Source organism: Mytilus galloprovincialis, chromosome 3 (genome assembly GCF_965363235.1).
Source record: "Mytilus galloprovincialis chromosome 3, xbMytGall1.hap1.1, whole genome shotgun sequence".
NCBI lineage: Eukaryota > Metazoa > Mollusca > Bivalvia > Mytilida > Mytilidae > Mytilus > Mytilus galloprovincialis.
This window is the reverse complement of record NC_134840.1, coordinates 110916494-110977441: the sequence shown is the minus strand read 5'-3', so window position 1 is coordinate 110977441 and position 60948 is coordinate 110916494. Positions and strand designations below refer to the sequence as shown.

The following is a 60948-nucleotide window of genomic DNA, read 5'->3' as shown; positions in this document are numbered from 1 at the left end:
AATTAAATGAATGCACACGTATATTTCATTCAAATTGAATTCGAATTGAATTCGCTAATCGGGTTCATACACTTTTCGAATTGATTCGAATTGGCTAATTAGAAATGCGTTTTTGTTAATACGTAATAAAAGTTAACTTGGTCGGCGTATGACCATATACCAAACATATAAAATAATTATTTTATGTATTACAGAAAAAAGAGAAACACTTAATTTCAAGCATTTTTTTCTACGTTAAGGGAAAACAAATTCCTCGAAAATGGCTGAACTGGAACATTTACCACCAAACCAATCTGATTATAATTAAGAGCTATCACAAGTTACGTACGTGCTAATGAGGATAACGAAATTAGAAATCTATATTTTGACTAGAATTTACACCAAATATTGAAACATGACAGAACAAATTGCAGAATTCTTACTGAACAGACCGGACTGACGAACTTCAGACAGACGGTTGGGTGGATGACGTGCAGATCCTTAGATTCGTCGATAGAGGATTAAATAAAGAGTTGGCCTGATATTGTTTTTATCAAATTGAAAATTAAAAATATAATTTCTTTACCATTTACTTATGCTTATACTTTTTTTTTAGACCAATTAAATCTATCAATTAAGTGTCTTCATCTTGAATCAGTGCTTTAATATTATTATATTCCGATCTGCGTTTTTCCAACCTACCCCTAAAAAGGTTGATTTGTTTTCTGGGTGCCCAAAACAAAAACCCACAGTGTCTCGTTTCAAAAAATTAAATGGTTTCCCATGGGATAAGTATCTCCGACAGTATATACTACATTGATTTTTTCCCGTAACGACAAATGAAATACGTCAATATATTAGAACATATATATATATCATACGAACTTGACCGATAATTGACCCTAGGTATAAAGACAGGTTGACCCATATATATTAATTAATCAATAAAGTGTATGACTCCCATTATTGTACTTTTATATCTTTCTGCGTTTTTGATTGTTAGCAGCCACAATCCAAACTCCCAAATATAATTTTAAATTGGCATTACTTTATACGAGATTCAAACAAAACCCACTAAATATTAGAAATATGAAATATTGATTTCCCCTTTATATACCTCAGTGACCAGGTCATAATGACAAACCTTCGTCCTCAAATAAACCAGGATTAACCCTTAATACTCAGAATAAATATATCATATATGGACATGTCATATTTTCGTACTACATGTATTTTAGAGCTTGAGAAAACAAGAACTTGGCAATAAAAAAGAGTTTATGTTTATATGTTAGATAGACAGTGTTGTTTCCAAAAGGTCACGTTGGGTCAACTTGTCAGACTGACCACAGGTATATACTAGTCAGACGTAGCCTAAACAGAAGGTAAGTCAGTTTTATCTTTGATTTCTCATTTTAGAATTTTCTAACTTACCACTTCTCAAAATAGGTACCAGGGGAACATTCAAATATAGAACCTTACAATTATATGGAAAAAAAACATCAAGTTCTGAAACTACGGTCGAGGTTAATTACGTAAATATGATTAGTGGCAATATAGAGCCTCATGGGGTTTTTGATTATGTGATCATGTTGATTATTAGATTACCAAACCAAATACGTCATGATTATTTGATAATCTAGGTCTGTATTTTTGATTATTTGATTATCCTTTTTAAAAAAATAACTACTGATTATGTGATTGTATTGGCCTAAAATTTCTGATTATGTGATTACGTAGACACCCCCATGAGGGACCTCGATATATGGTCTCATAAATGTCCAAGATTATAGGAACATTAATCCCTGTATTATGAATGTCTACAAAATAGAAATCGACTAATTAATAAGCCACATTCTCTTCCATGTTCCGAAAAATATAGGTATAATTGTAAAGACGCAATGTCAGATATTGCTACCCTTAGGATATTCAATTTTACTGCTAGTAATTATGTAATTCTGGAGGAATATTGCTGCATTATATATTCAACCCGAGTATGATTTTATTCAAGCAGTGACATACAATAGCTTATAGTTATGATACTATAGTTTTCCTACTTTTTGATCGTCTTATAGATGTGTATTTTTGTAATGTGTGCATCATTTCGTTTTGTTGAAAGCAGGACATTCATATTTAAATTATTGAAGGAAGGAACTCGCGAATGCAGTTCAACGCCGTCCCTAGCATAAATACGCTTGTGGCGACGTCAAATTATGATAACGGACAAACTGCAAGACATTTTCATTAATCCGTATTTTTTATACATAACCCTGTAATCTTAATGTTATTTGGTGTACCAACTTCAACTTTAAAAGTACTTTTTATTAATCAAGAATGATAAGAGAAATTAGAATTCATTATTATGGGACTTATATTAACCTACTACATATATTGGTGAAATATTTATTTCAATCTATTACATTAGGTCATGAATACAGATAAGGCCAAACAATATATATACTTGTTTCTTGCTCCCTGGTAGAAAACTATGGAAGTTAGATAGGTTTAACTACAGTTTGTAATTTTATTTGGAAAAATGATTTACATATACTTCTAATGAAACTTTCTAGACGTCAACTGTCATGATCCCTAAATGTCAGGATGTTTACAATTGTTAACTATATAAAGTGTGTTAGGGACCAGCTGAAGTCCGACTCCGGGTGCTGAATTTATCGCTGTGGTGGGCATTCGTTTGTTTTGTGCTCTTTGGTCGGGTTGTTGTTTCCCCGTTTAAATTCCTAACTTTATGCCTTAATATAGGCAGTCAAAATCGGAGAGACAGAAAATTGAAATATATATGTACATGTACTTCTTTCCTTAGAGAACTTACTATCTATATGTACCGATGGTATATAAATTTTATGGTACAGGATAGGGCTATATAGAGAAGTCATTACCAGTCCGTTACTGTGTAATGTCGTGTTACTGATTCTATTTTTGGATTCATTAGAAGTAACGACTGAACGAGGATCATTTGTGGAGCAGGAGCTGGTACGGTCCCGGAGCACCTCAGTTGACCCTCGGTTTATATATATATATATAGAGATAGATAGGATTATTGTTAGTCGATATGTACTTTGATAATGTTGTTTGTCTTTTATTTCTTTTGCTGATTTATGGTATTTGCCTGCCCAGTTATATTGTTTAGAAGTAAATAAGTTTAACTGTGCAAAACAAAGTTGGATATTATATATGTAGTATATGTTCTACATGCGATCTGTGTTGATCCATCTTAGAATCACGTTATGCATGTGAATAGTACAGCTAAAGCAAATTGTTCGATTTGTACGAGTTGACAAGAGTTTCAATTGAAATAGGTATTTTCAAACGGGTTGTAATGCCAGTCAGTCCGATTTGGGACTATTACACTATATATAATCCCAGGTCCGAGTAAATGAAATCGATTCAGTGGCGGATCCAGGGGGGGGGGGGTTCCGGGGGTGCGCACCCCCCTTTATTTTTGCCGATCAATGCATTTGTATCGGGACATATGTTTTGCACCCCCCTTTGCCCTGGGTGCCCTGGGTTAGCACCCCCCCTTTCGAAAATTCCTGCATCCGCCCCTGCGATTGCTCCTTTATATTGCAATACCATTAAAAGAAATAATTAATCTAGAAATTGCTTCATTTTTGTGATATTCCTCTCCGAGATCAATTCTGCATGGCTTCGTTTATAAATATTTTGCAGTCAAGTCATGAAGTAAACTGTCGGAAGCATGCAACAATTCTTAGTATATTGATATTACATGTTAAAAATGTTACGATTTAAAATTTCATACAACAGTCTCGCATACTAGTGTACGAAATATTTATTTTGAAGTATATATGTACAGTAAATGTACTGCGTGACATATTTTAGTAAACTTTTGCCCAAATCTTTGGCTACTTGAACTATAACTGAACCCGTAAAAAGTAATGCATTGGTCTCTTGTTATACTTTCTGTTTTTTAATTTATTATTCATTTTCACACTAGATGCATAACAGTTACTACTGAATTTTGTCCTTTTTTGGTACGGAATGAAATATCTAATATCGTTTTTTTTCAACACTTTCTTCAAGCAATTATTAATTGCTTTCACGTCTTTTTTTTTTTAAATATCACAAATAATGCGTCATGTTTATCCTAATTGTTCTAAACTTATCCATGTTAAAACTAGTATAGACAGAAAGTACCGATCTGAGAATATACTAAGAGACTAAAAGTACAGATCTGAGAGTACTCGCTGAGAGTACTCAAAGTACCTATCTCAGATAACTCGATATACACTCGTTTTGAATCGTTTTACATTGTCATTTTGGGGCCTTTTATAGCTGACTATGCGGTATCGGCTTTGCTCATTGTTGAAGGCCGCACCATACGATGACCTATAGTTATTAATTTCTGTGTCATTTTGGTCTCTTGTGAAGAGTTGTCTCATTGGCAATTATACCACATCTTCTTTTTTAATATATACAAAGAAACGATCTGAGAATACTCTCAGAGACACAAAGTACCGATATGAGAGTACTCGAAAAGACTCAAATTATCGATCTGAGAGTACTCACACTGACAGAGACACAAATTTAAAGTACAGACCTGAGAGTACTCACAGAGACACCAAGTACCGATATGAGATTACTCGAAAAGACTAAAATTATCGATATGAGAGTACTTGCAGAGACACAAAGTATCGATCTGATAGTACTCGCAGAAACACCAAGTACCGATCTAAGAATACCATTAGGGAAAAGTACCGATCTGAGAGTACTAGCAGGGCACCATGTACCGATCTAAGCATACTTGCAGAAACACCAAGTACCAATCTGAGAGTACTCGCATAATCACCAAATACAAATCTTAGAGTAAATGCAGTTGAAGTGCTCTGCTTCTTAAGCTATAAGGCTGTTATAAGTTCTTGCTTATGTTATAATGCCACACGATGTTCTTGCAAGTGTACGGCTTCTTGTAATATAATACCGTACGATGTTCTCACAAAAAGCCTAACATGTTTAACCCCGCCACATTGTTTATGTATGTTCCTTTCCCCAAGTCAGGAGCCTGTAATTCAGTGGTTGTCGTTTGTTTATGTGGTACATATTTGATTTTCGTTATTTTTTTATATAAATAAGGCCGTTAGTTTTCTCGTTTGAATTGTTTTACATTGTCTTATCGGGGCCTTTTATATCTGACTACTAGTATGCGGTATGGGGTTTGCTCATTGTTGAAGGCCGTACGGTGACCTATAGTTGTTAATGTCTGTGTCATTTTGGTCTTTTGTGGACAGTTGTCTCATTGGCAACCATACCACATCTTCCTTTTTATATTTAAGATACAGAAAAACATGATCCCATGCAAAATGGAAACACCCAAAGTTGAAAACATCAAAATATGGAGGCGCAGATCCACATATTTTAAAGCTAGAGGCTCTTACGAGCCTGGGTCGCTCACTTTCGTCTTTGTGCATATTAAAAAAAAAAAAAGACACAGATGGATTCATGACAAAATTGTGTTTTGGTGATGGTGATATGTTTGTAGATCTTACTTTACTGAACATTCTGCTGCTTACAATTATCTCTATGTATAATGAACTTGACCAAGTAGTAACAGTGGAACATATTCTGTAAAAATTACAAAATTTATGAAAATTGTTAAAAACTGACTATAAAAGGCAATATTACCCTTTAAGAGTTCAATTGACCCATTTTGGTCATGTTGACTTATTTTTCGGATTTCTTTACTGTACATTATTGCTGTTTACAGTTTATCTCTATCTTTAACAATATTTAAGATAATAACCAACAGTTCAAGAGCAGCAACCCAACAACGGGTAGCCTGAATGGTTTGTAAATTTCAGGGCAGATATATCTTGACCTAATGAACAATTTTATCCTGTCATATTTGCTCTAAATGTTTTGGTTTCAGAGGAGATATGAGCAAAAAATTGCATTTTACCATAATATGTACTATTTTTACATGTAGCCATCTTGGTTCGCGAGCGGGGTCGTCGGACACAATTTCAAAACTAAATGACGTAATCGTCGTCCTTTAAATTTCACAAAATAAGTCCGTAATGGAAGTCCGCTTTTAAGAAAAAGGTACGATTTATTTGGTCAAGTTCAAAAAGGTAAAACATTAGTATGTTAGAGGCTGTAAAGTTGAATTTAAGACCGAGCAACATAAAATTGTATGTTAGAGGCTGTAAAGTTGAATTTAAGACTGAGCAACATAAAATTGTTCATATTTTGAGTTAGATGTGAAGAATTTTTCTGTAATGTTGATATTTTTTTTTACCTAATACTGTAAATAAATTATCATATCGGTTTTTATATTCGCATTCAGAGGGCATGGTCGTTTTCTTTTGTTTGGAGGATGAGGAGGACGGTGCTGGGAGAAGCCATCTTAATTTATCTTATTTTTCAACTTCTGGACTGTCATACAAATTAGGAAACAATTTAAAATTTTATTTCTTGGTGAAAGGTTTTAAATTGATTTAAATAGGTTTAAGCACTCTTTGATCGTTACCATGTGATTTTGTGTATTTGTTGTCATAAGCGATCTGATATGTTCTCTTTCAAACGATTTTTTTTAAATTTTGTAATTTTTTTATATCGATGCTGCACCACCGTCGTAGATTAAAGACCGTTAAATGAAATTGATAGCGCTCATACACACGTTTTCAATGTGAATGACCCTACTGTTGGCATGATAGTATTTCCTGGCCCATAAGGAATAATGATAGCCTTCTTAGAATTTCACCACTTTCTTACACTGCCAAAAAATCTGCTTAAACAGTTAACTGAAGAACTTTCATTATATTATTCAGAAATAATTTTGAATATGTATCATGACCGTTTACTTTTTTTTATTTTATATCTTTGAAAACCTAAGGTCACTAGTGCTGTAAGGTCTTTTATCATGCCGTGAATATTTTTTTTTTGTAAATCTTAAAAAAAATCCTTTTCACATGTATGTAAAATTATTTCATATTTTTCTACACCTAATTAATCTTTCAGTTTGGGAAAGTATGTTCAGTCCAATCACACTGTTCAAGTACATTCGATTGCGAATACTAGCGTTCTACCCACTCCACAGCTCTTTCATTTAGTTGCTTTCCGTTATTATTAATTTTTGTTTATCAAGTACTTCAATTAGCATGTTTTTGTTTTTCCATTTGAAATATTTGACATTTTGTCATGCCGGAACTAAGTGATGCCCTGTGGAGAAGAATGTACAGTGACCTATAGTTGTTTACATCAGCATCTTTGATGTATTGTCTTGGAAATCGTACAGCATCTCCTTAACTTAATATATATTAAAGGTACGTTAACTAAACGAAATGAATAGTGAAAGAATTTTAAGATGTTTCTATGGAATCAATATCGACATCTTTTAAAAATACGAACAAGGAAATATTGTATTGCCTCTATAGATAAGTATAGCAGGGTTGAGGTCAATATCGTAGCAGCTGGTTTATAGCTACCCGTCCAATAGTCAAAATCTACGTAGCACTACGTAGCAGCTACGATATTGAACGCGGTCGATAAACTTTGGAACATGCTTTGTCGTTATCGGCTACTCGATACCATTGATAACGTCGATATTGCGGTCATAAAACTTTCGAGCACGACTTGTGTACTCAGTCTCAAGAATTAACCAATCAAAATGCTGGATTTCATGTTTCGAGCATGATTTTTGTGCTCCGAGCACTGAGCAAAGTTTTATGCCTGATGAATATAATATTCATAGTGTAAACTCATTAAAAGAAAATTTTAGTTGAGGAAACTTTGAAGTCTCATTAGAAATCGCACAACATATTCTTATTTTTATATTACTAAATTTTCAAAACTTAATGTAAAACATTTAAATTAAACTAAACAAAAGCAATAGAAAACATCATGAAGAAATTTTATAAATGTCGATATGTATTCGATAATAAATCGATATTCAATATCAAGAACATTCAAACCAGTGGGAGAAACTAAATTGTCTTTATGAACAACTGTCTCAGATAAAAATTTGGAACATAAACATAAGGCACAGAGAAGACTGGCGATAACGAATCGATATCGACACTTTAAAGGAAACGAAAGATTCTCTAAATGGTTCTAGCCTGTTGTCTAGTATGAAAAGATATTTCTCGTATCATGAAGTGTGATATGAAAAAGCGATACGAAAACTTAGTTAATTTTGATTGGCTTATCCAGTATTATTAGGATACGATCTTACGACATTTCCATTGGCTATTTGTTAGGTTTATGGTGACTTTCAAAGGTCAAGACGATGCAGTTTTCGTCAGTGTCAACGGCTATATATGATTTCTTCAATAATAGTATATACAAAACACTCACACTTTTCACCTGAAAATCTTCTTATTGTCAAATTTTATTACATTCATGAAATACAAAAAGTTTTGAATGTCTGATGTTAAAGTTTGTGTATGGAACAGGACATATTATGACGTCATACAGGTATGTGCAAAAGACTCTGGGGCGGACCCAGCGATCCAGCCATTTCAAAAAGGGGGTATTCCCAACCCAGGATAAAAGGGGGGTTCAACTATATGTGCCCATTCCAATGCATTGATCGGACAAAAAAAGGGGGTTTCTAACCCCTGGAACCCTCAAACCCCTTCTTAGTCCGCCACTGAGACTAGACCAATTTTGAAAGATTAACCATTACAACTCTTTTCCGTATGCATGTAGTTTCAAGGTTTGGTTGGCTTGCTTGATTTGTTTGTATAAATGTTTGCACAAGCATCCAATAGCATTATGATTATAAAAGCTGAAGAAGATCGAAGAAGCACCTATCTATTGGGAAACAACTTTTGGGATTTTTTTGTATGGGTTGATATAAGACCATATAAGATCTCGTTATTAACTCTAAACAGAAATAACAAACTAACCGAGGCTCGATTATTTATATATTGAAACTAAGTAACTCGAGTTTATATCAAACGAAATGAGTTCTCACTCGTTATGAAACGTATGAGTAAAGCATTGGGAGAAATTTCAACAGTCGATACTTACAACATAAACGGATGATTTATTACAGCTTATTTCCTAATGCTTGTAGAGTAAAACTTTGGTATGCTTTGAATTGTTATACATTGTCTTATCGGGGCCTTTTATAGCTGGTATGCTTTGAATTGTTTACATTGTCTTATCGGGGCCTTTTATAGCTGACTATGTGGTATGAGCTTTGCTCATTGTTGAAGGCTGTACGGTGACCTGTAGTTGTTAATGTCTACATGTCATTTTGGTCTTTTGTGGATAGTTGTCTCAATCATACCGCATCTTCTTTCATTATTGCTTGGTCTGTTTGTATAAACGTTAACTAGAACACACCCGTGATATCGCGGATCCGTGACTGAATTAAAGTATATAACTATGCGCAAGCCTTATCTTAGTATTAGTACTGTCATCTGATGAAGTCATGCCGATTATAAGATACACAATTTTCTCTGCTTTCAAATCTTTCTGTTTGAACCCGTCGAATTGGAACTTATCAATTATTGGTAATATTAAATATTTGGAAAACAAAAGGTCCTGGAATGGAGTATTTTTACATCAACAGCATTGTCCTATATTAGTTATAAATAAAGTTGAATTCTTTTGATTCGCTGTTTTACGTCATGCCCGCTAACAAATTGAAACTTAATTTTAGTCCAGATTTTTAGTATTCGTATTGTTATCTTAGAAAGTCTTACGGATTAAAATACTACAATATATAACAATTTGACAATTTAGTAGTGTCAACCCTGTGATTATGACCCGTTTATATAGCATATTAATCCTGAATACACCGTTTGGTGGTGCGCCTGTCAGATGCGGAACATACAGATAAGGTAATAGGTAACAGGTGATTATACTATTGGTATCGGTATCGGACTCGACCCGGAACTTCCTAATTATTGGCGATATTAATAACGTGGAAAACAAAAGGGCCTGGAGTAGTGTAATTTTTAATCTACACCTTTGTACTATATTAGTTGTATATAAAGTTGAATTCTTTGATTCGTCGTTTTTACGTGATGACGGCTGACAAATTGGACCTCGTAATTTTAGTATTAAAGATTCAAGGTCTCTTATTAACATCTTCAAACAATATATAGGCAAGCAAGCAAGCTAATCAAAGTATTGCTTTACATGCATTAGGAAATTAGCTGTAAGGCGAAGAGAAGATTGTCGATGGCGAATCTATATCAGTGATATCGTTCAGAAGAAACTGATGAAAATCATCAGAGTTGTCGTTAACACTAAATTGATTATTTAATAGTGAATGTTTCCTTTGTCATAAGGGAAGATGACCAATTTCGTTTGTTGGACATGACATTTTTTGTTCACAGTAGAACGAATAATTCGAAGTTATTTGCCCAAGTTTTTGAATCAATATGGGAAGAGACATTTTCTTATTTCTACTTTCATTAAATGATTGTGTATGATATATAATATATACATGTATGTATTTATTTCATATATTACTCACTTTTTTTTGTATTTGTCACAAACTTATTGTTAAGAGTTCATATGACAATAATTAATATTTGAATGTTAAAAAAAAATATCTCGACTATTTATTGAACACTTTTAAGGGGTTTTTGTCCATTCGTTTTTTATGCGTTTTGTTATTTGATTTTGCCATGTGATTATGGACTTTCCCAATTGATCTTCCTCTAAGTTCAGTATTTTTGTGATTTTACTTTTTTCAAAGTATTTCAATTTGTGTAGCATTAGATTGGTGAAGTTATCTATTTGTTTTTTATTTAATACTCACTTTTAACAGTTATAGGCATGTTGTAAGCCGTTTGCACATATGGGCGTGAATTGCTTTTCAATAAAGTAAGTAAATTAATAATTGATGAATATGAAATCGATTGAAAATAATTTTAAGCATTGAAGGAGTGTGATATAGTTGGGCGATCTGAAAAATAAAGTAAGAAATTAAATAAGTGGGCGATGTGTAAAATTAATCTAAAAAAAGGAGGGGTGGAATATGTGTGTAAGAAAAAAAATCTTGAACAGGTTGTTGTTCATTTATGAAAGATTGCAATTGCCTCTATCATCATTTAAAACAATGCAGCTTATTGTTCCGTTCGTTAAAAAGTGATTTTACACCTAGGAGGATAGACATCACTCCATAATACGTTATAACTTTTTTACTACCGGTATAAGATGTTTTATTTTTTTTTAATTTTACAAAATGATCCAATGTAAAAGTAAATTAAATCTTCGGACTCGATCATTTTTTATGCTTGGTTGATGCATGGGACATAACACCCTGTTTACACTGATAAAAGGGTCGCTCTTTGGTCCAGCGTAAGCGGGAAAGTCCATCTTCAATCGGACTTAAAAAGTCTACCTCTAGAGGTGGTTTTAAAAAGATCGATCTTATTTGAATCGATCTTCTTTTTTGGTGTAAACGTTTAGATCAATCGCGATCGATCTTTTTTCAGGTGTTTAGTTTGTTATATTTAGAAAGAAAAATAAAGGTCAGACCGGTTCTTTGTATGTTGCAGTGTAAACGCACTGGATTAAATAAGATCTTGCTTGTGCAATGTAAACGCGAACAGGGCCGCGTTCAATATCGTAGCAGCTACGCAGTGCTACGTAGATTTCGACTATTGAACGTGTAGCTATAGACTAGCTGCTACATAGGTATTGATAGCAGCTACGTAGCCGCTACGTAGCTGCTATCAATATCTATGTAACAACTAGTCAAAAGCAACACGTTCAATAGTCAAGATCTACGTAGCACTACGTAGCCGCTACGATATTGAACGCAACCCTGGTCTTTTTAAGATCGATTCGAATAAAGATCGATTCAATTTTGCTGCAAGTGTAAACGGGGTCTCAGATTGCGAAATGATCAAAACTGACTGCACGTTAAGTTTATTATTTCAAAGTTTGATTTAATATCTTAACTCTTGGATTTAAATAAATTGTATATGCTTTATGCTTAAAAACAAGTTTTAGAATTTTTATTTTTATTAAAATGATTTAATAACATTTGTCCATGTACTAGCACAATGACTTTCTTAGTGCTTAACAATGCAGTGGTGGATCCAGAACTTTTTATCCTCACACTTTATTCCTGGGGCAGTATGATTATCATTATATAATTAACAATGTGTCGTCCTAACACAGAGGCAATGATTACTAGTATATCAAATAAATGGCTTAAAACAAAAATCTCAAATGTCATTGCTTCAATGGTAATTACACAGCAGCAACTAAAATGTGTTACAGGTGGCACGGTAGTATTTCCTGGCCCATAAGGGATAATGATAGCCTTTTTAGAATTTTCACCACTTTCTAACACTGCAAAAAATTCTACATTTACAGTTTACTGAAGAACTTTCATTTTACTGTTTACAAATGAATTTGAATATGTATCATGACCGTTTACTTTTTTTGCTATTTTTAAAAACCTAAGGCCACTAGTACTTTTAGGTCATTTATGGTGCAGTGAATACAAAATTTAAAAAAATTCTCAAAAATTCATTTTCATCTGTATGTAAAATTATTTCATATTTTTCTACACCTGATTCATCACTCAGTTTGGGAAAGTATGTTCAGTTGATACTGTATTTTTTGTCCAATTACACTGTTTAGATACATTTACCTAAGTAGGGTACACAAAAGAGCAAACTAAATTCTGGAAAGCAAATAGTACCGTGCCACCTACAGGGTTATAAGCACCTCAGATCAACATTGTATGAATCTAGTGTATATAAACGTTTTATTCCTGAGGTCATACTACTATTTTTATGCCCCCACCATATTGAGTTTTATCCGTGTTTTTTTTCTGTAAGTATGTACGTCCCTTACTTGTACGTATGTCCATGCATCCCAAAATTGATTTCTGTTCTCTTACTTTAGTTTGCATGAACCAAATTTTATGAAACTTATACGCAATTCTTATATTAAACACAAAACACAAGTCAAGTTTGAACTTTGTTGGCGTCACTTTTACCATTCTAGATGTAAAGGGGTGAAATTTTCAGTATACCCTATCAAGCATATTTACCCTTATATATAAGTTTGACTTGTAGCTTTCTTCGGTTATACATTTATCAGGTGAACATAAAAACGGTCTTTAGATTTAGAAGTATAGATATGTATATATATAAAACAAGAATGTGTCCATTAGTACACAAATGAGTACAAAAGTTCAGGGTCGAATCCGATACCAATACCAACAGTACATGTATATTCACCTATTACCTATTACCTTATCTGTACCACCGTGTATCATCAGTACACCGGATATAGGTACTAACCAAGCGGGCATGATCGATTTTGACCTTACACGGTAACGAAAATCTTTGTTTTGCTTTATCAATATTCAATGTACATTTCTCAACATTTGAAATTCCTGCTCCCAATAATTTTCGCATCGATTTTTTTCCTATTCATAAAACAACTTTGATATTCTAATAAGAACAATTAACTTGTACATGCGCAAATAGTTGTGAATGTCAACACCAACTTTCAATTTCGATACAGTTGTTGAGATCTTTATACATGTTTTATCTGAAAGAAACCTACTACAGGGCAAAAGTAATAGTTACCAATCATAAACCTACCCGTGATTACTCATTCCTTGAAACTTTTTGGATAATAAACGAGTATGAAAATAAAGTTTTTGTATACGGTGTACAACAACTTAACTATGAACCGTACATAAGAATTTATGTGGTCAGCTAAACACCGTACACAACGTTTCTTTGGTGATAAAATATCGAAAAATAACATATGTATGAAAGATTTCAATGCCAATTATTTAAACAGCTATACTTCTTACACACACACATTGACCTTCTATCAGAAAAAGAGTTGCAATACACATAAAAATATATCGGATGAGATGAGGGCCAACTTCTTTGACCAGTATTTGAACATGCTTTTACAATGTTTTAGTATTAATCCCTCTTGTTTTGGGGAAATAATGAGACATCTCTAATCATCAACCTACGACCAAATCATTTCTTAAAACAGCAATTATGTTTAGATTGAAGTACACATTGATGTTATGTGAACAAAACAAAGACTTTCGTTACCGTGTAAGATCAAAATCGCTTACGCCCGCTTGGTTAGTATCTATATCCGCTGTACGATGATACACGGTGTGTACAGTTCTCATCTGACAGGTGCACCACCAAACGGTGTATTTCGAATTTTGCCATATACACGGGTCATAATTGCAGGGTTGACACTAATAAATTCAATCATTGTCAAATTGTTCCCTATTGTAGTATTTTAATCAGTAAGACTTTCTAAGATGACAATACGAATACTAAAATTTTTAAAATAAGGCGTATAGGTACAGTTTTCAATTTGTTAGCGGGCATGACATAAAACAGCGAATCAAAGAATTCAACTTTATTTATAACTAAATGAATAAATATAGGAGAATGCTGCATGTTGATTAAAAAATTAAAAAATACTTCAGGGCCTTTTGTTTTCCGAATAATTAATATTACCAATAATTGATAAGTTCCAGGTCGACAGGTTCAAACAGAAAGATTTTTAAAGCAGAGGAAACTGTGCATCTTATAATGGGCATGACTTTATCATATGACAATCCTTATACTAAAATAAGGCTTACGCATAGTTATATACATTAGTTCAGTCACGGACCCCCAATATCACGGGTGTGTTCTAAGTTTCAAATTGATTGGACTTCAACTTCGTCAAAAACTACCTCGATCAAAAACTTTAACCTGAATGGGACAGACAGATGAACGGACGGACGGATGAACGGACGCACAGACCAGAAAACATAATGCCCATAAATGGGGCATAAAAAGTGATTTTTGGAAATTGCTGCGATACAATGGTTTAGTTTGAAAAATCAAAACTGTGATTAAATACATATTTGAAATAATACACGTCTATAACCTATTTGAAATAATGCACATATACAGTTGCAAACTTTCCAGAGGTGCTATCCAGCACTTTGATTAAATATCCTTCTTTGCTATGCTCATATGAACCAAAAATTTGTATTGATAATGCAAACCCTAATAATGCCAGTCGTTGTATTCCGCCGATCTCCGACTAATCTCGATCCGATTGCTGCATTAAGGTTAGAAAAATGCTGACCAGTACGGACCAGGATCGAACAGGTGTTGTTGAATATTGTGGTGAGTACCGTTTCGTGATTTGTGGTGTCCTCTTGTGGATCGAAAAAAAAATCAGGGGTTGAGTTTTACATGTTGATGGAGCATGATGCCTGGCTATTTTAACATTTCATTGCACTTGAAATAAAAAAAAAACAACATTTTGTTGTGTTTGCAGTCCTGTCACATATGCGTACGTCTAATCATGAAATTCCACTTATTCTTATTAATCATGAATCGCTTGATTAAATTAGAAACAACAATTTTTATTAAACAAGTGGCGCGTGTGTCTAACTCCATCTTTGATTTTGAAGCAGCGGATAATAATTTGTCTAGAGTTGTGCAAATTTTTAGAGTAGAATGTAATTTATGTGTAAGACTTTTTATGTTTATATCGAAAATTATTTGTTTAATCATATTGACGGATGTATTTTCTTTAAACACCGCAATAGTTTGTTTGATTCATTTTCCCCCCACTTTTTTTTCAAATAAGGAAAGATAACTCTGATTAAATAACTTTAAAATAGAAAGTGTTGTGAATAACTATAACCTATTTCAATATGTAATAAGAAAACAAGACCGGTGACCCGATTTTTTCTTATCTGAGGGCCAGAGTCATTCGTCTTAGTTATAAGCAGAACTTAGTTTACAGTTGACGACTTTTATTTTGTTAGGCAGAGTAATTAATTTACCCAGATGCGTGCAGGAGTCGCCAAGAGCACGCATGTGCTAAACGGACACCGATTTTGCAACCCAATAAACATATATATAAATTATATGTATTATATACAAATAATAAAATAACAATCCAGTTAATATAAACATACATTTCTAAAAAAAAAATACTTGATCTAGTCCTCCTCGTGGCTGATGCAAATGAACAAATCTACTAAGCGTTCATCTACAATTCATCCCGCTAACATGCTTAACCCCGTCGAGTTCTGTATGTATGTGCCATGGTATGTGTCACTCCCAAGTCTGGAACCTGTAATTTAGGGGTTGTCGTTTGTTGATGTGTTACATATTTGTTTTTCTTTCATTTTTGTACATAAGTTAGGCTGTTAGTTTTCCCGTTTGAATTGTTTTACATTGTTATTTTGGGTGTTTTTATAGCCGACTATGCGGTATGCGCTTCGCTCATTGATGAAGGCTGTACGGTGACATATAGTTTTTAATTTCTATGTCATTTTGTCTCTTGTGGAGAGTTTTCTTATTGGCAATCATATACCACATCTTCATTTTATATTACAGTGTTATCAAGTGCATCATCCATTTGTTCAAACTACAATCTGTTCATGCAGTGGCGGATACAGAACTTTTCGTAAGGGGGCCCGCTGACTGACCTAAGGGGGCCCGCTCCGGTCATGCTTCAGTGATTCCCTATATAATCAACCAATTTTCCCACGAAAGGGCGAGGCCGGGACCCCCTCGATCTGCCTACGCTGTTTATCATTAAAACTACCTGCAAGATTAATTTACTTTTTGAGATGAAAAAATGGTATTAATGCATCCTCTAACGCAATTTGTTACAATGGTTTGAGAATTAATATTAGATTTTGAGATAAACATGATAAAGACAATGGCATAACACACATATAACAAGTTCCCCACCCAAGTAGCCCTCTCTCATACACATTTATACACACTTTAGGCAGCAACCATTTGATTTTCTGGGGGGCTATGGTTTTTTTTTCTGTACAAACTTTTTTTATTCGCCTTCAGCGAAGAACAATCTATTTTTTTAGCGACAAACCGAAAACAAGTTTTTTCTTTCAATTTTAGCATTACATATAGTGGCAGCTGAGGGTGAAACAAACAAATTTTTTTTCTCAGGGTCCAAAACAAATTATTTTTTTCACCAAAAACTGGAAACAAACTTTTTTTTCCAAAAAAAAAAAAAAAACCATAGCCCCGCCCACCCCAGAAAATCAAATGGTTGCTGCCTTACCATCTATTTGACCACATCATTTGTGTTCTTGATTGATAACACGTAAATCATGTATATCAATATATAATTGTATATTTGTACAAAGGTTGAGTGACAGGCAATACTAGAACATTGATCGGGTCATACGTACATAACTTACACAGGTATAACGGCATCACACGACCTCGGTCAGGAGGTCACATGTATATTGGCCTTGTCATGGTGCATTAGAAACGATCAAATAATTCACCAACAGTGCACTTTTGGTGTTGTACATAGATGTACAAATTGCTGATGGATGTGTGTGGGGGAAGCATTATTCTTTTGTCTTCGTATATACATTTAATTATACACTTTGGTGTATTTAATTTACTGACATTACCTTTATGAAAATATGTATATTAGATAGATATTAATTAATTACTTGTTGAGAATCATATATTTTTCAAAAATGTAAAAAAAAAATATAAATTTACACGAATACCAATGTACTTTAACAATTTGAATCAATATTAAGTCTTATTTCTGAATACATGTTCACAAATTATATGCGCACAGAACTGAAATTGTGAAAAATTTTGCCTGGGTACTTTAATATTTAAAAAAAATCCTACTTATGACAATTCAAACTTCTACCGGATTAAAACTAGGTTTCCTTATAGTTGAGGTTTTTTTTGACGAATTTTGTTAATACATTTTAATATAAAATAAGAGGATGTGGTATAATTGTTATTGAGACAGCTCAATTGACGTAGACGCAACTTTAGGTCACTGTACGGTTATTTATAGGGGGAAAAATGTCTCAAAATTGTCTCCCAAGAAGAATAATAAGGTAATAATTAAAGTATATTAGTTTAGATTCTATTGATATTTCAATTTCAAAAATGTCATTAACTTTCTATTTTCACCTTGGTAATGAAATTTGTCATACTATTCTGACATGATATTAAAGATACTATGTTTCATAAACATTATTTTAATATCCACGTATGCCATGCATGATTCAGATATGTCCTAATTGGTGAGAAACAAATACAGAACACCATGCCGGAAAATATTAAACATAAATTAAAATTTGTGGCTGATCCATAAATTTTCATAAGAGTTTTTGATTCAGTGATTCCTTGTATAATCAAACAATTTTTCTTACAAAAGGGGTACCAGGGCCCCTGGGCCTTCAAATCCACTTATTCAAATAAAAATGTGGGGTGTTTTTTTTATATATATAAATCCCGTCTACTTCGTGCCTTTGTCGATTTTTTAATTGCTCAAAAATCATGTACTGCTATATGCATCAGGTAGACAGCAACTAAACAATTAAAATCAGTATATATATTATAGTATATATAAAACAAACAATTTAAGTTTAATAAAACCAGGTTAAATGCGTGAGACAGCAACCGAACAATTATAACAGGGGTTTAATTCAAAATAAGGTTTGTGCGTTTTTCAGCTGTTTGTACATTTCTTTACAGATGATTATCTAAATAGATATAAGAATTTAAGATGTGGTATCAGTGCCAATGAGACACCTCTCCATCAAAGTCATAATTTGTTTAAGGAAACTATTATAGGTCAACGAACGGTCTTCAACACGTAGCCTTGGCTCACACCGAACAGCAAGCTATAAAGGTCCCCCGGACAAAAATGACTAGTGTAAAACCATTGAAACGGGAAAACAAACGGTTTAATCTATATAAGAAAAACAGAAACAAGAAACATTTATGAACCACATCAATAAACGACAACCACTGACTTAGGACAGTTGCAAACAAATTCAGCGGGTTTAAACGTATTATTAGGTACCAATCTTCACCCTTACCTAAAACAAAAGTGTAACATCACAAGATAGAACACTTAGACCTGTTTATGACTATATTTGGTATCAATGTCTACTGAGATGATAAATATAGTATTGCTGTTTTTGTTTGGGTCTCTTGTATCCTACTGTTTCTTGGCGTTATTGTCATATTTTTGCAAAGGTCAGATTCTAGAACTAGTTACCTTGCTTTTGATAATATATAAAAAAAGAGGGGAAAAGGCTTATAAATTAAGGTATACTCTTGATTCATTGCCATATACTCGATCAGGCTCTCCTCCTAGTGATTTATGTTTTATGCTATGGTACTCAGACCACTCGACGATTCTCGTGTAATTGCACTCCGACTTATCATGCTATTACACTCAAACCGGGGCTCTCATTATATTGTGACAATTATACTCATACTTCTTATGCTATTGTACTCAAGACCTCTCATGCTATTGTACTAAGACCTCTTATGCCATTGTACTCATATCAATTGTTCAAGTAATCATATAAATTTTACATGAAAGTCAAGAGTACATAAAACATTCAAGTTTGGCTTTATCCCGTTTGAGTGAGAATGGATCGGCTCCCCCTTCCCGCTGTACATCCCCAAATCATCCCTATACAAGTGTCATTTGATTTATAGCTGCTCACAATCAATTTTGGTTGGTCAAATGCACTAGATCCATGATTTGCGATTTTTTTTTTATTTTTGGCATTTATGGATGATAACTTCTGAAAAGTTGGTAAACTTGATTACCATTTTTGAATATTTTGGGCATTTTTTGTGTAATATGTCGATATTCAAGATCCGTGTCTCTCGTGCTAGATTATATCCTTTATTACTGTCTGGCTACAAAAAATAAATAGGATATAGTTTTTGTGATAGTTAAGAAACTGGATTGTTCTAGTAAATCGGTTATTGACTTAATAATTCTTATACTTCAGTCTAATGTATGAATTTGTAGTACACATGCATCTATCTTGTAACTACATTTGTTGTACCTTCTTTAAGGAGAATAAGCATGCTGTTTGAGTTCCCATTTAATTATTTTTTCCTCAATTAAACCGTACTGGTCAATCAATATAATGTACGCGATATAAGGGTCACCTCAGGTCAGGCTACCACGCATCTTCATTAGATTTAAACATTGTTGGTGTGTTTTTTGTGAAGTTTTGATTTTTCCCATGGTCGTGCATGCAGATGTCGTCCAGTCTAGATCCAGTGATTGGTCAAGAATTGACGGACATTACGTCTCGTTGTATAAGTTGTAAGTGGACGGTGATGACCTGCCGCTGACCTGAGTGTCTGTTCTGTTTATAGGATTATTAAGTTCAATATTCTATTTAATCTTATCCAAAGATTTAAAGGTTTTCTAACACGGTAAGAATGAGTACTAAAACAAATTATTAAATTTAGGTAAAGTTGATTGCAGTATATTCATTTTTTTCATTATTTGTTATTAATTTTTCATCATGTTTCTATTTTAAATAATTCGTTAGTTCTATGTTTTTATATTATTTATTTATTTATTTATTTATTTATTTATTTATTTATTTATTTATTTTTATCAATATTTTTTTTATTTATTGGTTTGTTTGTTTTTTTGTTTTTTTGTTTATTCATTTATTTACTATTTATTTATTCATAATTTTTCATTGTTTGCATCCTTCTAAAATCATTAAGATATTAAGATTTTATTTGAACACGCAGACACAGATATATGTGTAACATGAGGTCATACATAATAGCATTATATAAACATGACGAAGTAATTATGTGGTATCAATGACATAGATATAGCATAAAGATATCTAACAATAACATACAGCTATGGTTTTTAACATTTTCAGAACATTTAATTTAGATGAACATTATTTTATTTGCACATCTATTTTTTTCTTATTTGTTTTAACAGCGACATATATACATATATGTCTCTGGTTTTAAATACATGCCAGCTGAAGTTTCACGTAAAAGGACGAGGAAAGAATTACAAGTATTGTGCAAAATTGAAATAGATGAACATTATTTTCTTTACAATGAATAAAAAAACATCAAGTTCATAAATGATATAACAGTAAAAAAAAATATTTCTAAAAACGAAAATGTTCAGTTATAAGGAATTGAACAATCTCTTTTCTAATAGTATCCGCAATTCGCATGTCAGTTAGCTGTTGACACGAATACTGTGATTGATTCATGATTAATTTACGCAACATCAGCACAAACAGGATATATCGCGGCGAGCGGTAAATTTGGATTAATTTATTTTCGTGGATAACAATTTTCGTGGTTTGGGAAGAACTATCATTTTCGTGGATATTTGATTTCGTGGTTTTGCCAAGGTCTGCATACATTCTAATAGAAAATTTGAAATTCGTTGTACATTGGAATTCGTGGTTTCTTGGTAATCACGAAATCCACGAAAATTGGTATTCAATTGTAAAGCAATCATCAATTCGTATTTGTTTCAGCAGCTGCCTGACATAAATTTTTATTTCTGTACTCAGGAAAGTTGCAGCCTTAATTTTTATGGATAAAAAGGCACGATTTAAATCCCACGAAAATAGTTGGGTTATCATGTCATCTCAGATAAGCATTGGGTCATTACGTTCCTTGTATTGAAAGTTTGACTTTGAAAGAAGAAAGACTCTTCTGTCCTGGTCCGAGCACACAGTTATCGTCCTTAGATTTTCGATGTCTAAAAAAAATTGTGTGCTGAATCTTTTTGTTGAGTAGTCATTTGGTCCAGTCAAAAAAAGGTCTTTAATTGAATTTATGATCCTTGTATCATAGAATTATCAATATTTTAAGTGAGAGGTAGGCTGCGTTCAATATCGTAGCAGCTACGTGGTGCTAAGTAGATTTTTACTATTGAACGTGTAGCTATAGACAAGTTGTTACATAGATATTGAAAGCCGCTACGTAGCTGCTACGACATTGAACCCTGGGTTGAGTTCAATATCGTAGCAACTACGTACCTGCTATCAATATCTATGTAACAACTAGTCTATAGCTAAACGTTCAATAGTCAAAATCTACGCAGCCCTGGTCGGCTTTTCTGTAATTTTGATATCGTTTGTCCCAATAGTAGTTCACTACACTATAAAAAAAATCTTTTTGAGATAGAGCAGGTACAAATTTTTTAATTTTCATTTATCGTCTATTGCACTACGAAATAACTGTTCATATAGGCCACCTGTTTTGTCATCATAGATAAATTCAGCAGATGTAGTATACTATGCATAATTTAAGAGGGGCGTAAAGGGTGGGTGGAGTTGTTTTGGTTTTGTTTTTTTTTTTGGGGGGGGGGGGGGGGTATCTGCACGGAAGAACGAGAAACAAAGTAGCAATTTCACTATGAACGAACAATTAAAAATTTCTTGCAGGTTGATCTTTTTACCGATTTCACGAAACACAGCGAATAAGGAACCTTTTTCACGGCTGCACGTGAAATAAAAATGGCAAAACACGTTGTACGAAAATAACCTATTACCACCCTCTTTTAAGGTCCCTTTTGGTCATATCACTCCACATTTATAACCTTGGCTTTCGGATGTTTGGATTTGCAGGTAAATCAAGTAAAGCTCTTTGGAAGCACGAAATGCATACAGTGGCATTTTCATTTAGAAGAATTAAGGGAAATGTGGGTATTACTATAGATTAATGAGACGAATTAATGAATCAACCAAAAGACATCTAGAGAGCATCATACAAGGCTTCTCAAAAACAGACAGATGACTACATATATACCAAGCTACAGATAGCCCCGGGTTCATGAAAGTTGTTAAAATGGACAGCAATGTCCAAAGATAACCAATCGACACAAGTTCTTTAAAGGCCTTTTATAGCCGACTTCACGATATTGTTTTTTCTCATTGTTGAAGGCCGTACGATTGCATGTAAAATGCTGTTTTTTTGCGACCTCAAACTGCGACAGACCTGGAAAAGATGCATTTTTTTTCGACTGGGTTTAATCTATAGAATGAAAACGAGTACACGGACCCCGATTTTGTAAAGTTACATTTTGTAAGAAAATAATTTGTACCAAATTTTATGAACAAATCACCGATGTAATTTTTTTTTAAAATTCATACATGTGCAGTCAAAATTTCGGGTGTTTTCCCCTAAAATTATGAAAATTAACTTAAAATGAATAATAATTCAAAAAAAAAAACCTGTTACATAAATTTAAACCACATTTATGCTAAGATGATATTACACATCATGATTTTACAAAAATTCGCAAGTGTTTATCTTTTGAAACAAAACAAATAAGGTATGTCTGTTCAAAAGGTAGAAAAATTTCAAGAAAATAAATTTTGACCAAATGATTAAACTTGATTTTGATTCCATTTATCTCTAAAAGTAGCACACGAAGATATTTTTTTTATTTACATATTTGAATTGCCTAGGTTAAACAATAGCGTGTATGCCAATTATCGTAAAAAGATCACTGTGGAATCAAAACTCTATAGTATGCCCTAAAGTAGTTCAACTTGAATGATGGGCGAGGATTTCAAATGCCATCTTAAAATGAGGGTATGTTGGATATGACGACGACACAGAGGCGGATTTAGAGTTTTTCAGTGGGCCCGGCCCCCCTTTTCTGGGAACAATTGATTGATTATATAGGTAATCACTGAAGCATGACTATATCGGTCCCCCGTACTGGGGACTTTATTCTAGAAGATAATGGTCAAGTAAAAAATTGAAACTATATAGTCATAAAAAACGAATAGAAGAAAAGGGGAAACGTAAATCAGAGTATATGCCTATTTAATAATGCTGCAATTGTAAGAGCATGGCCGTCAAAATAAAATCAGTCGAACTGTCAGAGTGACTCTTCAATGAACCGCCGAAGTTTCACGCCTTGAGGCTGAAAATATACAGTGTGTGAAAATAGCGTCAATTATTTTTTAACAGTTTTTGTTTTGTTTTATATACGTCACACTTGAATGTTCCATCATATGGCTGACATATGCATAAAACTATTTAAGTTAAGATTTGTTCCAAACGGAAGGATTGTTCTACGTGTCATACTATAAATTAGATATCTTAACTTAAGTGGTTTTATGCATATCGGCCCTGTCACCGAGACTTGACTGGTTTTGATAAAAAGTCATCTTATTTAAAGAGTGCGTTTTGTTTAATTTTTGTTTTGGTTTTGTTTTTGGTAAGTCAGTTTATATTTGTTCTTTTACGTAATTATTATTTTTTTGCAGTTTTGTTTGTTTTGTTTGCATTTGATTGCTCCTAACCTTAAACGGTAATGTAAACATATCATCTGGCCATTTTGTTAACAGTTCATCCTTTTCTAAACAGAAGAAAATATAAAACTACTATGATGTATGTAACTAATTATTAGCCAGTCAAACGATTGATATAAATAAGGGGGAACACCTAACTGTTTATACACCTCAACATCATTCTAAAATCCGGAAATACCCAGCGGTTGTTTAAAGTCGTATCCTTATCTAATATACTTTTTCGCCAAATTGGGGATCAGCTTATTTTTTAAAACGCATAAACTGTACCCCCCCCCTTTTTAAATGGTCGTTCCCTTATGTTGTTTTTCTTCCCTTTTTCACTGTTAACACTCGGGAATGGACGATTTAGAGCTTGACATATTGACATATTATTGTGCCAGCATCTTCCAAACTTCTACGGGTTTAGATGTTACTGGGTTATTGATCACTCATGACTAGGCGGAAAACAACTCTCATATCAAGGACAATTTCCCAAGGTTCCGGTGACTGTGACATGAACTCCAGAATTTCAATATTCTTATCCAATTTGTAAATTAAACATCTATATGCTCGGTCTCCACTTTGATCAAATGAAGAAGCAGTCTTTGTTTTTAATTCGAGTCATCTTGACATGTACATGAATGATAAGTCAGTGGTCATCTTTTTTCACCTTTTTTTCTTTTTCATTATTTTGAAAGGCATTTACCGGAGAAATAATTTCTGTTGTTTGGTTATCATATGCTCAGAATATCAATAGGCTTCATCACATCAACTTCCCACCACCCCCTTTTTATTTGAACTTTTCTGACAATGAATATGTACTCATATATATATACAATATTGATTTAATTAAAATCAGTAGATAAGAATAATTTGAGCCGTTGGTTTAGATTAATAAAATTGTCTGGTTTTGAACTATGTCCTTCCTGTAAATTTCTTCAAAAAGCGTGTTTGTATGATTTTAATATTGATTATTGGTTTCAGTATGACCCTACCGCGCATGTCAGGGTCATCCAAGGATAAGTTCATCTGAGGTAAATACCGAGTTCATCTAGCGGGCACATAGCTATTTTTACATTGATATAAGCATTGGAGGTACATTGAACAGTAATGACCTGACGTTGACCCAAAGATTTCAATGCTTTTTTACCGTTTCAAAGCCTTCCAACTGGCAAAATAATGCATTAATCCTTTTACCTTTGTACAAAGCATTCAATAAAATATTATTTTGTTAAGAAAATGGGATCGTATGTAACTTTACGTAAAGGTCGAGAGAGTGGTCAGACCGAACCAGACTCGAGGGTCAATACTCTGACATAGGGTTAGGTAAATATCTAACACAGCCCACCGGCATTTAATATGTAGACAACTAAAGGTAAGCACTTCATTATTTTTTTCACTTTATTTGTCTTTTTTAAACCCTGGTTACAGAATTAATTTGAGATAACCAAAGATAGATGAATTAGTCACTCGTTATGAATTTATTTAATTATTTATTTACATTATTTATTTATTTATTTAGTTGTTTCCATTTTAACAGCATATATGATACATCTAAAGGTTTCTATATTTTGAAAAAGGATATACTTTTCTTTTTAGATACGTTTGATACGTATAAAAATTTATATGTGTTAATATTTCTGAAATTTTCAATTTATAAAATAGGAAATATAAGATTTGTAAAGGCAATATGATTATTTTTATATGTATACTAGAAAGTGAAAATATATTGTGAAATGTAGACATGTAAATATTTCAAGTTCCATAACATACTACAAAGCAATATTAAATATGTTCATGGATGAAAAGTACTGAAAAGGGGGACCGTTATAAAATACTTAACCGTTTGAGATAATAAGGAAAAAATTAACACAGTATAAGTAGAAAGAATGGATCATAAGATGAAAAATCTCAAACAACACTGGCATGCAATGGCAAAAAAAAACAAAACAAAAAAAACCGACAAACACCAGTTTAAAAATTATAACAGAAAACAATTTTAGAAAAAATAAATTTACTTAAATATTGATATTTTAAAATGATTTATATAAGCTTTCTTTCTTTCTTTATAATATTTTGTTTGGTTTCCTAACACTTTTCGTTAAATGTTATGGAAACATTTAACTTGATTTAATTTTCAAAAATAAATTACTTCTATAAATTGAATTTTGTGTTAATAGGCCTCGGCAAATTAATGTGTTGACTTTCTTTTAGGTCACCAATATTTTGTTTCTTTTTCTTGATGATGATATAAGCAGTTTTAAAAAAGCCAAGGAAATATTCCAGGAATATTTTGATACTTTTTAATTTTTTTTTATGATTTTATTGAGACGGAGAAATTATTTTTTTGTAGTTCCCACTTCAGTTTATGGTTTATATTAAATTAGTTTTCGAGAGGATATGATTTTCCTAAATCAAATCTACATGTGACATCATATTGACTGCAAAGACTTGCGCATGAACTGTTTGCACTGGACATGCAGTAAAAACATTAAACACCAGTGGGGCAATTTGAAGAGATATAATTTACTAATCACATCGAACAATTGATCAATTAAACACATGGTAGAATGTATCATTTCACATATCGGACAATTAAACACATTGAGTAATGCATTACCAAAAACAACCATCGATTAATGTATTATCAATTAAACATATCGAGCAATAATCAACTGAACAAATTGACTAATGTACCATCAATCACATGCAATGCATCGACAATTAAAACACATCGAGCAATGCCATCAATTAAACACATCGAGCAATGTTTTATTATTTACACACATCGAGTAATATGTATATCATTACACATATAGAGCAATGCAACATCAATTAAACACATGGATCAATGTGTCATTACACATATGGGGAAGTTTATGTTCAATTAAACAGATGGAACAAAACATCATCAATTATATACACATACAAGTCAAGTTATCATCGATTAAACACATAGAACAATATATCCTCAATTAAACACATAGAACAATATATCACCAATTAAACACATAAAACAATCTATCATCAATTACACACACGGATCAATCTATCTTCAATTCAACAGTTATTATTCGCCTAATGTACACTAGTATTATTTTTTCAATTTCTCTTAAACTGCTGTTTCTGTGTCTTTATCATTTTTTTGTTGTTGTGAATTTTGTTTTGTATCGATCTGATGATTCAAAGTTTTGCTTTGTGTCGATATGATGATCCAAAACCTTTCATAGTTTGGTCTTATATTTCATTGTTATGCCACTGTCATTGGTAAGGGGAGGATGGGGCGTCTGCAAACATGTTTAACCTTAATTGTCAAGTCTGCAAACATGTTTAACCTTAATTGTCAAGTCTGCAAACATGTTTAACCTTAATTGTCAAGTCTGCAAACATGTTTAACCTTAATTGTCAAGTCTGCAAACATGTTTAACCTAGTCACATAGTGTAAGTGTCTGTTCGAAGTGAGGAGCCTGTAATTAAGTGGTTGTCGTCCGTTACTGTTACTATCATGTGTTTTGCTTAATGTTGAAGGCTGTTTAGGTGACCTATAGTTGCTAACATCTACGTCATTTTGGTTGACAGTAGTGTTATTGGCAAACATATCACATCTCCTTATTTTCTATTTAATTAAAAAGATTGGATGTCGTGTTTACATAACTACTGAAGTTTAGTCATGAAGTACGTCTCAAATGTCAATACCATACTTTTTATCAGTTTTCTCTTTTGTGTTCGTTTTCTCACATTTTTCATGTCGGGGTCCTTTTAAAACCGACTATAAACGGTATAAATAGGGTATTTGTCATTGTTGAAGGCCGAACTATGACCTATAATTGCTTTTAACTTCGTCATTTGAACTTAGGTGGATAGTTGGCAATCATACTACGTTTCCTTATAAGGCTAAGGGTGGTTGGACGAAAAAAATATGTTTCCCTGAAAGTCTGAGATTAATACACTTCAGACTTTTAGAGTTATATAAAATTTAATTTCAGTTTGACATACACTCATTACACACACCCCTCCGTTTAAAAAAAGGCGACATAAATACATGTTTGCTGCGCTTTATAATTAACAACTACAATTATTGAAAATTGTCAAATACAAAATAACAAAGTTTTTATATAACATATTTTCTAAAGCTGCTAATGCGGCGTAAAGCAACCAACAATCAATCATTCAATATTTTTATACGACCGCAAAATTTGAAAAAATTTTCGTCGTATATTGCTATCACGTTGGCGTCGTCGTCGTCGTCGTCGTCGGCGTCGTCGTCGTCGTCGTCGTCCGAATACTTTTAGTTTTCGCACTCTAACTTAAGTAAAAGTGAATAGAAATCTATGAAATTTTAACACAAGGTTCATGACCACAAAAGGAAGGTTGGGATTGATTTTGGGAGTTTTAGTCCCAACATTTTAGGAATTAGGGGCCAAAAAGGGCCCAAATAAGCATTTTCTTGGTTTTCGCACTATCACTTTAGTTTAAGTAAATAGAAATCTATGAAATTTTGACATAAGGTTTATGACCACAAAAGAAAGGTTGGGATTGATTTTGGGAGTTTTGGTTCCAACAGTTTAGGAATTAGGGGCCAAAAAAGGGCCCAAAAAAATCATTATTCTTGGTTTTCGCACAATAACTTTAGTTTAAGTTAATAGAAATCAATGAAATTTAAACACAATGTTTATGACCACAAAAGGAAGGTTGGTATTGATTTTGGGAGTTTAGGTCCCAACAGTTTAGGAATTAGGGGCCAAAAAGGGACCCAAATAAGCATTTTTTTTGGTTTTCGCACCATAACTTTAGTATAAGTAAATAGAAATCTATGAAATTTAAACACAAGGTTTATGACCATAAAAGGAAGGTTGGTATTGATTTTGGGAGTTTTGGTCCAAACAGTTTAGGAATAAAGGGCCCAAAGATCCAGATTTAAACTTTGTTTGATTTTATCAAAAATTAAATAATAGGGGTTCTTTGATATGCCGAATCTAACTGTGTATGTAGATTCTTAATTTTTGGTCCCGTTTTCAAATTGGTCTACATTAAGGTCCAAAGGGTCCAAAATTAAAGTTAGTTTGATTTTAACAAAAATTGAATCCTTGGGGTTCTTTGATATGCTGAATCTAAAAATGTACTTAGATTTTTTATTATTGGCCCAGTTTTCAAGTTGGTCCAAATCGGGGTCCAAAATTAAACTTTGTTTGATTTCATCAAAAATTAAATAATTGGGGTTCTTTGATATGCCAAATCTAACTGTGTATGTAGATTCTTAATTTTTGGTCCCGTTTTAAAATAGGTTTACATTAACGTCCAAAGGTTCCAAAATTAAACTAAGTTTGATTTTAACAAAAATTGAATTATTAGGCCTCTGTGATATGCTGAATCTAAACATGTACTTAGATTTTTGATTATGGGCCCAGTTTTCAAGTTGGTCCAAATCAGGATCCAAAATAATTATATTAAGTATTGTGCAAGAGCAAGAAATTTTCAATTGCACAGTATTCAGCAATAGCAAGAAATCTTCAATTGCACAGTATTGTGCAATAGTAAGAAATCTTCAATTGCACAGTATTGTGCAATAGCAAATATTTTCAATTGCACAGTATTCCACAATAGCAAGAAATATCTAATTGCACAATATTGTGCAATAGCAAGAAATTCCAATTGGATTTCAATTGGAGTTATCTTTCTTTGTCCAGAGTAGTAGTTGAATCAACTTAAATCATTGTTTTATACAATATACAATGTATATTCACTTTTACTACCAGCTGATAGATTAAAACAATCTTTACCATTCAGTGATAACAAGCACTTTTTTTACATTTTAATATTTTATGATGTATTTAAATGAGTAGTTATTGTTGCAAACTTCATTAGAAATTTGAATTGAGATCAGTTTTGAAATAAGGGAAAGGGGGATGTGAAAAAAAAATTGGAGGGTCAATTTTTTTCATTTCAGATTTCATAAATAAAAAGAAAATTTCTTCAAACATTTTTTTGAGAGGATTGATATTCAACAGCATAGTGAATTGCTCAAAGGCAAACATTTTTTTTTAAGTTCATTAGACCACATTCATTCTGTGTCAGAAACCTATGCTGTGTCAACTATTTAATCACAATCCAAATTTAGAGCTGAATCCAGCTTGAATGTTGTGTCCATACTTGCCCCAACCGTTCAGGGTTCAACCTCTGCGGTCGTATAAAGCTGCGCCCTGCGGAGCATCTGGTTTAAAGTTCATATTATTTTTATGCAAACATCAATATTATGTATTTATAGTACATGTGTCGTGTGAAGAAAAGGTCAGTCGTTTTCGCTACAAAGTAAAAATAGTTCCCTATGTTTAATAATGGCAAATTATCACATTTTCGTATAAGTTTTACGAAATCATGATGTAATGTTTGTGTATGTGAATGTCATGCTGCTCAGCGAGGGTCATTAATGGGAACAATAAATATTATTATTCATTACACTTATTTTCGTACTCTTATATCCTCAAAGTAAGGGAAATTATATCGATTCCCAATTTTATTTACCTCTATCCTACAGGAAATAAGAATAATATTATCTGGATAAGGGCACAAACTTCCACAATATGAAGATGAAGATAAGCAGTGTGTATTCTGCCGTCTGTCGAGAAAAAGTTAACCGTTCCTTCAAATAACTTCTGAGAAACTTGGACTGTAATACATGCTACTTTAAAAATATTTAGCATGCTTAGCACCACAACTTCTAATTAAAATCAATCAAAAGCTTGATTTATCTTTCAAGTTCTTCGATCAATTGTGAATTCAAAAATACTACATATCTACGACTACTGTTCAAATTTAAACAATTACATCTATCTGTTGGCAGACTTTGAGGGAAAGGGTAAAAATTGAAAGTACTGAAACCAAAAATTTCACATAAAAAAAAGAAAAATAGATTGGGAGGGGCGCTTTTTTTACCCTCCAAATTTTTATCATAATTGTGTAATTTTCTTCATTGATCAATTCAACATCCTTTAACACATGAATGCTGCTATTTTCTTATATATGCTGTATTTGTATAGTGTCGAATACCAGTTATAACTGGCCTGGAATCCTGGTTCACTGCTCGACAATTACTGACACTATTCCAAGGGTGGGTTTCTTAAGGATGCCAGGCTATAGTTACGGAACATTTGTACACGATTGGCTACCATAACTCCATCCTGTTATGACATATTTCAACTCTACCTTTTGATATTCCGCCGAACGACATACATTTATACAAAAGGTGGAGGTTGGAGTGTACTCGCACACAAACATTGAGTTTTTCCCCCGCCACGAATATGGTCCGTATTTGTCTTTAATGCTTTAATATGTTTAAAGTTTTCCCTAAATGAATTGAAGGAGACATGAAATACGTCTATGATGAGACAGCAACCCCGCGAAAAAAATAGGGAACACTTTAGTGTTTATACAATATAGTGTCTAAATTGTTGAAGCGTCAAGTTGACATCTAGGAGGCTTTTTTGCAGTGTCATTTGAGAGTATATCATATTCGTATCATGGAGTATTTATAAGGACATATTTGTCTATAAATGTCAATAATTTTATGGTATAATAAGGTTGTCTGATGGTTTTTCATGTCTCAGATCTGTCAACTACAACTGGAACATAATCATATGTTAAAAGTTCATTTTTTTTTCAGGTCAGGATAAAGTTCACGTGATCAGACGATAGACATATAATGCCCATAATTCTTTCAGTATAGCATGCTCATACTAGTAAATGTTTAATATTTTTATAAAACTTTAAACAAACTGAATTAAATTGATGGTGCAAGTTGACCAGATACTGTCCGTTTCATTTGGTAATTTATACTTCCGTATCTTGGTTTTTGCCTTGTGTGTCTTTATTCTGTAATATCTTTGTCAATTAGTTGTCTATCCCAGGGTACTGGTATACTAATGTACACGAGTCGAAAATTGAACTAAGACTCTGAGCTTCACTTGACCATTTTCGTCCAAGAGTTATCGGACTTTGTACGTAAACAATATTATGACTCTTATGTTGTATCAGTACTATGAAGATTTAGTCGGTTTTCTAAATGCACAGCTATGCTGATGAAAAGCTTTTTAGCTACAACACTTTTAAAGTTGCCATGTTTTCAGAGATATCTGAATTTTATTAAGATTATCTGAGCGGAGAATTTCTCCTTTAAGTATGTAATGATATAGACGAAATCGAATTATTGGTCCCCGCATATCTATATCTATATCTATGGATTTGGATTTTTTTTTTTGGGGGGGGGGGGGGGGGTATTTCATGTTATTTGAATTATTTTTTTGTTTAACGTATTGTCGTCTGAATCACTTTTTCTTTTACAAGCCGGCAATGTGCAGTATACTATTCATATACTGAATTATCATAGGAATGCAGAAAGTCGAGATTTAATTACTATTGTTTCGAATAGCATAGCATTGTTTTCATCTTTTTATATCCGCTAACGGAGTTGCTGTGTCATACACAACCGATTATTTCTTTGGTGCCCCTCTGACGTAATTGGTCATGTCAGGGAAAGACAAATATTTAAAAGGTTAAATGAATTATCAAGTTTTCTTATATATTTTCAGATGAAATGGTGATTATAAAATCTGTGATATTCAAATATGCCGCCACCGAAAAAGCCAAAAAATGGCCCAATTACAATGGAACAGTTTATGGAGAGGGGTGATTTGAGTGACGATGATCGCTCTCGGAAAGAATCTTTTTCGGGGGAATCAGATGTCAGCGTGTCGGGACTCTCCACTAGAAGACCGTCGGTTTGCAGTACCGATGGAATCGATACCTTCACTAACCAAGCGTTTTCAGACGACAAATCGCCAGGTCTCAAACTTCTACGAGATCTTATCTTAAAGAAACAGGAGGCGACAAAAGATTGTAAGGATGGACTAATACCAAAAAGTGAAAATAATATTTTAAAGAATGGAATGACCGAAAATAAATGTGATAATGGAGCTCTTCCTCCAACTGCAGAAGAATATGAAAGACTTAATTCTAACAAAAAGGATACATGTCGAAGTAATTCATCTGGAAGTCCCGTACTTCTTTCTGGAGAGGAAAAAATGTCTCTTTCACAAACTATACAGGAGAGTATCAGCAAAAACGAAAAGATTTTAAATAGTATAGTTGTTTCTTCGTTAATGCCAACCGTTCCGAGGCCCCAGGGAATTCATTCAATGTCGGGCTACCTTTCTCCCTACTTGTATTCCCGTTCAATGACAGCCGTGAATCCGTATTTATCAAATGAACCTCGAGATTTGAGTACTAAGCTACATACAAATCCCCGTTTGACTGAAAGTTTGTACGGAAGTGATCCTGTGTCGGCATATGGAACTGGACAATACGGACAAGTCTCCCCAGAAAGAAAAGAATTTCTAGATTCCAGGAAAAATTTAGTGGGGATTTTAACAGAATCCCGTTATGGACAAAATTCAGTTGGTCTGCGAATTCCTTCATCAATCAATGAGAGAGATGCATTTTCTTTTTATTTAAATGGATTCGATTCTGCAAGGTAAGCTGATTTACTTTAAATTTTAAATTATTTTGTTTTGTTAACACTTAGTTATAAACTATATTACAAAAGCCGGGTTAAATTGATGACACGTGGAAACTGCATATTTCGATAATATTGATAAATAAGTTTTATTTAGAGTCGGCATGGTTTACAAAACTTTTATAAACTTTGGGCTTTTACCGATATCTTCGTTCAGTGAGTTGTGGCATATTTTTTTCATGTTGGGGACCTTCATAACTTACGAAACGAGGAGGAATTGTCTATTGTTCAAGACCTTTGTACGGCAGAAGCTTCATGATTTTTATGCGTTAGTCGTACTCGTACCTCACCGGAGTTCATGTTATATTTTTGTTTGTGTACATAATAGAATAGAATATTTTTATTTTCCAAATTACAGGCCCATAAAGGGCATAAAATCAGATACCATTGATTGACATAATAGGTAACAACAATAATAGTTACAGAGTACATGTAGCATGTACATATATGCCGACTTTAAATACTTTTAAGTATCTATAATTGCTTACATCCACATCATTTGGTCTGCAATGGATAATTGTCACATTGACGATCATATCACATTTCCATATTTTTAAATCGTACATGATTAAGTTTGAGTTACTTCCCTTATGTCACATTATTTAAAAAAAAAAAGATAAATGTGTCCGTTACCTAACCGCTGTACTTGGTTTAGTTTTGGTTACTTCCCTTAGATCACATTATTTCAAAAAAAAGTTACATTATCACTGCGAATTTTGGTACATATTTCTCTTCAAAAATTGTCAAAGTTTTCATTGTTCCTCTTATAAAAAAAAAATGTGTCTGTTTGTATAATAATTTACTTTATTGAAAAGCACTTTACGCCCATATGGGCAACATTATACATAATATACAGTTTACATATATAAAACAATGAAAATAAACAATGCAGAAATGTGAAGCCTGATAATTGAAAGTTGTTTTATTTACTGAATGTACTCATTGTTTTTTTCTCTCAGTAAATTTTTAAAAGTGTCACGGTTTCATTGGTCCTGCGTCATAATTATGGTTATTGAGTAGTGAATATATAACAAACAGGATATTGAATTTAAATATACAATTTCTTGCTCTGATGTAATTAGTCTCTGGTTGCAAGTGTTATATGGCAATCGTGTGAATAATTTAACAATCAGTTTACATAACAATAAAGACACATATGAAACTGTTAGGCTTGTTGACGTTGTGCAGTCTTTTTTTATTGCTGACGTTTAAAATGCATAGTTCCCTATGAAACGATGCAACTCTTTTTGCAGAAATCAACCTAGTCATTGTCTTATGAAGAAATTCATTGTAGTATATATATATATAAGACAAGTTATAACTGTTAGGAATAATTACATTGATTTACTATGGGGACTATTACTGACGCGGGTATAAAGGCAACCCAGATTTTAGTGGGTTTTTATATGAAAACTTTCTTTAAATTCATACCCAAACTTAAATCAGTACAACCATGCTTCATTGGCAATATGTCGAGATTAAGCAATGAAAATCCAGGGCCACAAGAATGTTGCAGACAGGAACACGCCAACGTGTTTTGCTGGTCAATTTCACGCCAGAAACCCTAAATACAATACTTTCAACAACGATACAGGCAGACTGCATGGACTTGTTATTGACCACCAATGACCAGATCAACCTGTAGTGACAACTCCCTGCCAATAAAATTTCATAACTCAACGCCATTTGCAGCCTCCGAAACGTCATTTGCTAACCAATTTTGGTATGTCATGGTTGTCAGGCTGAGATAGTTACTGTACGATTATGGAGATAAAAAGTTAATATAGTGGTAGTTTAACGTTTCAGATATTATTATCTTGAACGTGAACTTGTGTGAGCGAGCACTTCTTTGTTTTATATTCAGTACAGTTATGTCATCTACAATTGCTATTAGTTGATAGACATTTTGTTGACGTGAACCTCTTCTTTTGTTATAATTACATTTACATATGAATTTAGTATTCTATTATTTTATCCAGACCGAATTGAAATCGCATAACTTACATTCTTTATGAATGTGCCTACGGTAATCATACACAAAAAAAGCCCGACAAATGATGTAAATAAAACATAATGCTCAACAATGAATGCAATAACCACCAAAACTATATTAAACTATACATGTATTTTGAGTTAATTTCGGTTGCATAACAGGATTAATTAAGAATCTGACGCTAAAAGTTAAAAAGGTTATTCTTGACACAGCGCTAAACATGATCCGATTTTTCTCTCTCGATTATAAATCAATACGCTAAAATTTGCTCCGCTGGTCAACAACGTGTGGGGTTCAAATATGTATGTAGGGAAGTCAATGCTTAGAACAGAACAGAACAGAACATATTTTATTTCCAATTAAAGGCCCACAAGGGGAATGTAGAGCATACATGAATAAGGAAAAAGAATATTGATTTGCATAGATACATAGATACAAACAATTTTTATACGACCGCAAAATTTGAAAAAATTTTTGTCGTATATTGCTATCACGTTGGCGTCGTCGTCTGCATCGTCGTCGTCGTCGTCGTCGTCGTCGTCGTCGTCCGAATACTTTTAGTTTTCGCACTCTAACTTTAGTAAAAGTGAATGGAAATCTATGAAATTTTAACACAAGGTTTATGACCACAAAAAAAGGTTGGTATTGATTTTGGGAGTTTTGGTCCCAACATTTTAGGAATTAGGGGCCAAAAAGGGCCCAAATAAGCATTTTCTTGGTTTTCGCACTATAACTTTAGTTTAAGTTAATAGAAATCTATGAAATTTTGACACAAGGTTTATGACCACAAAAGAACCGTTGGGATTGATTTTGGGAGTTTTGGTTTCAACAGTTTAGGAATTAGGGGCCAAAAAAGGGCCCAAATAAGCATTATTCTTGGTTTTCACACTATAACTTTAGTTTAAGTAAATAGAAATCTATGAAATTTAAACACAAGGTTTATGACCATAAAAGGAAGGTTGGTATTGATTTTGGGAGTTTTGATCCCAACAGAATAAGGGGCCCAAAGGGTCCAAAATTAAACTTTGTTTGATTTTATCAAAATTGAATAATTGGGGTTCTTTGATATGCCGAATCTAATTGTCATGTCTGTGTATGTAGATTCTTAACTTTTGGTCCCGTTTTCAAATTGGTCTACATTAAGGTCCAAAGGGTCCAAAATTAAACTTAGTTTGATTTTGACAAAAAATGAATCAGTTAGGTTCTTTGATATGCTGAATCTAAAAATGTACTTAGATTCTTGATTATTGGCCCAGTTTTCAAGTTGGTCCAAATCGGGGTCCAAAATTAAACTTTGTTTGATTTTATCAAAAATTGAATAAATGGGGTTCTTTGATATACCAAATCTAACTGTGTATGTAGATTCTTCATTTTTGGTCCTGTTTTCAAATTGGTCTACACTAAAGTCTAAAGGGTCCAAAATTAAACTTAGTCTGATTTTAACAAAAATTGAAATCTTGGGGTTCTTTGATATGCTGAATCCAAAAATGTACTTAGATTTTTTATTATGGGCCCAGTTTTCAAGTTGGTCCAAATCAGGATCTAAAATTATTATATTAAGTATTGTGCAATAGCAAGTCTTTTCAATTGCACAGTATTGCGCAATGGCAAGAAATATCTACTTGCACAATATTGTGAAATAGCAAATTTTTTTTTAATTAGAGTTATCTTTCTTTGTCCAGAATAGTAAGCAAGAAATATCTAATTGCAAAATATTGTGCAATAGCAAGATTTTTTTTTAATTGGAGTTATCTTTCTTTGTCCAGAATCAACTTAAATCTTTGTTATATACAATATACAATGTATATTCACTTTTTACTACCAACTGATAAATTAAAATAATCTTTACCATTCAGTGATAACAAGCAGTTTTTTTACATCTTAATATTTTATGATGTATTTAAATGAGTAGTTATTGTTGCAAACTCCATCAGAAATTTTAATTGAGATTAGTTTTGGAATAAGGGAAAGGGGGATGTGATTAAAAAAATTGGGTTCAATTTTTCTCATTTGAAATTTCATAAATAAAAAAGAAAATTTCTTCAAACATTTTTTTGAGAGGATTAATATTCATCAGCATAGTGAATTGCTCAAAGGCAAAAAAAAACACTTTTAAGTTCATTAGACCACATTCATTCTGTGTCAGAAACCTATGCTGTGTCAACTATTTAATTTTAGATTTAAAAAGTTTGAAGAAGAAATCTTTTATTGATTTGTAAAATCTTGACATTTGTTTTGTGTAAAAAAAACAAACATGTAATGTCAAAAATTTGATCACAATCCAAATTCAGAGCTGTATCACGCTTGAATGTTTTGTCCATACTTGCCCCAACTGTTCAGGGTTCGACCTCTGCAGTCGTATAAAGCTCCGCCCTGCGGAGCACCTGGTTTTTACATACAGTGAATTACATACAGCTTATATGATTTCGATCGGTCGAAAAACAGAATACATCCTTAAGTTAAACATGTGTTAGATCTTTATTATAACATTAAACATAACTTTACAATACTCAGGTTAAAAAACATGGTTATAGCCCCTTAAGGCAATTGTCTCTGAAAAAGGATTTGATTCTGCATTCTTTATAGTATTTTAGGACATATTTTAGAGTTCTCGTGAAAAAAAACAGTCTTGTGCAGTGGCGGATCCAGAACTTTTCCAAGGGGGGGGGGGGGGGGGGGGGGGGGGGCTCCGGTCATGATTCAATGATTCCTTATATAATCAACCATAATTTTTCCCACGAAAGGGGAGGCCGCCCCCCCCCCCCCCTTGGATCCGCCTAGCCTATGTTGTGTTACCTTATTATTTTATTTTCAACACTGAGATCACGTGACTGAGATATACTTTCTACTTTTACACCCAATTATTTTCTCTTCTTAATATTATTTGTCATTTTTTTTCTATTATTTTTTTCCATTTACATTCTCTTAATATTATTTGTCATTTTTCTCTATTTTTTCCCTATTCCTATTTCTGCAAACTCCATCCAGATAGTCGCTGGTTTCATCATGGAAGTAATATTTATTACATGGTTTCGTCTTCCTCAGTGATGTCAGTGATTGCCGCTGTCTGCTATATTGAATTGAACAACATATCTCATTATTTTTCTTAATAATTGATGACACGGACCTGGAATTAGCACTTTTTGAAAATGTTTTGTCTGTTGTGCTTGTACGGGATGGTAGATATAATTTGTTCTAAAATATATCACTCTTCAAAATGAAGGTGAGTTTAGTCTAATATTTTTTCCAAAAACACGAAAGTCTATAAAACCAATGTTAAAACATGCAAAATCTGTTTGCAATACGATAATTTCTCTTATTTATAAACTTTATTTTAACTTCAAAAGAACTAATTTAAAGCAAAAGTCCCGACACATGGGCTGGGTAAGAAATAGAATAAAAAGTTAAAAACTGTTTCGTCTGCTACGACGCTTGTCCATTCTTGACGTTTACAATTACAAACTGACCAGGTCATAAGATTAGATGGTTACGGGTCACTGCACACTGACCAAGTAGCTTGTGTAGTGGCTGGAGTACACAGGTGAATGACCAATGTATTGACCAGCATATGGGTCGAATAATTCTATTTTATGATGAAGATTATAGAAACTTTTTATTTTTAAAAGATATGTAAAGTTGTTAAACGACTTGAGTACAAAATACATGTATGGAGAATATTCTCATTGGAATGTAATACACAAACTGGACGTAGTAATGCTATGGCCGAAAGGTTAAACTTTCCTGATGAAGACTATGAAGATGCTCTCACAGTTTTAAAGGGATTTTCTGATAATAATTTTGGAATTGGTGCAGTTATAAGAATTTTAACAGATTGTGGAAATAATATGTCTGGGTATGTAGAGTGGTTATGTAACTTATTGTGCATGTCTGTCTGTGTAGCCTGCAGAGATTTGTAATGGACTTGTGCAGGTCACCTGTACAGTATATATAATGTACATTTGTACAATAGTCAATACACACATAACAATGAATCACTTGCCTCTTTTATCATACTTGTGTAGTGTAACAGTATTTGAGCTTTTGTATACTTTTTTTAAAATACACATAATTTATAAAAAAAAATCTTTTTCTTTTCTGAAAGGGCAACTGTGCATGCTGTCTACATGTGTGGTCTGTGGATTCTCAGATGAAAACTTGAAATTTTTAATACTTAGAAAAAATAGTAGTTACATAATTACTATATAATTCTTTATTTGCAAAACAGACAAAAACCAATTTTGGTTATGACAAATACATTGACAAAACACTGTGAATCCGATACATTTGATATTTTTAATAATCAATTAATGGATTGATCCTATTTGACTAAAATAATTTCGAAACAGAAGGAATACTTTAAATGCGTTATAAACATGTTACAACATATATGGTAAATTAAAAGTGCTTGTGTACCAATTGGGAATTTTATCAGGAAAAACATCTTTACATTTTTTTAAAAGTTTTTGAGAATGCTTGAATAGAGTTGGTGAAGTGCATCACTATCTGATTGTGTCCATTGTACCTTGGAATATTTAATTGATTAAGTAAGTTCCAGAATTATTGAAAACAGGAGTTATCTTCCTTTATTTAAAACTTAGAATGAAAAGAGTAATAAAATTCTAATTAAGCTTTACAGGAACAAATGAAAAAAAAAGAAACAATATACAGATAAGATACATACATGTATGTACAGTACTTGTGAACAGAAAATGGCACACATGAATTGGTTATCATCCATGTCATCTGCAATTTTTGTTCTATAACTTTTTTTAACATATTTTTCAAATATTGTTGGTACCCCCAGAAAGCTATTTCCAAGTCTTTAAATAAAGTTTTCTAATCTGGAAAAATCTATATTAAGTTTGGGGGGGATGGCACATGGAACTATTTCTGTTTAGAGTTTTAAATCATATATACATTCTTATTTCATGTATTTTCCTTACAGAAGTTGTCAACATACATTTGTTCCGTCTAACAGAAGTTCCAATTAAAGCCAATTAAATTCACCCCATTCAATTTAACATTAAAAAAAAACCATGTGAATTTATATCCCAAATCAGCATGATCAGGTGCTGATCCTGGATTTTAATAAAAGGGTGGATGCCCCTGGCAAGCCAACATTTGTTGTGATACAGGGAAAAATATATGCATTTCCACAAATGTATCATATACGTTTTTCTGTATATACATGTACATGTGTACATAATGTATGAAGCACCGTTCAAGGAAAGGGATGCTTCCACCCTTAAAATTGAAAGTAGGCTACATTGTAAATATTCTTATTTAGGTCGTTCAGTTACAAAACATTTTTGTTTGGTGTTTAAAAAGAAATTGTTACATTAAAGCCTTGACCAAAAGATCAATATAAGAGGTCAATATATTCGTGACTTTGCCTTTATTGTTGTCTTTCTCTCATTTGCTACATTTGTTCTTTTGATTTTCTTTCTTTAAATATCACCATCAGAAACATATCAGATCAATACAATTTTCTAATGACAAATTCTTTAGACAGCAAATATATTCCTGTCACACAGTGATGTTATTACAGATTGTATTCTCTAAAGATTATTCCAAGACCTTTTATTAGATATTACAAATGTATCTTAAAGACTGTCTTCAGCAAATTAATTTTTAGATAGTTCTTGTTCTTGAATGTAAATTAAACTTGTATACAAAATATCTTACAAAGCTTTGGGTGGAACAAGGGAAATTAATAACAAATAGAACAAACTCCCATCTAGACCAAAATTTAAGGTATTTAGGATCAGTTGTGTTTTTTTTTTCTCTCAGAAGATTCAACTTACATATAAGCAATTAAAAGATTTTCTTTTATAAGATTAACATTATTTTTTCAGAAAAAGACGTAAATGTTTTATTTTGTTGGTTTTTTTTTGGAGGGGGAGGGGGGAAATTGACATATGTTTTTTTTTTCAGTCATATGAATATTTACACACATCTGGTGTTTTGATTATATGCTTTTATTTTAAACTGATTTTCTATGATCCAAAGTTCATGTATGAATTTTAAATGTATAAGAAACTTAGTAATGCTGATAAAATAATTAAGAAACAGTTATATCCTAGTTTCCATGGTAATATTGATAAGAGTTTAGAAAATGTGAGGTCATAGAGTAGCCAGCTGCAATTTGTAATCATAGAAGGTCAGTTTGACCTTTTCACACTGAAAATGATATTTAACTGTAGAAATGCATTAATTTCATGTCAGTTATATTTGATCTACTTGAGAAAATCTATTTAAATGTTGATATCTCTCTATGATCAGGCTTGACCAGTACTGTAAAGGCTTGACCACTACAGTAACAGTTGGTTTATTGTTATTTCTTATCTCTTTGTTTTCATACCATTGATTATTCATTTTTATTTTATTTTTGATCTTTGAAGTGAAGATTGACATGTTATCACATTTTTTAAACAAACACTGACATGACAGACATGACAGATGGCATTTTATGCTACCCCCAAAACATACATGTGTATCGGCTGAATATTATAAGGCCAAATAAAAATAACTGTGTGGTTTCAGTTACCCTATCTGCCCTACATTATAGTCTTAATACTAGCCTACCCTAAAGGATTTTTGGTCATTTTTCAGAATGTTGCTTCCAAAAACTCAATGTTTGGGGATCTGCCCTTCGAACCAACATGGCTGAAATACCTGAAATGGCTGAAAATAGAACATAATGCCTACCTTAGCTTAAATTTTGTTTATATTGAAATTAAACAGTTCTTGAGCAGATATTAATATAACAGAGAACCTTGAACAGATATTTATAATACAGTGATTCCCTTAGCAGCTAGATATTTATATAACAGGGAGTCCTTGAGCAAATATAAATATATCAGAGAGTCCTAGAGCATGTAGAGCAGATATTTATATTAATAAGAGTCCTTGAGCAGATATTTATATGAAAAAGAGTCCTTGAGCAGATATTTATATTTCAAAGAGTCCTTGAGCAGATATTTATATTAAAAAGAGTCCTTGAGCAGATATTTATATTAAAAAGAGTCCTTGAGCAGATATTTATATTTCAAAGAGTCCTTGAGCAGATATTTATATTAAAAAGAGTCCTTGAGCAGATATTTATATTAAAAAGAGTCCTTGAGCAGATATTTATATTTCAAAGAGTCCTTGAGCAGATATTTATATTAAAAAGAGTCCTTGAGCAGATATTTATATTAAAAAGAGTCCTTGAGCAGATATTTATATTAAAAAGAGTCCTTGAGCAGATATTTATATTAAAAAGAGTCCTTGAACAGATATTTATATTAAAAAGAGTCCTTGAGCAGATATTTACATTACAGGGAGTCATTAAGCAGATATTTATATTAAAAAGAGTCCTTGAGCAGATATTTATATTAAAAAGAGTCTGTGACGATATTTATATTAAAAAGAGTCCTTGAACAGATATTTACATCACAGGGAGTCATAAAGCAGATATTTATATAACAGGGACTCCTTGAGCAGATTTTTTTATTACATAAAACATGGAAATCGTCATGGATTCCTTTTATGTAGATATTTATATGACAGCAATTCCATAGACAATTAATTCTATTACAGGAATTCTATAGACAAACTGAGCCTGAAGGATGACAGCCTTGCGAGTGGTTATCCTGGGGAGTATTTACTCCCTCATATTATGCCTATAGACAATTATTTATATTGCAGGGATTCTATAGACAAACTGAGCCTGAAGGATGACAGCCTTGCGGGTGGTTATCCTGGAGGATATCTTCTCCCTCATATGATGCCTAGTCAGATTCCGTCCTCTACAACATCTCCACACGATGGTCGGATGTTAACGATGCTAGATGGCCCTTTATCATTCACCAATACTCACAAACTCAAGCATGAGATCATGTCTTCTGGTAGGTCTTGTCTTAAGATTGAAAAAAAGGGGGGTCTACAGGCTTAGATATTCTCATGTTAACAATGCTTGATGGCCCTTTATCATTCACCAATACTCACAAACTCAAGCATTAGATCATGTCTTCTGGTAAGTCTTAAAGTCTTAAGATTGAAAAAAAAGGGGGGGGGGGGGGTTCAGGTTTAGATCTTAAATTTTGGACACTTTTTGTTGTCAAAAAACAATTATGTTTAATTTCTGCTGACAAGCTCAAAAATGTAAAGTTGTTATCTGGGTGAAACTTTTCTTTTTTTCCTATTTGTTTGCGTAGTGTACAAAGTACTTATAGTCATGAAAGTATGTGTTACACATGTTTCTTTACATTGAAAAAATAAAAGTACATATTTTAGGCTAGATTATCATTTTTGGGGTTTAATAGCTTGCTTTTCAGTGTGAGTCAAGTCTCTGTGAGTGTGTTGAAGACTGTACTAGTCTATGACCTACAATGGTATACTTTAACAAATTGTGACTTGGATGGAAAGTTGTCTCATTGGCACTCATACCACATCTTCTTTTATCTATGACAAGATGTTAATAATTTTTTAATTTAGCCATTGAATCTTGGATCCCTAACACTTCAAAAGTACAATAACTTATATCCTGTATATATATATGATTGTTAAAGAGTTGATTATGCTAACAAGGTGACCGTAGACTGTAATTATTGTGACATGCTGCCGCTGTAAATCAATATGTCTGTAAGAAGTGACACAGGTGCACCGTACAACACTGATCAGGATTAAACCTTACCATTTTAGGTTCTGGTCACAACAAACTGTGCCAGGTCTGCAGTGATAATGCCTCAGGATTTCACTATGGAGTATGGTCTTGTGAAGGATGTAAGGCTTTCTTCAAACGCAGTATTCAGGGTAAGTTATAAAACAATTTGACATAACATTCAACAGCAGTATACTCCCTAGCTTTGAGTTTCACATGTTTAAGTACAGGTGAAACTCTACCTTTAGTACATGTGAAACTCTCCCTTGAGTACATGTGAAACTCTCCCTTCATTACAGGTGAAACTCTCCCTTCAGTACAGGTGAAATTCTCCCTCAAGTACAGACAAAACTCTCCCTTGAGTACAGGTGAAACGCTCCCCTCAGTACAGGTGAAACTCTCCCTTTAGTATAACAGAAACTCTTCCTTCAGTACAGGTGAAACTCTCCCTTGGGTACAGGTGAAATGCTTCCTTGAATATAGGTGATTCTCCCTTCAGTGCAGGTATAACTCTCCTTATAGTTCAGGTGAAACTCTCTTTACCATTCAGGTGAAACCTTCCCTTTAGTACAACAGAAACTCTCCCTTCAGTGCAGATGAAAGTCTTCCTTCATTTCAGCAGAAACTTTCCGTTCAGTACTAAGAAAATCTCCCTTAAGTACAGGTGAAACTCTCCCTTTAGTACATGAGAAAATCTCCCTTAAGTACAGAAAAAACCCTCCCTTCAGTACAACATAAACTCTCTCTTCAGTTCAGCAGAAGCTCTTCCTTAAGTTCCGCAGAAACTCTTCCTTTACTTTAGCATGTTTAGTACATGTGAAACTCTCCCTTCAGTTCAGCAGAAACTCTCTTTACAGTACAATAGACACTCTCCTTTCAGTACAGATGAAACTCTCCCTTCAGTACAACAGAAACTCTCCCTCAAGTACAGGTGAAGCTCTCTCTTCAGTACAGGTGAAACCCTCCCTCAAGTTCAGATGAAACTCTCCTTTGAGTACAGATAAAAAGCTGCCTTGAGTCATGTGAGTTTAAGTGAAACTCCCTTCAGTACAGATGACACTCTCCTTGTATATCAGGTGAAATTCTCCCTTTAGTTAAACAGACACTCTCCCTTCAGTTCCAGTGAAATCTCCCTTCAGTTCAGCAGAAACTCTCTTTACAGTACAACATACACTCTCCCTTCAGTTCAGGTGAAACTCTCCCTTCAGTAGAGGAGAAACTCTCCTTATAGTACAGGTGAGACCCTTCCTTCAGTAGAGGAGAAATTCTCCCTTCAGTACAGCAGAAACTCTCTCTTCAGTACAGGTGAAACCCTCCCTTCAGTTCAACAGAAACGCTTCTTTCAAAACATCAGAAACTCTCCCTTCAGTACAGGTGAAACCCTTCAGGTCAACAGAAACTCTTCTTTCAAAACAACAGAAACTCTTCCTTCAGTACAGGTGAAATCCTCCCTTCAGTACAGGTGAAACTCCATTCAGTTCAACAGAAACTCTTCTTCCAGTACAACAGAAACTAAATTAGCTTAATCATTTTCCTACTACTGTGGATTCATTTATTTTTATGGGTACCAATTTTCGTGGATCGTAGAAATTTTACATGTTGGTGGTTATTTAATTTCGTGGTTTTGCAAAATCCTATAGACAATTTGTTATTCGTTGAACATTTAGTTTCGGGTTCACCTTTACCCACGAAATCCACGAAAATTGGTATCCAACGAATAATACTGAATCCACCATGTCCACAGTATTCATTTTATGCTTTATAATCTCCATTCTTGTATGATCTCCATTCTCATATACATATGTAGTTTTGTAAAGAACTTTATTTTATTTGTATGCATCCACTTATGATTGTATTATTTTCTCTTTGTGGAACCATAGGGAGCTACCATTTAATTTTTATGTGGGGGGGGGGGGGGGAAGGGGGTGTGTGATCTATAGGATTAAATTTGAAAAAAATAGACAGGACAGGAGTTTTGAGTAAAAAAAAAAAGGCTGAATGAGACACTTTGCAAAAAATGCCAGGATGACAATTTTGAATTTATGTAAAAAAATGACAGGATGAACTAATTCAAAAAGGCAGGATTGAATAGGGTGAAATTAAAGGCAGGGCTGATATTACAAAAATTTCATCCTAGCACCCCCTTAAAATCAAATGGTAGTTCCCTTAATCAAATAATGAAATCTGAGAATGAAATATTCTCAAAATATGTTTGTGCCAAATTGAGTTGAAGATACTGGCTCACTCATTTCAATATTTTTTAACTTCACTACACTTTGACCTAGATCTTTTTATAGCCACAATATTATCTATAGTTAACAGAGCATATATAGATAATGTTATTTACGTCAACAGAGCATATAGATAATGTTATTTACGTCATTGAACTTTTCTGAATAACATTAGAACAATTTTTTTTAACCAATATTTTCTGTGTCACTGAATGTGTGACCTATATTTATTAATAGTACAAGGTCTATGACCTATATATAATAACCTTTAACAATCAATACAAGACTAGCAGTTTGTTTTGGGGAATCTTTTCTTTATTCATGCCTTGAGATGTTGTCTTCATGAAAGTATGTATTTTTAAATCTTTCATTTATTTATTCTTTTAGATATTCTATGACAGATTGTTTCTCTAAAAGGAGAAAATGCAGACGTTACATATGTACCAAATCCATGTTAATGTGATTTCCATTATAATATATTTGTTAATATACATGATACACAGTCTATAACATGTTCCTTAGTATGCTGTGTGTGTTGTCGTTAATTCAACTGATTTATAAAAAAGGAATTAGGATGGTTTGACATAATTAGCTATGAATGTAAAAACCTCAAGTTATATCGTCTTCAGTATTTTAATTTTTGTGTCTGACATTTTTATTGAATGAACATTTTGTTTACAGGACCTGTAGATTATGTTTGTCCAGCTACCAATAGTTGTACTATAGACAAGCACAGAAGGAAAAGTTGTCAGGCTTGCAGACTGAGGAAGTGCTACGAAGTCGGCATGAATAAAGGTAAGATTCTAATAGTTTTAATAGTATAGACACCTCCTATGGGGGACGGGACACTTCCTATATACATTGTGTTTAAGGTAATAGGACGTGCGTTAGAATGGTCACATTTTCTAGCTTGAAAAAATGGGAATAGGTGGGGAAAACTGAAAATAAAAAATAAGGTCCAGTAGCCCTTTTCACAAAAAATCTTAAGTGTAAAATTAATCTTATGTTTTAAAATATTTAGTTAATTGTTACGGTATATTTTAGACAATAAATTTTACACTTAAGATTTATTGAGAAAAAGACGTACTGCTGTGTATTTTTTATCCCCAAATTTTTCCTCTTTTAACACTTCAGTATTCCACTTTTCCAACACACCACACAAAACCCAACTTATATGGTGAAAGGCTGTAGGGTTACATTTTTACCTAGTACCTAATATATGAAATGGTATACTTTATAATTATATGAAAAGGGTGGGATAACAGAACCCAGCAACACCCCCTTTTGTTTAAATATTGAAGTGAACCCCCAAAATTGAAACACAGTAAATGAAAATTTAAAAGCCTGCAGACTTAAAAGGTGCTACAAAGTCAACATGAATAAAGGTAAGATTTTATTAGTGATACTATTAGTATAGGCAATTACAGAAGAAAAAGTTGTCAAGTCGAGATGTTTCTAAGTTGGCATGAATAAACATGATAAAGGTAAGACCCTATAAGTGTTAACTAGCGTAGATAAGCAAAGAAGAAAAAGTTGTCAAGCCTCCAGACTTAGGAGATGCTTATTAGTTAGCATGAATAAAGGTTAGATTCTAATAGAAAGTGTATCAAAGATGATGAGAATAAAGCTTAGATAGTTGAAGCAAAGGCGAAATATAATAGAAAAAGATTTCAGGCTCAAGAGACATAAAAAATACTGTAGAAAAATTTATTAGGCCTTAGAGACTTAGAAAATGAAAGATAAAAGTAAGATTTTAAAAGTTCTAGCATAGACAAATACTGAAGAAAAAGTTGTAAGCCTCAAAGGCTTAGAAAATGAAGGGTAAAGGAAAGATTTTAATACTTCTAGCATGTAAAATTAGATAGCTAGAAGACAGCATTATGGCATGTATTTAAGAAAAGAAATGTTTCTCTGTAATTTGTCTATTAATAGAAATTTGTGATAATGCTTATGAATGGTCTTATTTAGTCAACATCAGCATTCCTGTAGCTCTATCAAGCTTTTTACAAATTAAATCTAAATATAGATGTATTTTTTTCTACTTTGAATGAGTACATTAATTATCTTGAGGGGAAATCAATATCTGAAGTTCTAAATTGAGTTACAAGAAGTTGAATGACCTAAAGGACAAATTTATGGAGCAATGACTTTAAGGACATATGATTGTCTCAAGGTAGTTGTCAGAAGGACGAAATTGTAAGACATATGAAGTATCGGTAGACCTTTTTAAATATCAAAGTTAGAAATTGGATATATTTTATTTTATTTCTTTATTCAGCATTTTTAAAATTGGAAAAGTTGTGATCAGCGATAAAAATAAATTACATTCAACTTTAGTATTGATTTTTATTCTTCGTTACTCTTCTGTGTGCAGCTATTATTTTGATAAAAAAAATCAATTCATAAAAATAAGGAATTTTTAATTTTTAATTTACAATAGAATTGAATACAATATATATTTTATGGTTTTTTGCGTATTGGAACTTTGCCAGAGGTCATTGATCTGAAGGATCAATATCTGAATGGCTGTATACCTACACAGGACAGTGACCCTAACTCTTACGAAGTATTACGTCCTGCATAAATTATCTTTCCGTATATATACCCACATAATTATCATACCTGTTAAAAAATACGTTTGGGACAAAACTATAAAGTTGGAATAATTTTGACTTGTGTTCCTGAAATTATTATAAAGGAAATTATTTGTTCTTTCATTTGGTAAGTTTTCTTTTTTATAATAATTATTTTTTTCATAGACCTTCTAAAGTTTACCAAAAATCATGACATTTTAGTATTTCAAGCACAGTTTTTCAAGCACTTGCATTTTTGTTAGTCACTGATTTTGTACTGACATTATACATGTTGTATAATTTACAACAAATGCCCATGCTATTTGCAATATCATGGTACAACTTAGAGGCGATTTTTCTCAGAATATAATTTACTAACCTTATGTATATTTGTATATACATTGTACCAAATAACTTTCCAGTTTTACTTTCTCCTCTAAAGATAACTTTGATATCCAAATGGACAGTTTACAGTGAATTTCAATAGATGGGGTCATGGGACATCCCACCCAATAGCATATTTTAAGGTTCTTTAGGTATAAAATGAAATTTATTAATAAGCAGTGTCACCCTTTTATAAGCAAAATTGACTACATATATACAGTCAGTAGATATCACTAAAATGTGAAAGGAAATTTAAAATAAATGAGAAAAGCCTTTTATGTAAATTTCAAGAATCTTAAAAATATGTAAGATATGTTGTGTGCTTTAATTTTCTTTGAGATAAAATCTTTAAAAAAAATACCCGAAAACGATGTCTCTAGTTAGGAAATGTTTTGAAACATCTCAATGAGGTAGGACAAACTAGTATAAATAATTGGAAACTGAAGGTTTATCAAAAATGTAGAGTGGGGTGCGCATATTCGCTGGGGACACAATTTCGCCGTTTTACTATTTTGAGGTGTAAATACTTCAAAAGATGGCTGAAATGGAAGAAATATGCCGGTGACTTAGATTTTTATAACAAATATGGTTATTTTTTAAGCTACAACAAAATTGCAGCACTTACCACAAAGGACCGAAAAACGGACAACGATTTTCAGCCATTTTCCTGAACAAAAAACACAATTTCAAAAAGTATTTCTTAGTAAATTTTTTACTGATTGCCCTAAATTTCAGTTCTGTACAACTTTAAAATGTCTGCTATTGCCATCTATAATGAAGTTGATTTGAAAAATATTGTTTAAAGCTGCAATTATTTGGGTTTAAATAGATATATAAAAACGGCGAATATGAGTCCCCCATTGACAAAACATCAGGCAATTTCAAACACCCTTAAATCTAACTTTTCAGATGATTATTTTCAAACAAACACGTTTTCAAGCTTAGGAATGTTTTTCATTTGAAGTTATCTTCATATAGAAATATCAGTATACTTCAAAAACATATAGACCTGAACATAAACTGTAGAAAACATGGAAAGATATGGCGAAAATGAGCACCCCACTCTATTTGTAATGTAAATTTTTCAAAATAGGCTTAATATAAATAAGGGTTACTGATAAATTTGTTTACTAAGTAAAATGACTAAGGAGCCTTTGGTGTATACAGTATTGTTAAAATGGTACTGGAAGTCAATTAGTTATGTTGTCCCATTATTTTGTTGTAGGAACACAAAGAAAAGAAAGGAAGCCAAGTGCTAATAGTAAACTTCCAACAAAAAGAAGTCGAGCAGATTCTACTGATAATATAGTCAACTCTACAAGTGGCAGTCCTAATCCAGCAAAAGTATGTATTCATCAAAATATATAAATAAATAAGTTACCTCTGAAAAGCATGACAGGGGAGAAGGCATGCCAGTTCTTTTGATAGGGAAAAAAAACCCAGATCTACAAGTCTGCATCCTAATAAAGCTAAAATTCTGTATTTCTTCAAATACAGCAATTGTGGACTCTATAGACTTGTATGCAGACTTTGGCCAAAACATGAAATTGAATATCGAAAAAGCAAGTTTTCTTCAATCCAGAAAAATTGGTATCAACAGTTTAATAAATAAGAAACTCTCAACTAAGCTCAACTCAAAAGATCAGTATGAGGCACAAAATCGTAAATTTTTTACAAAGCACCTAGAAAAGCTTACTCACATGTAAAGAAAGCTATTTCAAAGCCAATTACAATTTAATTATATTCTCCAAGACTAAAATAATCAATCAGCACACATCCAACAGATTCAGTGTAAAGAAGTCATAAGCAGTTAGAAACAATTCACACCTCCATGTAACAAAACCTTAAAATTTCTAAAACTGAGTAAAAACCCATGATCCTGAATTTGAAATCTTTTTAAATCCCCATTTAGACATCAGGACAACTGTACAGTTAAACAAGGTTTGAATATGGAAAAAGAAACCATTTAAGAAAAGCAACTATAAGCTTTAAAGGATTTTTTACATTTGCCTAAACGACAGCAAAGGTTATGTTGGTATGCAGATCTAGATATATATTATATTGATTTCAGAGTCCAAGAAGGTCAGAGACATCAGCCATATTAGACGCACTATCCAAAGCAGACATGCCGATCGTAGAAAGTTACCACAATCATAATATGCCACCATCCAGAACACATTTGTTAAATTCTCTGGTCAAACTGGCAGAGAGGGAATTGGTCCAACTGATCAACTGGGCTAAAAATGTACCAGGTAAGTGTGAAATTTATGTGAGTGAAGTGTCTAGACTTCATTTATTATAATTTGATTTACTTTGTTTTGACACCACTTTTACGCATTGCTTTTGGGCTATTTTTTGGTGGCCAGTAAGTACTGATAAAATAAGCCGGAATACTCGGAGAAAACCACAGACCTATAATAGGAAAATCATGTATTATGTTATTTGATACTACTGGTTAACATTGAGTCGTAAACTTATTGTTAAGATAATATGGTCAAAAGCCTAAAACTGGTTTTTATGGGTCATTAACTTTAAGATGATAAAAAAAAAAATTTATATTGTGTGGGTTAATGATATAACTACTTGTTCAGAAATGAGATTACATTTTGAAATTATCATAATATATATGGATGTATTATAATTTATAACAACATGTATATTGAATCATTACCCAAAAGTTATCAATCTTTTACATATAATTAAAAATTACATAGTCTTTTATCCTGCTATCCTTTATGTAATACATGTACTTGCAATAAAACTTTATCCAAAAAAAAAAAAAATAGAAATTGGTAGCTCTTTAAATATTAGAACATCAGCACTTTTTAAGATGGCATTGTAAATATATTAATGTGAAGTTGCAAATATTTTAACTATATTCTGTAAAATAATAAGTTGGGTTGATAAGGATTTACCCCTAAAGCCAAATTTTCAATATGCCAATTCAAAGTAAGACATGATTGTTTTACTTGGCTCACAATTTGGATTTGAATCTAACCAGTCTTTACATACTATAAAAAATTCAAAATACTATTTCTTATGGAGCAGCAAATACTGATGTTAATAAATTGTTTTGCTTGACTCGGATAGGGATAAGATAAGACCACACTACCGACAAGTGGGGTGTTTCCTATTAAAATAAAGACAGCTACTAGCTAAGAACATCAGACCTGCCAACTATCCCTATTTATTGGTATATATTGAATATATAACAATGCTTAGATGTATAGTTACTATTTCAGGTTATATTGATCTGTCATTGAGTGATCAGGTCCATTTGATAGAATGTTGTTGGATGGAGTTACTCTTACTAAACTGTACCTTCAGATCTATGAGTTACAATGGAAAGAGACTGGTGTTTGCTCCAGATTTTGTTCTTGACAGGTAAGTTCATTATAAATCAGTTGTAATTTGGGGATCAAAGTAGTTGGACTTGGAGAGAGTTATTGTTCTGAAATATTACTTCATATATATGAGTTACAACGGAAAGAGACACCATTTATTTCAGAATTTGTTTACTTAGCACTGAAGAGAGAGAATTTTCTTTAAGGTAGATAAAGATTTTATTGGATTGGATGCATTTTATTTTATTCTCCCAACATAACAGTTGAAAAAAAAACACAAAATATTTTTTTAAACATTAAAGTATGTATTATCTAGAAATTATTTTATTTTTTAGATCACACTGGGAAATGATGGGTATGACAGAAATATTTGAACAAGTTAGTGCCGTGTCAGAGAACTTTATACAATATCAACTACACAAAAATGAATCACTACTGTTACAAGCTACAGTATTAGTCAATGCAGGTACGTTAATGTCTACACATATTCCAGGTTTTTAGATTTTCTAAATTTAACAGCAGACAATATCATGGAAGAATTTTACTTAAAGCTATAAAAATTTGGCTAGTTTAAATGTTAAACACTAAGATTATATACCCAAAATTAAATTAATGTCACATCTGTAGAATTTCTATTGCTTTTATCCAATCACAATATTTTGGTGTCCATTTTTCAAAATAATACCCATAATACATTCGATTCTGAAATTTATAATTTATATAAAGAGAACCTTCTTTAATACAAATAATTGATGAGTCCATGTTATATTTTACAGAAGTCAGGAGGCTAACAAGTTGTGATAAAATACATAGAATGAGACAGTCGATTCTAGACGCAGTGGTGGATACTGCACAGAAATACCACCCTGACAATCTACGTCATGTTCCATCAATATTACTCATGTTAACGCATATCAGACAAGCAGGAACGAGGGCAATAGCTTACTTCCAAAAACTTAAACAAGAAGGTACCGTCACTTTCTCTGATCTGTTAAAGGAGATGTTAGATTCTCAGGACTATACTGAAATCAAAACTGAAAATCCAACAACATGAAATCGTTGATGTTCAAAACATCATGGAACGAACAAAAAGTGCTCTCAGCGCCAACTAAATATCACCTCCTAGTGATAAAGACAACAGCACCAATGTTGTTGCTATTGTTGTCTTAAACAGTGTGTGTCGTCATGACAACATCATCATAACATCAAAGGTATCCCATTGTACCTCTAAATGTGAATGTCTAAATACCAAACTTCTATCATGGGATTGAGTAACAGCTACGGATCCTTTTCAGGGAAGATAAGTCTGTTACTAACATCAGTCTCCCTGAAAAACATTAGTAATATTATCCTCAAAGGAACAAATATTCAACTCATTATCGACATTGACTTTTGTATATGTAACTTCCATATGTCTACCTCATATTTATAGATTAGAAAATCATATCTGCCTCATTTGCTGTGATATTACCTCAAAATATCTACCTCAATTTCAGAGAATCTAAAAGATATTTTAAGTTTGGTAATATTTACAGAGATACTGGAAAGGGCTTTTCCAATATAAATAATATTTTATATGGTCCTCTGTCACTCAAATTAGTAGAATATCAATATAGCATTGCCTTACTCTGTAGTCGGCTCTGAAAATCATGGAACAGTTGACAAATGTCTAAGACTGAGGGTTTCAATTTACAAAGTTTAGTATAGCAGCTAAATTATTTTGTCAAAAATTTATGTGATGATATTTGATATAATCTGATCATTTCTGATTTAAAAACAGTCCTTGTGTACATATTTTACTTGATCACTAGGATCTGACAACTTTTCATTCTTCATAGGAATGTTTTACAATCAGCAAGGTATTTTTATGTAGCATAATGTCATCCTTCTTATTAAAATCAGAACAATATTACTTTATTATTGATTTTGAACTAAGTTCTTGTCATAAATGTTTTTCATACATTTTATAATACTTCAAAATATCAAATCAAATGTGTTATTGTTTTCACTAGGCAAAAAGATATTTTTACATATTTTTATAATTTAGAAATGTATTATATATTCTGTAGAAGATGATGATTAACCACATGACAAAATAGGACGAAGTAGTAAAATAATACGATATAGTTTCTATAGCTTTGCTATTTAGGGAATTTTTTTTAGTTTAGTGAACAGAAGGAATTTCATTGTTTCCATGGTAAAATGAGGAGAACAAAACTGTTTGCAATATCATTGTACCGCTTTCAAAGCGTTGAGAGCTATAGGAATTTTTTCTTGGGGTGTGCATTTAATGTTGCATAAAGTTGATCAATAATTTTACACATTTTTCCCTTTTCATTAATGAAGTTTTATAAAATACTTTGTAAGAGAAATGGGTTTCATTTGTTTGTGGTCTGTGAAAACATTGTGGATTTTTGGGGTTTTGATTCGATTAACAAATCAAAACACAAAGGAATATGTTTTTCCTATAAATATGTAGATTCTAAATTTCTTTGATTGTGGGAACCAGAAAGTCCATGAAAACTGGTACCCAGTAAACAGTAATGCTTTCACAGTATATAGATGTGCAATATGTATGATCTCATTTGAATTTAGATACAATCAAAACAAAATCATATTTAAAAGACTCATATGCAACAAAATTATTACATATGAGGATAAATAAGGAAATATAACAAAACTTTAAAAATGATAAGAGTTATTTCCCATTTATTTTAAGAAATTTTCTTATTGTTAAGAAACAAGAGAGACAACTCTTTCAAAAATCAGAAATTGGTAAAATGGTTATTTTGTTGACGAATTGAATTGTTAAAATGATAAGAGTTATTTCCCATTTATTTCATTTTCTGACTTTTCATATAAACAACAGCTTCATTGACACTGGGGATGTTAATTGTTTTATAGTATTTTCATTATCTTTGCTTAGGAAATATTTATGTTGCTAGACAAATTCATTGAATATGCTTCTCAAAAAGGGAGATGACTCTTACTTGTTAAAAAAGAAGAAAGACAACTCTTTAAAATTTCAGAAATTAGTAAAACTAGAGTGGAAGATAGATAGATATAAGTTTGCAAAATGATTAAATCATTTAAATGCTTCTTAATCATGTTTTGTTGACGATATGTTATTGATATATTAGTGCTTTGTTTTATTTGTCAATGATTTGTGTACTGTTGATAATTTAGTTGTTAACTCTGTGTTGTTTACTTTTTACCCAAGGTCAAATTTTGATCCTTGTTTAATACAGTTGTTTTCAATATTTTTGTTGTCAAGTCATGCATTTTATGTTTATTAAACAAATTATTAGATAACTAAAACTGTTACTCTGTCTTTAATATTTCATAATAAATATACTTTTGGTATGGTTATCAAACAATTTTGACGTAGGTTTTGTTTATAACATGATTTACTTTGCAAATGATATTTTGATAAAGTTGTCAGTTATAAAACTTAAAAACCACATACTCATAAGTTCATAGTAAGTTAGGACAAGTTAATATAAATTTTGACTTTATATCTACACAGTGAAAAGAAAAACACAAGTAGAAAATTGAAATGCAGTGATAGTTTGTTAAGTACATGTATACAATGTATATGTATGTTATGTGAATAGACTTGTACAGTACATTTGTTTGTTTTGTAATGTATGTTATAGGGATAGATATAAAAGTTTTACAGTATTTTTGTTAAAGATAAGATATTGCAGTATTGGTGCTTAAAGTTGATGATTATTATGCAGTTATTTTTATTTCTTTCTATTTGGTATTTGGTGCAGTAAAGTGCTGATTTCATATGCCATGAGTGTTGACAAGTGTTTGGTGCAACTGGGACTATTCCAGAATAGACTGATTTTCAGAAATGAGGTTTTTGGAAAGATTTTACTGAAAGAGGGTCTAGAAAGGGGTTTTACATAAATGAGGGTCTGAAGGGGGTTAACAGAAATGATAGATCTGGAAAGGGGTTTAACAGAATTGGGGGTCTGAATGGGGTTTACAAGAAATTAGGGTGTAGATGGGGTTTAACAGAAATGAGGGTCTGAATGGGGTTAACAGAAATGAGGGTCTGGAAAGGGGTTTATCAGAATTTGGGGTCTGGAAAGGAGTTTAACAGAAATGGAGGTCTGGATGGGGTTAAAGGAAATGGAAAAAGTTAAGTATAGAGAAAAATAGGTAAAAAGAAGAAAGAAATTAAAGAACAGAGCATAATTAGATGTAAAGATATAAAAAATACAGAAAAAAGTTGAGAATATAAGGTGGAGGACCTGTCCAGATGCTAAGAAAATTGCAGAAGTTTGGTGTTCAAATCAATATATTATACTCTTATAAATAGATCCTTGAGAACAGGATGCTGAAATGCTCATAAACAGTGTTTCATAGAAATAGCACAACTTTCCTTAGAAAACTAGAATAGGCTCTATAGATGTGTTCTTCATTTTAAACCCCGGACAACTTTTGGGCATGTTGGTGTTATGTCATGAAAGGTTTTATATTATGTATACCAGGCAGACCATTTTAACAAACTAAAATACATTAAAATGATATTTTCTTATATGAATTATTAAAATGTTTATCAAAATCTCAGATATTTTATATTTTAGTGAGTATGACTGATATCCTAAGTTAATAAAAAAAAAATATCATGGAGCTGATACAGCACTGTGATACTTGAATGTAAAACAACTTCAGATGAAAGTAAAGGGTATATGTTAATTGTTTCTTAAGTAATAGGATGATCAAATAAGGATCTTTTCTGCGTGTATAACACGTTCTGTATGTTTGTAATTACATGTCTTTATTGATTATAAATAAACTGTATATTGTTTTGTCATTTTGTTGCAAAAAAATGTTTTTATGAAAGTTGCAGAAAAAATGTAGCAACGTAAAATGAATGTAGAGAAATTGAAATTAAAGAGATGGAAAAACAAATTATATTTGTGTAGTTTTGATTTAAAAATAATAAAAGGGGTTATACAAATGTAGTACACTTCAAGTTAGTATTACTTTGGTAAAAAATATTATATTCCAGTGGCAATAATTTTCTGTTCCAGTGGCAGACATTTTATTTCACATGTTGCAGAAATGTTCTGTTCAAGCCTCAGTCCTTGTCTGTCCCAGTCCTTTTGTGTCTGTACAAGTGGCAGTCATTGTCTGTCTAAGAATATTTTTTCATGCTATTGTTAAAATAATTTTGAGGGACATAAATAATAATTTGATCTCTGTTTACTCCAATTAGAAAACTCTTGTATCATATGGCCCTGTTTGATGGAGTGTAAGTTCTGCTCATGGAATGGTGAATGTTATTTATTTCATAAGATAGGAGACCTGAATGCTTCATGTATACCTATGCAAATACCTTGTGTAACAAAGAACTGTCTGTCATATGTCCACTGTCCTTGACCTCATCAGAGACCATAATATAATCATATACTACTAATGTTTTATATGTCTCTGACCTCATGTTCATGGTTTAGCAACTGCTTGAAAAATAAATTTGACTCGGTTATTGTGTTATGTGCAATTTGCACTAATTAAGAGTAATAGTATAACTATATTTGGTATTTGAGTTCCCTGAACGTCTACAATTTCCGTCGAACCGGATTCATCTGATTTCGACGTCTTTTCGTGGATCAGTGATCAAGGTTAAAGTTTGATGGTCTTGTCCGTATCTTACTAGTATATAATATGAGAATTATAACAATATTTGATATATGGAATGATTTTAAAGTGCACATATCCGAGCAGGACCTCATTTTCATGGTTCATTGAATAATGTTTAGATTTTTTGTGGGTTAATCTATTTCTCAGATACTATTTAAGAGTCAGTATATTCAGTGTAAGGAATGATAGTAAGGTGTCCATGTCTGTCTGGGCGGCTTCATCTGACCTTAAGCTTTATTTCATGGTACATTGGTCAACCAATCTAATTAAAATATTGATCTCTGATTACGTTATACTACATAATCAGAGATCAATATTTTAATTAGATTGATTGATCAACGTTAAAGTTTCATGGTTTTGTCAGTTAAGCAGATACTATAAGCAGTATGTCAACTAAAGTTGCAGTATAGAATGATAACAAAATTGACTTTGTCTGTCCCGAGTCCATCTGACCTTAACCTTAGATTCATAGTTCATTGGTCAATGTTGATTTGTCATGTTTTGTCAGTTACTTCAAGTAATTATAGATCAACTACAGTTAGTGTATGGCATGATTGTAAGGTGTCTGTCTGCCAGGCTTCATTTGACCTTGATCTTATCATAATTATTTATCATAAGCAGACGAGACATTTCAGCGTTTGCACTCGCGTGTTATAAACGCTACAGTTTTCACCCCTGAGTCTTTTAACTTTCTAGAATGTAAATACATTTACATACAAAATGCTGGCTAATAAAATTATAAGACAGCCTTGTACCTTTGATATGTATTTCAAAGTTTTCGAGAGAAAAAAATCTCAAATGCCAAAGGGACACTCAATATTTAAATAAAATGTCAAAAACTAGACTTATAAACATGAATCTGAGACAACTATGTTATAGCAGTCTCAGCATGAATCAGTCTAAGCATGAATCAACAACTATTATTGAAATCAGGAAAATAAATGTTTTCATCCAAAATCACGAGTTAAAGAACTCATGGAACTCATAAATTTGTAACTCGGCGGATGCCGAGAAATTTCGTAAAGGAGGGGAGGGGCACTTGCTGCCATTAAAAGGGACTCTCTCCAGTGATTCCGTAAATAATCAAACCGGCAACCACTACACCCTAAGGGAGCTACCATTTGATTTTTATGGGGGGGGGGGGGGGGGCTAGGATGAAATTTGAAAAAAATAGGCAGGACAGGAGTTTTGAGTAAAAAAAAAAGGCAGGATGAGACACTTGCAAAAAAAAAAAGTCAGGACGACAATTTAGGTAAAAAAAAGTCAGGATAAACTATAAAAAAAAGGCAGGACCGAACAGAGTGAAAAATAAAAAGGCAGGACAGAGATTACAGCTAAAAAAAAATGCAGGACAAAATTTTTCATCCTAGCCCCCCCATAAAAATCAAATGGTAGCTCCCTAAATCCGTTCCTGTCGACTGAAACCACGAAAACTGATAACACACACAAAAAAACAATCTTATGGGCAGCAAAGTCTTATGCAATAATTTTGGCGATGCCTTTTTTTTTTATATAATTATATAATTTATAATTCAAGTTTGAATGGAATACATCTTCTGATTGGTTGACAGTTTTTTGTCTATCAGCTCATAGACATAATTTTGTCCTGTGACCGTGACGTCATCAAAGTTTTTTCATGATTTACTGGTGGAATTAACTTATAAGGAATGTAAAAACGCGCATTGGGCGATTTGAATTTCCTACATGTTGTTTTAATTTTCACTTAAAGGGTGAACTTTTTTTCAAAAGCATTTTCAACGAAGGCACCTATTTTGTGCAGTTATTTTTTTCTTTCTAGTTCTCAACCCAATGTCTTTGCTTGTTTGTATAATATTGAACTTTCAGTCCTTTCAGCCTTGAGTATATTGAACTATAAGTTGAACTACATGTAAACATGTCACACACATCTAGTAGGATGTTTGTTGAGATGATTTATTGACCATAATAACTTAATAAGGTCATCGTATTGCCATGACGTTATGGGAGGTTTGATGTGATATATTATTACACAAACAGACCATCCATCATTACTGTTTACTTCCCAATTCATTTATAAAATGATGAAAGACACTATCGGTTTTTATACGACCGCAAAAATTGATTTTTTTTTTTGGTCGTATATTGGTATCACGTTGGCGTTGTCGTCGTCGTCGTCGTCCGAAGAAATTTGGTTTTCGCACAATAACTTTAGTAAAAGTAAATAGAAATCTATGAAATTTTAACACAAGGTTTATGACCATAAAAGGTAGGTTGGGATTGATTTTGGGAGTTTTGGTCCCCACGAATTAGGGGCCAAAAGGGTCCAAAACAAAACTTTGTTTGATTTCATCAAAAAATGAAATATTGGGGTTCTTTGATATGCCAAATCTAACCGTGTATTCAGATTCTTAATTTTTGGTCCTGTTTTCAAATTGCTCTACATTACGGTCCAAAATTAAACTTAGCTTGATTTTAACAAAAATTGAATTCTTAGGGTTCTTTAATATGCT

General features: G+C 32.5%; 1 protein-coding gene across 3 annotated transcripts; it reads left to right on the top strand.

The window, feature by feature from the left end:
• The first annotated feature begins 1215 nt into the window (after positions 1–1215).
• On the top strand, positions 1216–57730 carry LOC143069782 (estrogen receptor-like). Of its 3 annotated transcripts, XM_076244563.1 has the most exons (10): positions 1216–1361; positions 32650–33590; positions 43315–43514; positions 44311–44421; positions 47182–47295; positions 50683–50801; positions 51529–51709; positions 52700–52841; positions 53137–53267; positions 53578–57730. In XM_076244563.1, the coding sequence occupies exons 2-10, from the start codon at positions 32686–32688 to the stop codon at positions 53853–53855; spliced, it is 2181 nt and encodes a 726-aa protein (XP_076100678.1). In that variant the 5' UTR covers positions 1216–1361; positions 32650–32685; the 3' UTR covers positions 53856–57730. The 3 variants fall into 3 exon arrangements, with proteins under 3 accessions (XP_076100678.1, XP_076100679.1, XP_076100680.1); XM_076244564.1 differs by lacking the exons at positions 1216–1361; positions 32650–33590 and adding an exon at positions 39121–39478; XM_076244565.1 differs by lacking the exons at positions 1216–1361; positions 32650–33590; positions 43315–43514 and adding an exon at positions 43570–43642.
• The last annotated feature ends 3218 nt before the right edge of the window (positions 57731–60948 follow it).

Coding starts and splice junctions, on each gene's coding strand:
- LOC143069782 (XM_076244563.1), top strand. CDS start 32,686: ATGCCGCCACCGAAAAAGCCAAAAAATGGCCCAATTACAATGGAACAG. Junction 43,515..44,310: donor GCATGAGATCATGTCTTCTG/GTAGGTCTTGTC, acceptor TTACCATTTTAG/GTTCTGGTCACAACAAACTG. Junction 50,802..51,528: donor GCAGTCCTAATCCAGCAAAA/GTATGTATTCAT, acceptor TATTGATTTCAG/AGTCCAAGAAGGTCAGAGAC.